Below are 72,089 nucleotides of genomic sequence, written 5' to 3'. Positions count from 1 at the left end.
TAATGTTTCTCTCAAAATCAGGTGTTGTAGCCTCAGAGGGGACCTATCTTTCATCCGGGTGCATGCATGCATGACAAATGTATGAACATGAAGTCTATATGATGAACTTGCCCTTCGAGGGGTGACAACATGGTCGTAACTCTTGTATGATGGAACAAAAATCATGATTTTTGCCCAAACTCTACAATGAAAATTTTCAGAGTGACGACCATTATGTCACCCAAAATTCTTGAGTTCAAGATGCTTCAAGAAGGGTTCGTCCCGATGCAAATAAATGATAGCACATACAACCTAAGGACATGTTCTATTTATTGTGTGAACATGGGTAGGTTTTCTATCTGGTCTCAAAAAGGTCTATGAACTGCCCAGTGACGACCTCACGTGAAGGTAGTATAGGGGTTTACAAGAAATGGTTGGGGCACCATGTGACCGCCATTACCGAGTAAACACTCAGCTCATAGTTGGATGTTTCACAAATCTGAACCCCGACTGAAAGTCATGAGGTAGACTGCTACTTCCCACCTAACTTAGAAGCTTGTGTGTGCTTTCAAAAATAAATACAAGTGATGCATGAAACAATTCTATAAAATGCATGCATAAAATAAAGCAAGACAAAAATGGCAAAATTTAAACACATCAAGTACACAAAGCTTAGTCCAATATTGTCAGAAACAATACCTCCCCAGTGGAGTCGCCATTCTGTCGCACGTCGGAAAATCCACGAGCGCGCGGCATCAGCTGGCGATTTATGTCTCGTTGTATTGCTTGAGTTGGTTCGTTTAGAAGTCGCCACCTAGTATTTAATTGAGGTTACTAGGAAACCCTGGTGGACTGGTCATGGTCAGAGATTCACGGGTAAAGGACTGATTGTGGTTAGGGAAGGTGTTAGCACCCTAACGCACCCTACCTGAGGTAAGCTGCTCCGTGGACTTGATGTGTTAAAGAAGTTTTAAAAATTTTGTCTTTTCATCGGAATTTAGAAATACAACTTCCGTACAAGTTTGTACTTCTACACCTTTGATCCGATCAAAATATTAAATCCTTCTTGTTCTTTGCTGTCTTATCATAAAAAATTCACAAACAAAACACATGAGCTTGATGTAATTTAAAAAAAATAAAATTTTAGCCCACTTCTAAGGCTTCAATACATCAGTTATTAATTTCCAGATTTTCATGGAAAATACAACATGATTTTATCTATCCTTAGAATTTGTGCATGTTCAAATTAAACAATTAATTCTTTTTTTATATATAATTCAATATAATAAATAATAATAATAAAAAACACACACACCCACATCTCCTTTTATTATGCTGACTCACCCACAATTACATGTTTACAACATAACAAAGAAAAAAAATAATCGAATAAATCAAAACACAACAGTGCCCAAATATACACAGCAACATTTGAAAATTCCAAAATAGCTTCGGGAACAGTGCTGGGGAATTCTGGGCATCTTCTGCGATCGTTGTACACTGGTGGCGCGTCCTCCCACGCGCCATCGTGACCCCACGCGCCGCTGAACATGCCAGCAACGGGTGGATCTGGATCATCTCCTTCTTCTCTTCCCGTCCATACCGGCGGTACATCTCTTAGTTACCTGCACAAGAAGCAAAAACACAAAAACACAACACATGGCAGTTGATTTTAATCTTTTTTCTTCCTCTGCAGATCTGTTCTCGGGTCTTTCTTTTTAATTATGGTTTGTTGCTCTTCCTTTCTTCTTCTGGGGTCCAACACCACCACTGCTTATGGCCGTTTGGATGGTTGAAGACGAGAGCAGAGGCTGCTGGCTGGAGGCGGACAGATCGGGAATCTGTCGGCGCCGCTGTGTCGGGCTGCTACTGGTCGGTTATAGTGGAAGGCCGGTCTGTTGGTGGAGACGAGAGCAGCTAACGAACAGTGGAGGCTGCCTCTGTATTCAGTCTAGAGGAGGAGATCGTGAAGGCCGGCGCGCAGGGGAGATGAAGGAAGGAATGGATTCGGTTTCAAGCAGGGAAGAAGAAGAAAGAAACGGCCAGAGGAGGAACCGGCTGGATTTTTTGGAAGGAGAAGGCTGCGGCTACAGTCTTGGAAAAATGGGGAAAAGGGAGTAGGTTCCCATGGCTGAGAGGGGTTCTCTTGGTTATGAGGAAGCAGTGAAAACCGGCTGTAGAGGAGGTTGGTTTGGCTGCAAGAGGCAGATGACGGGGAGATGGGGAACTCAATCGAAGGAGGGAGCTAGCTGGTTGGCTTTGGTTAAAGGTCGGGGGCCAGTTTTTTTCGGTTTGTTTTGGGGCTGAAGGGACGCGAAAACTTTGACTGGCGAGAGGGGAGAAATGGCTGGATGGAGACCGAAGGGGGAAGCCTCTTGTTTTGGTCCGGCGTGTGGCTGCTAGGGGAGCTGGAGTTCGGCCAGGTGAGGGAGGAGAAGAAAAATGAGAGGTTGGTTCGCAGGGGAGCGCCGCTTCTCCCTTTTGCTTCGCCGGGTTGAGAAGATGAGAGAAAAATTTCAGCAGGGGAGTCCTGCTGTTTAGCCGGTGGCTGGAGAGAAAGTCCAAACCAAAAGGGGGCTGTCTTGGAGAAAAATCAAAAAAACCAGTGGGGGCGACTGGTTTGAATGATTGGCCGGGGAAAGGGAAGATGGTGGAACCGGCTGTTGGGAGCAAAAATCAAAACCAGCAGGGGGGCCGGCGGCTGGTGTAAAGGATAGAGGTTTCTTAGGATTAGGTTTTCTGTGTTTTTTTCTTTTGCAAGTGCCGAAATTATCCCTCTTACAAAATGACCCCCCCTTACAAAATGAGTTAAAAACTGCTATTTATAGGCAAAACATTTTTTTCGGGTTTCCAAATTGGTCCCTCAATTTTTTTGTGTTCAATTGACTTGGTAAAAATTAAATTTGGTCTTAAATTTTCAATCTTTTCAATTCAGTCCAAATTAAGCTCCCAAACTTAATTTTTCACCAATTAAGCCCCCAAATTAATTTGACTCATTTAAAGTATAATTAAGTCCTTGCACTTAATTAAATCCTTCAATTGGACCTAAATTAATTCTTAAACATAATTAAAATTTAATTTGGCCCATGATTAAATCAAATTGGCCCATTAAAAATTTAATTATGTCATTGAACTTAATTTTTATGCAAATTCATCCAATAATCATTTAATTTGACCTTCGAATTTGCATTTAATTTGACCTTCGATTTTTGCCTATTTTTGCGGTTTTTTTTTATCAGCTTTCTCCACATTGCCGGCCTTTATTTTATTTTTTTATTTTTTATTTTCAAAAAAGTGAAATTTGGGGAATAACCCAAAATTGGGTTATGACAGGGAGTATAAATACAAGGAGAGGAGAGAGAATGATCCATCTTCTTCCCAAACCAGCAGTTGCATGTCATTCCTTCCTTCCCCTTTCACAACAGAAACGTGAATCAAACCAGTAGAGATGACTTTGTGAACTTGTGAGGGAGAGATGAGACCTTGAGAGAGGAGTGGGCAGCTGCATAGAGGAGAGGAAAAAGAGAGCTAGAAAACGTGAGAGGAGGAAGAAGGAGGAGAACCAGCAGCTGAAGAGAAAAGAATAGTGTCAAACCTTCCTCAAACTTAGTTAAATTCTGAAGGTATGGGTCATGAAACTCTCTTCCTCTCCCCCTTAAGATCAAAAACGAAAATGAAGAAGAAAAAACCCTAAGAAAAGAATTGATCTAAGACCTAAGCCAGCTGTGAAGGAAGCTGAAATTAAATAAGAGAACAAGCAAACAAAAGTGAAATAAAGCCAATTTCATAACATCTAACAAATAAATAAAATGGAAATAACAAATCATGATAGAGGGCTGGCTTTAACTATGGGGTGGGCCAGCATGCATGTATGTGTGTTCTCCTGGAAATTATTGAAAGATTTTATGCTGAAATTAATGTGTTCTGTTGTGATGTTGTTGTGCTGAAATTAATGTGTTATGTTGTGATGTTGTTGTGCTGGAATAAATGTGTTATGCTGTGATGTTTTGTGCTGGAATTAATGTGTTCTGCTGTGATGTTGTGTGTTGAAAGTAAGGAATTTTAAACCTGTTTTTATGAGTCTTTGCAAGTTGATTTTGAATTGATGACTGGATGTTAAATCATAGATTTTAGTTATTAGACTTAAATTGAGGAAAAAGTATGAGTTACTAAATTAAAGAACTTCTTGTGTTGAGTAAATGGAAAGGCTGATGAATCTGGACAGTTTCATCTCTTGATTTTCAAGAGATTTCGGGTAGGAGGATGAAAGAATTAGGATCATATTCCTTATAGAAATTGTAGTTTTGAATGTTGGCTAATTAATGAAATTGGTCTTGCTCAATTTGGAGTTATAGAACTCCCGTTATGGGTCACCAAATGAAACAATGACAATTCAAAAATGTCTAGATAGTATCATTTCAAAAATGAGACAGTAACAGTTCAAAAAAATAAGACAGTAACAGTTCAAGACAGTAACAGTTCAAAAAAATGAGACAGTAACAGTTCAAGACAGTAACAGTTCAAAAAAATAAGACAGTAACAGTTCAAGACAGTAACAGTTCAAAAATGAGACAGTAACAGTTCAAAAACGAGACAGTAACAGTTCGGATTTTACATAGAAATAGTTCAAATATATGTATATAGAAATGATGACTGAAAGAAAGACTTATTGGTTGTTGGTATGTTTATAATAAAACATATTCGTGAGTGAGAGGAACTTATGGGATAAACCTGTGAATTTCAGGAGGGACCACAGGCATGGGGCAACAACAACAGCAGCAGCAGGGGAGTAAAATAGAGCTTCTATTTCAGGTAGGTGACTTGCACTTTCCCTTTTCATACGTTGAATATTGAAATATTTAACTTGAGTATTACCATATTGTTAGAACCGATATTAGATTATCGAATGCTTAAATGTTGATTAAAGGTTGATTAGCTTCGGCTAATGGCATCCGAACGGATGGCCGGAACAAAGAATGATTAGCTTCGACTAATGGCGTCTGAGTGGATGGCCGGGAGAAAGGACTGATTACTTTCGGCTAATGGCATCCGAACGGATGGCCGGGACAAAGAATGATTAACTTTGGCTAATGGCATCCGAATGGATGGCCGGGATGATGGACTGATTAGCTTCGGCTAATGGCATCCGGATGGATGGCCGGGACAAAAGAATGATTAGCTTCTGCTAGTGACAATTCGAAAACTTGTGCATCTAATTGTATTACTAGTTGTTATATCAACTACATGAATAAATTATAAATGTTAATGCTTTATTTAATGGCCAAACCGTTAGTACCATTATTATTATTATTAAGTATTTACATCCTCTTAAATGTTTTATACTACTGCAGGGACGTCACACCAACGAGATGTTTAGGAAACCCGATACACGGGAACCTACTTTTGCAAGGAATCATGTAGATGCATTCTATATCACAATGTATTTTATATGGATCAATGTACTGAATGTATAACTTTTACTAGATCTTTTTTGTTTAAAAATGTGATGTCTATTAGTGGGATAGGAATGCAAGCTCATGACTATGTATATATTCTTTTAATATGATCTTCAAATCATGCAACTTTAATATTATGTGTTTGTGTAAGATTCACTTTTAAATGAAATGTTGATTGTATGGATTGTAGTTTGATGATGTGAAGCTTCAAGTTCCCTAATTACCGGCACCATGTGTTTTAAATATATAAAAAAAAAATTTACTGTTGATTTGGGCTTGGAAAGCCTAGTTGTTACAGCAGTGATTATTTTTCAACTCTCTGTGAAATGCCGACGGAATGTTTCCGTCAACAACATTGTCGGCGATTGTGGCATTTGCAGTGATTATTTTTCAACTCTTTGTGAAATGTTGACGGACGGTAGTCTAACTGCAAAGTCATTGGTAATTGTGGCATTTCAAGTAATTATTTTTCAACTCTCTATGAAATGCCGACAGACCTTAGTCCGTCGGTATGGATGTCGGTGATTGTGCATTGTACAAGAAAGATTATATTTGTATTGCATATTTACCTTACTGCAAATACTTAAATGGTAAATTGTCCATCGCACAAAACAATAACAACAGTGCTTAAACAATACATAAACTTATAAAATAAATATTTTGTCTTACAAAATATATCATCCATAATATATATTACATGAAAAAAATGTTTTACACAGGTCTTCATTATGATAGTTAGTCAAAATTTTCTTCTTCTTTGTTGACAATTAAATAGTCATCACCTTCATCACAATTTTCAATATGGATATCATCATCTTCATCGATATTTGCTTGTCCGCTAGAGCTCAAAATAATATTCAACTCCTCTATGTCAACATCAATAAGACTATCATCGAAAACACAAAAATTTGAATTTTCTTCCAACTCAATCGAAGGAGGAACTCAATATGGTTCAACCAATTCACTAACTTGAAAGACTTCATCTTGCACACTTGTCTCTTCGTTCTTATCCTGAACAAGCTTGACACGACCCCTGGTTTTTGTTTTTAAAACGGACAACCAATCCACTCTTGATTAATCCTTTCTAAATGAAAGGGTGTATGTATAATAAACTTGTTGACATTGCTTTGCGAAAACAAAGACATTGTTTACGTTGCGGAGTCTAGCTTTTGAGTTGATTTTGACCAGATCATAGTGCGGATCAACTCTGATTCCTCTATCAGTTGTGTCATACCAATAGCATTTGAATAAAAACACTCTATTATGTTCGCTATGATATTGCAGTTTGACGACCTCTTCTAATCTACCATAGGAGTCAACTTCTAACTCACTATTAATCGATCCATTAACACAGACATCGTTGTTGTATGTCTTTCTTTCATACTCGTATTCTTCAGTATGGAAAACATATCCATTGATAAAATACCCATTGTAGCACTTGACTTTTCTTTCAAGGCCCAGGCTTAGTGAAGACATTGACTTAGCAGCACTCCTTCCCATTTGATAAACCTTGTATGTAATGTACATCAATGAACAGTAAACGAGAATCTCGTAATGACATGCATACAATAATTTTGCATGTTAGAATGAGTTTTTGATAGTGCTTACATGTGTTCTGAACCACGTGGAAAATTGTTCATCTTGTAATTAAAAGATCCAGGATTCAGTTAGCTGTGAATTATTGGATAGCAAATATTGTCGATGTTGCCTGTAAGTGATAATGAGTGTATGATATTACAATATATAATTAACAGTGAAACGGCCCGGCCCAACTTGCCATATATTGTCCGCTTTGGGCCTTACCGCCCTCACGGTTTTGTTCCTAGTGACGCGAGCCCATTTCTGAGCCTGACGCCCTAAAACGTGTATAACAAGTTGGCAACCAGCACCACTTATAAGGCCAGCAACACACCCCTCACCCGCCGATGTGGGATCTTATAATCCACCCCCCTTAAGGAGCCCGATGACCCCGTCGGCACAACCGGACAGCCAGTGAGGTCGGCTCTGATACCAAATGTAATGGCCCGACCCAACTTGCCATATATTGTCCGCTTTGAGCCTTACCGCCCTCATGGTTTTGTTCCTGGTGACGCGAGCCCATTTCTGAGCCTGACGCCCCAAAACGCGTGTAACAAGTTGGCAACCAGCACCACTTATAAGGCCAGCAACACACCCCTCACCCGCCGATGTGGGATCTTACAAACAGTATATTATTGACAAAGTTTAATTAGTATTACACATATATAAACTTACTAAATAAAAGGTCTCAGCTTATCACAGTTAAATAAAACATAACTATATACTTGTTTGAACTTTGTTTCCGACAAATATCTTCCTCTTATGGTATTTTTAGGTGTGGGTCATCCAGGATTGAAGAATATTAACAAGTTCCCACTAGAAGGCACTTCACCGCTATCATCATGCCGTGGAACGTGATTGATTCTCGTTCTTAGATGAGGTTCAAAATAGTATGAGATAAATGTTGAGATCCCCTCAACAATGTAGGCCTCACATATTGAAGCCTCAACATGCGCCTTGTTCTTAACCATTTTCTTGAGATTGAACAGGTACCTACATTGAATTAATCAAATATTTTCAATTAAGAAAAACAAATAAAATACTTTTATATGTGAATTACATTGCAACTGTAATATCTAACCATTCGAATGTGTACATCCATATATACTGGATCGGTCCTCCAACTTTTACCTCGAATGGTAAATGTATGGGAAGATGCTCCATTGAGTCAAAAATTGATGGAGGGAATATCATCTCAAGTTTGTAAAGTTTCTTGACGATATTCGTTTCAAACCTCTCAATGTGATCAACATTCAACTTGCTAGAGCATATATCTCTAAAGAAATGACTCATCTCCGTGAGTGCATCCCATATCCCTTTTGGCAACAAATCACGAAAAGCTAATGGGATGAGTGTTTGCATAAACACGTGGCAGTCAAGACTCTTCATTCCATACAATCTGCATTCCTCTATATTAATCAGCCTTGATATGTTCGAGGCATGTCCATTCAGAAAACACAGACTCTTAAGCCATTTATAGACTAATAGTTGTGTGTTTTTCTCTAACACGAAGCTTGCTCTTGATTTTGCGACCCGTGACTCATCACAAACCAACTTCATATTTTTATGGTTATAGAACAAAGTTATATCCAATCTAGCCTTGATGTTGTCATTTTTCTTCCCCTTCACATCCAAGACAGTGTTGAAAATGTTCTCAAATACGTTCTTTTCAATGTGCATGACGTCAAGGTTATGGTGAAGCAGATCGGTCTTCCAATAAGAAAGCTCCCAAAAGATACTTTGCTTTACCCAATTATGTGTCAAACCAAAACCAGAAAACTTTTGCTTACCTGATTGAAGACTAAACACAATGTCACCATACTCTAATACAACATCATGCAATTCTTCACTAGAAAGACGCGGGGATGCAACATCCTTTTCAACTTTGCTAACAAAGAAATGCAATTCTTCACCAGAAAGACGCGGGAATGCAACATCCTTTTCAACTTTGCCAACAAAGAAATCTTTTATGTTCTTTCTGTACCTGTGATTATGTGGTAAGAAACGACAGTGACAGTAAAAAAAAGAAGTTTTACCTATGTTTGTTAGCGTGAATGCCTTGTTGTTTTCCATGCAGTATGGACATGTTAGTTTCTCATACGTTCTCCAACCAGAAAGCATTCCATAAGCTGGAAAATGATTAATAGTTCACATCAAAGCCGCCCTCATAAGGAATTTTTTTCCTCAATATATCATAAGTCAAAGCTCTGGAGGACCACTACTGCGCCAACTCATCAATCAACAATCGAAGACAAACATCTATATTTCGACCTGGGCTGCTTGGACCGGGTATGACAGTAGATAAAGACATGAACTCCGGTCTCATACACATTTCTGGTGGCAAGTTATAAACCATAAGTATGACCGTCCAACAAGAATAAGGAGTAACAAATGACCTGAATGGGTTGAATTCATCTGTACACAACCCAAGACACACATTCCTTGATTCAGCTAAAAAGTGAGGATGCATACTGTTAAAGTGTTTCCACGCTTCGCCGTCAAAAGGATGCACCATCACTCCATCAACCGCATCATGTGATTGATGCTATGTCATGTGCTTAACAATCCTTGGTGACATGAATAACATCTGTAATCTAGGTGTGATTGGGAAGTATCTAAGTTTTTTATATGCCACTAGAGTCTTTCTCCTTCCATTTCTGGGTTTGTAATGGGAATGCCCGCATGTCATGCACTTGGTCATCTCAACATTTTCAAGGTACTATAACATGTAAAAGTTATGGCACATGTCAATTTTCTGGTATCCTAAACCAAGGGGTTTCATCATGGATTTTGTAGCATAGAAGTTCTCTTTCAGCCTGTTCCCTTCAAGTAAAATGCTTCTCACCCATTCAATATTTTTTTCATACCCAGCCTCACTCAACCCATGATCTGACTTAATGGTGAACACATGTGCTACAACCGATAATTTATTCTAGTTTGTGCAGCCATCCCATAATGGTTCGTCAAAATCTTTCAACAAATAAAAAAACCTAGTTGCATGTGCATTAAGTTCTTCTTCTATAATTGGACATTGACTGACATTACCTTGATTCATTATCATTGCATCCATAACCATATTCATGTAAGGATTAGTGTTGTCATTTGCCGCTTAATGCACGTTGTTAGCACTAGAAGTTGACCCAACCACCATTTCTTCCATTCTCTTCTTACTAACAAATACTTCTCTATGTGCATACCAACACTTGTAATTCTTCATAAACCCTTTGTGTAGAAGATGCATCATTACAACATCTAGATGCAGCTACTTTTTATTTTGACACTTCCTACATTGACACCTAATACTGCCTCCAGTAAAATTTCTAAGAATAGATGTTGTGACATTAATAAAACCATGAATCCCATTACAATAATCCATCATCCGCAATCCTTGGGGTAAATCTCGATACATCCATGAACGATCATCCATGACTTTTATCGAACATCTATAAAATTATGATGACAACATGTATTAATTAACTATGTTAGGTAAATAAACTTGCAAAAATATTGGTTTACCTTAAGATTTTCCAACAAACCAATTACAACTTCTCATAAATATTAAATATTCATTATCAATTATCAACGTCCATACAAATTAATACATATAAATTTATGGAAATTACAACTTTGCAATACCATTGATAAAACTTAAAACGAACCCATTAAACAAGCTATTAATTATTTCAAAACAGCACATGTAATTCGATAATTCAATAAAGTTTCAACAATTTACAAATAAATATAATCTTACAAAATCTAAAACAAACCATTGATAAAACAGCACATGTAAAACTTAAAACGGACAAATAAATATTCATTATCAATTATCAACGTCCATATAAATTAATACATATAAATTTATGGAAATTACAACTCTGCAATACCATTGATAAAACTTAAAACGGACACATTAAATAAGCTATTAATTATTTCAAAACAGCACATGTAATTCAGTAATTCAATAAAGTTTCAACAATTTACAAATAAATATAATCTTACAAAATCTAAAACAAACCATAACAAGTATAAAATTATACATTCATATGCTACAAGTTTGTTTGAGAAATAACAATAAAACATGTACATCTACTAACAAAATACATATACTAAAAAACAATTAAATTGACAATTAAATGTTAAAATTTAAAAAGATAGAATTACTTACAAAAATTGATAAAATCCGTCGATAAATCATAACACAGATGCTGTGACCACAAAACTTCAAGAAATATAACTTCTTGTGCTGAGAAGAGGGAGATTTTTTATGGGGGGGGCTAGTTGTTTGCAGTTGGGGAGAGTTGGGATGGGAAAGAAGAAGGAGAAATAGGGGAGGAGAGGGTCGACAGAGTAGGCATATATTAACTTTTACCGATGGATTCATTGACAAAATTATTTCGTTTATGAGTCTGTTGGTTATTATGACGACAAACAGGACACATCACTGTACGGAGCTGTCATTTTGAATCCCTCGGTGATTCCGTTGGCATTTTAAACAGTGAACCGGTCACGTCACCATACGAAGCTGTTGTTTTGAATCCCTCGGTGATTCTGTTAGAAAAAATCACCCACAAAAACCTCAACATCAGCGAACCACTTTTTTTTTTTAATTCTGAACATTCCGTTCGTAATTCCATCTATAACTACCGACCGAATGTTTTTGTTGGTATATACCGACGGAATGACGGACGAAAAAAAATCCATTGGTAACAGGGACCTCAAATTACCAACTGAAGTATTCCGTCAGTAAATTCGTTGGTATTAAGCGAATTTTTGGTAGTGATTTTTACAAGTTCAAATCCAGATATGAAAATCAATGGGGTGATTTTGAATCATAAACCAAAGACATACCCAATATCAACCTAAACCACAACAACCTCAAGTTAATCAATCAAATAATGGAACGTTAATGGAGGATATGAAGGAGATGATGAAATTGCTTGGTTCTAATACCTTGTCAATACAACAAATATGAAGTGATTTAAGCATAAAATAAGGTTAAGTATCCAAAACTTAGAGAAACAAATAGGACAACAAGTTCAAGTTGTTAGTAAGTTGGAATCACAAGGTTTTGGAAAGTTGCCTTTACAAGCTATGCTTAGTAGAGAGAATAAATATGTTATCACATTGCGGGGTGAAAAATCATTGGGAGGACCTGAAAAGTATATTAACAAATTGAATGAAAAAATAAAAGTTTAGGTCAAAACATCCCCATTTATGATCGAACCTTCTAGAACTTCTCAAAACATGACCAAACCATTCTTCATGCCACCTGAGGTAAATTCTCAACCTTTCAATCCCTTTAAGCTAACTTCACCCTTTTAGGTTACGCGAGAAAGAGGAATAACATAATGAGATTTTAGAGATGTTTAGGAATGTTAAAATCAATATTCCACTCTTTAATGCAATTAAGCATATCCTTTACTATGCAAAATTTCTTAAGTTGCGCATAACAAAAAGGAATGAGAAACTCAAAGGTAATGAAATAGTAAGTATATTGAGAAAATGTATTTACTATTATTCAAAAGAAACTCCCACTCCAAGAAAAATATAAAGGTTCATTTTGTATTCCTAGTTAAATTAGTGATACAAGTTTTGAAGAGGCTATGTGTCACGTAAGAGCTTCGATTAGTGTAATGTTGGAAGCTATTTATGAAAATCTTAACCTTGGTCTTTTTAATTGAAACTGGTATTATTATCAATTTGTTGATCAATCATTTGTTTATTATATTGTCATGTTTGATGAAGTGTTAGTGCAAGTTAGAGGTCTAGTTTTTTCCGTTAAAGATGATAACTCAACCAAATCATCACTTATTCTTTTAGGAAGATCATTTCTTATAATAGCTAAAACTAAGATTGATGTGTATGTAAGAACATTAACTATGGAACTTGATGGTGAAATAGTTGAATTCAATATTTTTAGTGTCATACAATTTCCTAGTAATATATATTATGTTATTTGTATGTAGCAAAAGTGGCGATAAGCCAAAGTTTGGATTTGACTAGTACAAAAATAGGGTTAGTTGTCAATGATGATTTGGTTTATTCAGTCATGATATTGCAAGTTTTATAAGCTATGTCATACATATATAATTTCATTATTTTTGTTATCTCTCACAAGAGGCCTTTACCTTTTGTTTTGCAAGCACACGAGCTTGAATTAGAACTTTTACTCAATTACTTAAAGTATATTTTTTTAAAGTAAAAATGTGATGTTATATATGATCATTATAAAGAACTTGACAAACATGTAAGAAGAGAGACTTGTATGTATCTCCACGACCATAAACTGTAATTAGATGAAACTCGGATGACTTTAAAAGAATTAGCTCTTTTACTTGTATACATCAAATGCTTTAATAAGAGAACTCAAAGTCAACAAGAGAGATGTAAAGTTGTTTGTATTCGTCTATGATAGAAGTAGTGAAAGCTAAAATTTTAAAGCTTTTGGATGTTGGAGTAATCTATCCTATTTTGGATAGCAAGTGGGTAGGTCTAATTTATATAGTTCATAAAAAATTAAAGGTTTGGAAGTTGATAAAGCTAAAATAGATATTATCTTTTACTTGTATTATCTCTGAGTGAGAAGTTTGTTCTTTTTTTGGACATACAAGTTTCTATCAAAGATTTATCAAGAACTAACTTATGCCCGTTTATTTCTGCGTTTCAAAAGCATTTTTGAAAAAATTTAAAAATTTTTTTATTTTTTTGTGAACTTTAAATTAATATGTTTTTAGTGTTTTCAAATCATTTTGATGTGTTGATGTCAAAAATGATTTTTAAAAAATAAAAAAAAATCATTGGCATGTATTTTGGCACGAAAAATTATTTGAAAAGCAACCACAACCACACTACCAAACAACATAACATTGTTCCTATGCAAATTATTGGTGAAGGATACAAAGTTTATGCTTTACAATACTTGTAAGTATGTGTTTAATGAGCTTAAAAAGATACTAACTTCGACACGTTGTGCAACCACCAAATTAAGACCTTTATTTTAAGGTTATATGTTATGCAAGTGACTTTGTAGTTAGAGTTGTGTCAGGTCAAAGAGTTGGTTGGAATTTACATGTTATCTCTTATGCATCAAACACATTTGATTAGGCTTAATGCAACTATCATACAATGAAAAAATCTATTTGATATAGTTTTTGCACTTAAAAAGGTTAGATCATACTTGCTTGGAACTAAGGTGATCATGTTTTCTGATCATGCAACTCATAAACACCTTTTATATCAAAAGAGTTAAAGCCTAGATTAATAACATGAATCTTGCTTTTGCAAGAATTTGATCTTGAAATAAACAACAAGAAATTAGCTAAGAACCATGTTGTTGATCATTTAAGTAGGTTGTCATGCAAGAATGATGATAATCTTGTAAGAATTTGATCCTAAATTATTTTATATTTGGGGTATTGATTTCATGGGTCCTTAAACTAGGTGAGTTTGAAGAAGGTATAAACTAAATAAATGGGTTTACTCATACTATTTAAAGCTTAATTAATTTAGGGATTGACTTTGAAAATATGTTTTGTTAGCTTAGTAGATGATATTAACTTTTATAAGTTTTTAAGCCTCTAACATGAATATTTGATGTGAGATATTCATTCAAAGGTTATGTATTTCCAAAACTTGTTATTATCTTGTAGAGGCTACATTTATATTACATATATGCATGAACATGATAAGAGCAAGTAGAAATTTAACCATTTGAACTTAAAAGACCAATTTAGAGCATGTTATCCATTAATGAGCCGTTTTGAGCTTATTTATCTTTTATTTGCTTTACCTATGTTTTATGAGCCTTGACTTTTTCTTTTTTTTTTCTCTAGCTAAGGACTAGTAGAACATATATGTGATGTTTATATGGATTTATAGTTGGAAATTTTGAGAAACTATGATTATTTGGTTAAGTGTTTGAGATTGGTTGTTGATACAGTTTAGTATATGGTTCAGCCTGAGGTTTTTCATGATAAGGTTTTACCTAATGATGTGTTCGGTCAGATTGAGGTTTTTATGGATGATAGGTTTGGCTTAATTCTTTTTGTGGGTAATTCAGTCAGATCATGATAGGTTATGTATAAGATGTTTTTGGGTTTGATTTGGTCCCTATTAATGAACATGGATTTGGGCCACATGAGGTCCAAAATTGGCTTGGGTTAATTAAAATGTTGGAATCAAATTAGATTTGTTTGGGGTTGATTTCCTAATTCTATAAGGATTTAAATTAGCAAAATATTCCCCTAAAATTCAAGTAAATTTCGTTCATTACTTTTCCTATTATTTAGAAGAATATTTATCAATAAAGGAGGAAGTTTCATAGTCAACAAATGATGCTTGGGGGGCTTGTCAAATCTAATTTCCTAAGCTAGGAAGGATTAATTAATGATTATTCTAGTTTAGAAAAGAAACTAAATTAGCAAGTATAAAAGAGAGAGATTTTCTTCATTAATTATCTATGTAAAACAAGGAAACCAAGCATGATAAGGCAAGAAGACTTTAGAATTAATTCCACATTCATATCAAATTTTCTAGTATATTTGAGACTTTTTAAGGGTAGCAAATTTGATTCTAGCATATCTAGTATATTAATTTTGGATTATTATTATTTTTATTATTTTCTTCTAGGTATAATTAACCATGTGGTGTCAATTCACAAATCTCAATATCTTTTGTTCGTAGTTATAGGTTAACTATGGGTTAAATTTTTCAAACCTAATTTTTTATTTTTTTTTAGGAAAGTATCATCTTTGTTGGGGTTGCTTGACCATGTCATTAAAAGGTCCACATTACAAGTGTGGATTGGATTAGGTTAGTCAACAAAGTCAATTCCTTGATTGGTTTAATGTTAAACCTAATCCAACTTAGGTCTTGATCATTAAGCTTTCAAGTCAATTTTGTGATCTAAACTGGTTTTAACAATTATGATCCTTGTTGTTAATTAGAATTCTTGAAAATATTTAATAAATACCAAAATTAAGGTATTGCATTATTAAATATGTATCTTTATTAAAAAAAAATTAAAAATAATGTTTTTGAAAGTATATATTTTGTTTATTAAAATTGTTCAAAAACTTTTTAGCCAAGTTTTTTTTTAATTTTTTTATTTCTTGAATATTTTTTATTTAAAAAAAATAGTATTTTAGTATTTTTTTTAAAAAAAATGTTCTGGAATTTTAGTAGTTTGAGAATTTTTATTTTCTAAAATTATCTAAAATCTCAATTGTTTAGCATAAAATTGAAATTTGATGACATGTGGCCATTAATTTCATCACAAAAAGACTTCCCTATGCAATTTAGAGTTTGTTTACAATTGAGTTCAATTAAATAGAAGTAAAAAACTATGAATAATTTAGGATATTTTTCTATTAATGACATTTTTAAAATTTTATATCGGATTTGGGCTTTACATGGCTATGACTTAGCCTAAGATATATGGTTTTGAATGAGGACTTTATCATTGGGCTTGGTTTTCCCTCTAATAGAAGTCCTCTATCAAAATAAAGGACTTTTTAATGCATATATTAGTAAATTGTACGAGGAAAAAAATATACAGGAAAGAGAATAATAGCGAAGAACATGAGAGTGTATTTATGAATGAAGTGTGTTTTATATAAACTCGCATTCTTAAATGAATTTGTTTACTAGGTGGCTTAAGATATTTATACAAAATAATCACATGATATTACTTTATAGAGAATGAAGTAATGATTAAGAATAATTGTTTTTTTTTATATAAGTAACCTTAAAAGATGAATTATTGGTTTGTGCCATTTATGGAAAAGGTTGGCACTTGTAGGTGATTGGCTAAAAATGCTAGTGCTTATTGAAGAGATAAATTGGTGTAAGATAGCCATTGACAAAAAAGATAGGTGGCATACTAATAATTCAAATGTAAGTGTATGAGAATGTAACGTTGTATTGACTTTCTTGAATGTCGTAACTTTGCATTATTGTATGTGTCAGTCACTAGGCTTTAGGATTTTGCACATATGGATTTAGTCTCAGCATGGTTAAGACAAGGTCTAGTTTAGAGCAAGTAATTGGGCTGGAAAATAGTCCACTTGGACTGGAAAGTAGCTTTTTGAGATGAATAATGGTCCCTTGGACCGTTTATAGGATTTGTTTAAGGCCAAAAACATAACGAACATCTAGGTAAGCTAAGTCATAACTTGTTGTCCTAAAATGGATAGATTTTTAACAACTAAGAAACATTTTTTGGATAACAATCCCCTTAGTTTTTCAAATATTTATGTTTAAAGACTTAACCATCAAAAGTAAAAAGGGCAAAAACATTTACTTTAAGGTCATATTACTTTCACGTGGTTTTTTTAACATATCATGTAGAAGATTTGAAATTTGTTTGAGTTGTTTATTCCTTCTAGGACAAAGAACACTTTCCCTTGGAGAGTGAAAAACAATGGAGAATCAATAAAAAAAAATGACCATGATGATTGTTTAGAAAGCAAATTACTTAGAGACATAACTATTTTATTGGAGATATGAAGATTTTATTGGAGACTTGGAGAATTCATTTAAAGACATTGCTAGATGTGTGGATATTTTCGTTGGAGACATGATGATTTTGTTTAAAGACATGACAATTTCATTACAGATATAGAGATAAGCAACATCATGAAAAAAAAACTATAGGAAGACCACTTGGAGATAAAATATTAATTTGTTTATTGAAAAGTTTAAAAGATTTTCTTATATAAATAGAGATACAATCTTGAAACTTATTTGATCTAGAGCAACACATTACAAGATGTGTTAATCTTTTTCTATTTTTGTTCACGTTGCATTTCCTTCCTTAAAAACTATCAAAGACGACCTTGATGATCAATCTTTCACGGATATTACATGTATTTGTGGTTGAGCATATTAATTTTATTATTATTTGATGATTTTAAAAAAAATTGAGATGCAAAAGAGCACCACGACTAAAAAAATAATAATAATAAATAAGCACATGAAATTGAAATGATAGAATTAAAAGAAAAGAAGGGGGGAAAAGTAAGAGAGGGAAAAAAAAGTAAGAAAGAGAAGAAAAAATATTATTTATACCTAGGACTAAGATTAATTACATTAAATTATATGAGTGGGGTCAGGGTAAACAAAATTAAAAAATATTAACTTGCACTTGACTTATGATATCTATTTATTAAAATTTTTTGATTTATTATCATTTAAATATTAATATTATTAAATTTTAATGAGTTGAGTCAAGTTAAATAATATAAATATTATATATAAACCAGTTGTTTTTTTATAGCACATCGGCTATTAAAAGCCAAAACTTTATCACATGCGAATTCCAGACTCAGTATTAAGGTCTCAACATTTTGACCTTATTTTCCTTTTATGATAAAACATTTTTTCTCTGAACAAGTTTTTAAGTTTTCATAGGTGGGAGGGGGGTGGCTCTAAACATTTGATAAAATAAAATAGGAAATAATTATAATATTATCATTTTAATTTTTAACCCGAAACAAATGCAGAGACTGAAGAAGAGCAGCTCGTATCGTATCGCGAGGCGAGCCTTATTAAACGACAGCGCATAACCTTTATAGAGTAAATAATCACTCAAAGTATCAAAGAAGCACTCCAAATGGCCAAATATCAAGGCGCCAAAACCAGGGACCTAATCCAATCCCATTTTGTTAGCTAGGCAGGCAGGCAGGCAGGCAGAGATAAGAAAACTGAGTGAGGGAATGAGCCAAGACTGAGCTGAAAGAGAGTCACTCACTCAGCAGCTACATCATTTTAACCATGGCCATGGCAGTCGCCAACTGCTGCTTCTCTCTTCTCACCTACACCGTTAAATTCCGTTGCTGTGTTTCTTCCCAACGATATCTCGCCAAGTCGCATCATTCCATTGCTTCGGTCACTTGTAAAGCCGTCGTCAATCACAAGAGACGCCCTTCTTCTAATCGAGATGGAGAACTTGTAAAACCCTAATCCCCCCCCTTCTTTCTTTTAATTTTTTGCATTTATAAATAAATAAACGCACTTTCAGTACTGAATTAGAATCATAATCGACTGTCATTTTAGTCAAAACCCTAGGAATTCTAATTAGTTGAGCAAATTCAGCTCTCTAAGTCATAAACAGGAACTATCTCTGCTTTAACACAGCTAGAATTGATATTTTTTTTCTTTTAAAAAAGAAGAAAGGTCAAAATTATCCTGTTTAACCGATTATTTTGTGAAATCTTGGTTTGGTTGTGTTTAGAAGGAAGGTGTTTCACAGAAGAAATCTTCGAGGAAATCGAAGGACGAGAGGTCCTATATACTCGATGATGATGATGGAATCAGGGGTAAAAGGAAAGCAGGCAGATCCCAATCAGCGGCTTTTAAGTCATTCGGAGGGCAAAGAAAAGATAAGAAAGAGCCGAAGTTTGATATGAAGGAACAACAGGTGTGATTCCTTGCTCTCCTTTTTCCCATTTGTTGCTTTTAGTAATTTAGATAAGTTTTTTTTATTCATCTCTTGATTCAGGTTGAGCCACAGAATCTTAAAGATGCAGCTTTTTTAGATGCAGTTGTCAAGGTGATAATTTTTTCACATTTTACACCATTTCCTCGCAATTTTATGTTCTGTCATTTCCTGTCTTTTTGACATTCAATTGATGGTTTAGGTCCTGTGATTGCTAATTTAGTCTTTGAACATGCTACGTTCTATTAGATGTAGCTTGCAGATTCCATCTATTTATTAAGCTCCACGTTAATCATTATTAGCAATCTGTGCTTCATAATTAGTATAGTTTTCATCAGGATATTACTTTTGTTTTCGTTACTAAAATTGCAATGAGTGACTAACTAGATATGGGACAATCCAATTGACACAACTATCTTACAGTCCATGAATGTTTTTAGAATTCAACACGAGTCTTGTCCAAAGAGCTAGATGATGCATCAAGGATGTCTAAGATATTGCTCTCAGCTACTTTAACAACTATTTGGAGGAGAAATTCCTTCTATCTGGATAGATGTTGATACATTCATAACCGAGTAACTGGGCATATTATCACAAGGGTGCATGTGATTGTCTTTCTTCTTTTATATTCCTTGGAAGCTTGAGGTTTGGGAGCAGCAATTATTGCTATCCAAACTAATATGTGAATCTAAGTTTTACGCCACCATTTACTAATATTCTCAACTGTTGGTTCTCAATAATATGCCTACATATTTCAATTCCTTGATACAAATTTGTAGAATTGACTTATTTTTTCCTGCATGTGCTTGCACTTTGCTAGAAAATGGTTTTTTTTTTTTTTTGGCTAGGTCTACTGCACCCATACTGAGCCTGATTATTCCCTTCCCTGGCAAAAGCAAAGGCAATACACAAGCACAGGAAGGTGAGTTTTCTGAAATATTTACCTGTTAGGTCTTCCATAAATTTCTTTTAAGGTAATAAGAACTTCTTGGTCGCAGCAGGCTCTGTTAAGATGTATTTCTGTTCATATTTTGTTTCTGAAATACACAATCAACATTGTCTCGCAAATTGATTTCTTCATTTCTTTACTTATTTGTCATGCAGTGCTTTTATGATCGGCAATGGAAAGCTTTTGACAAATGCTCATTGTGTTGAACATTATACACAGGTTATTTCATGCCTAAACTTTCAATCTTAGTTTGGATTTTTTCAATTGCCTTTTACCATAAGTTATCAAACCACAAGAAAAGCCCTCAAAAGACCAGAACATCTAGGTAGCTATGTTTAGAGATAGAATAATAGCAAATCAAAAGGACTAAGTCACTAATCAACAGCCCTTGAGAACTCTGGCCATCCTTTTTCCATTTTATAGACATGCTAGAAAGTGCATGATGCATAGGGACTGGACATGGGGATATATATGGAATACCAGCTTGGAATTCCTATAAGAGCACCCTGCCACTGGTAGAGACTTGCTCAATACAACCAAAAGAATCATTTGTGTTTTCTTCGGTTTAAGACATGATATTTAGGTAAAGATTGTCAAATTAACTTTTAAAAATTTCTTTTCTGATTTCAGGTCAAAGTGAAGAGAAGGGGAGATGATACCAAATATGTGGCTAAGGTACTTCTTTATCCTATGGAAGTTGCAAGATATTTTAATGATCTTAATAGCTCAGTAGTATCTATACCCTTTCTTTTTTAATCTTTTTCCATATTATTTAAAGTCCCAAACCTTAAATGGAAGTGATAAGGGTCTGTTAGATGTACTTTGAGAGCAAGTGTACATAGATGTTGAGAAAATTGGATGAAAATCCCAATATTAATGAGTTTCAGTGGATATGTTTGAAGTTATTTTTTTTTGGAAAAACAAAAAGCATCTTTTACAAGAAGCATGGTGTAGACAAATTGATGTCTGCTATGACTCCCAGCACTTTCTTACTAGCAGTTGTGCCTGCCATCTTTGGAAACAAACGATATGATTGTTTCAACCTGTCACTAGTTTCTCAAAGTTCTCATGCTTCTGTTGACATAGTATTCGCTATAGAACAAAGGAAACGAACCAAGGCATGGATTGATCTCGCTTGTGAGACATACAAGGTATTGCAACTTACTTTCCTCTCAGTGATTTTGTACACAGGTACTGGCCAGAGGAGTTGATTGCGATATAGCTTTGCTTTCAGTAGAAAGTGAGGAATTCTGGGGAGCAGAACCACTCGAGTTTGGATGCTTACCACGTCTTCAGGTCAAATTACCCTTTCACTTAGGGTCTGCGCCCTCTCCCCTCATGTTTCTTAGGTCTATGGACTTTTTTGGCCTAGCATTAGCAACAGCCCTAAATTATCACACCCCGTTAAATGATTGCAGAAACTATAATTTTGGTGCTACTTGAACCTGCATCAAATGTTTTTGGGCTCATGAGAATAAACCTTTGGGGTTCATCATAGCCATTCTTGGGAGCGATAGTTTAATTTACTGTTTATGCTGAGGTCATGTACTTTTCCTATGAAAATGCAGACTGATGCCCTAATTCTAACTTATAAGTTTCAAATTGTTTTGTATGTACTTCTCTTTTTGAGAATCATTTTCTGCTGCATTTTAAATGGGCAGGATGCAGTAACAGTTGTAGGATATCCCCTTGGTGGAGACACCATTTCGGTGACAAAGGGGGTTGTGTCTCGTATAGAGGTTTGATTACCCATCATTGAAATCATATGATTGTTCATCTATTTCTGACATGTCTATGATTTTCTGTGTGATGTTTTCCCTTGACCAACATGTTTAAGCAAATTTTCTGTATCATGCTATCAAATTTATTATCAGGTTACATCTTATGCGCATGGATCATCTGATTTGTTGGGCATTCAAATTGATGCAGCAATAAATCCTGGTTAGTATGTATATATGCATGTTCTTATTTATTTGTCTATGCATTCCGTGTGTCAAAACTTCTCCAGGTTATATATGTTCTTATATAGTTGCATTTTGGAGATTGCATATATCTGGGTGCATCACTATTACAACTCTCTAAGGGTGTATGCATGTGTGTTTGTCTGCATCTTTTATTTATTTCAGGGCTTTAGTCCATTCTGTGATAGCTACTGCTTATTCTAGTTAGTTATAGGTAACAGTGGTGGTCCTGCATTCAGTGACCAGGGGGAGTGCATTGGAGTAGCATTTCAGGTAGGTTCTCTAGCTAGCTGATATGCACCAGTTTTCATTTGGTCTAGAATTTTTTTTCCATATGACTAGATTCTAAGAATGAGGGTTCCCCCAGGCAGTTTTTTCTTGATATTACATCATGTTTATAATTTTCTTGTTTTTAAACAATAGCAAGTTCTCCACATATTTTGCTGTTGATTTAGCTAACAACTCATATTCCATTTGCTGCATCTCTTTCCTTGTGACATTTTCATGAGACATATCTTTTAGGTATACAGATCTGAAGAGGTCGAGAATATTGGATATGTGATTCCAACAACAGTTGTATCTCATTTTCTAAATGACTATGAGAGAAATGGGAGATACACTGGTGAGATACTTTTTTGCATATGTTTATATGGTGTATTCCTTGTATTGTCTGTGCTGTGTTCTGGCATTGAAACTCAATGTGTAGAATTTGAATGTTGACAAGCAATGAAATGCATTCCAATTTTAAGGACCAAGCTTCCTCTAAAAATTTCATGCTCTTATTTTGACCAACAACCAACATCATACAGAACTACTAGTTATCAAGTTTGTGCAAAGGTAGTAATGGCTTCTTGCTCTTTTTGGCTCTTCAATAACCACTTTTAACTTGCTAGTTTCACGTGACTATTATATTACCCTTGTTCTTTAATAGGTCCCTGCAGGCTATTCTCTGCTGTAGATACTCTTAGTTCTCATTTGTTGTTGTGAAGGTTGTTGAGAGTATTTATAGACATATCAGTGCATTGGAATGTTCTGAATTCCTTTTGAATCTATTTAGTAACATTTATGATATCACTTGTTGCATTCTAGATTAACCATTGCTCTGGTTTTCTTTTCACGTACTGGTACCTGATTGGTTTTTGTAATGCAAACCTAGCATACCTTGGTCATGCAGTTGATTTGGGATTGTCCCAATAAAACTCCTTTTGCCTGACTTCTAGGCTTTCCATCCCTTGGTGTGTTGCTGCAAAAGTTGGAGAATCCAGCATTACGTGCATGCTTAAAAGTAAATTCTAATGAGGTATGCCTCTTTGTCAAGTACTTTTTTTTTTGGCTTTCAGATTGTCTGGCATTGTTCATGTAACTTGTAATTTTTCTAGTCTTTTTTTTCTTTTGAAACTGTGGATGTGCTTTTGTAAATTCAAGGTAACACAAGTTTAACTTTATGAGCGTGGGGTGGCATTACTATGGTGGCTTGCTAAAACGAATTCTGAGTGCTGGAGAGGTTTTTTTTTTTTTTTTTTTTTTTTTTTTTTTTTTTTTTGTGAATATGGGTGGTTTGCCAATGGGTGGATCAAGTTAGGTTTGGAAGGATAATTCAGCAGCTAATGCGAGGTTGCTGGAGCAGATCGAGGAGTAATGATGGAGGTGGAAAGTGGTACTGGAGGTGGTTAGCATGGGGAAAAGGTGAATTGTGAAATGCAGCTGTGATTTAAGGGACGGTTGGTTGTTGTTAGTTTATGTCAGTTCAGTGTAGTGAGAGCTAAAAAGTTTAGAGATGTTGTGGGGAAAAAGTGATTCATGTGTTTGTATACTTTCAGCAATATTTTTGGGTTTGTGAAAAGAGATGAGAAACTCTGTTTCAGGGGGGTAAGTATGGAGGATTTTTGGGTTAAAACTATACACACTGACAGTTTTTTTTCCTCGCCCCCTTATGAGTTCTCCACATACTGATTCTGCATATAGTTTATGTGATGTATAGTCAGCCTTCTTTGTTACATCATTCCTCTTGCTTTAGCGAATGGTTAGCACCTCCTTGGCACCTAAACTAATAGACATTTATAATTACCTTAAAAGTGAAGTACACTTTCATATTCTCTCTACAAATTTCAAGCTTTACTTATCATGTGATTAAACAGTGGTATCATTTTGTAGATTGTTTCATGTATGTTGCCAATGTATGGAACATTCTGCTGAATGTTGTGAGAAACTTGCACATTTTCAATTAGTAGAGAAGGGGGAGTTTTTCAGTGTTCCTGTAAAAATGGAAAATGGAGGAATCAATTCATTTGTAGCCTTTGTTTGCTTTCTTCAAGTAATTTGTGAAGCATTCAAACCCCCCCCTCCCCGTAACCCCCAATTGGTATATCCGGTGAAAGTTACGTTGTTGCAACTTCATAGCATGAGTCTGTCAAGCCATTCCCTTATAACATCTGGTTTGTGCAGGGTGTGTTGGTACGAAGAGTTGAACCAATCTCTGATGCTAATAGAGTCTTAAAGGAGGTACAGTGGTCATTAGTGGCTTCAAAGCTTGCTCTATTTGAATTGCAAATAGTCTATTCTTGTTAACATGTTATCAGGAAGAAAAACCTTGGATTATTGTTATCATGCTTCTCAATATTGTCAGCCAAACTAATCTATATATAATATCCATGCTGCATTTTTTTGGTGTTCGGACTGCAATAGGATTAAGGAATACTGAAGATAGAAGAAAATGTAATAGCAATACCTATGTTTCATAACAAAGCTTCCTAATAATGCCACACCAAAAACCAACTCTAGACAGGCAATTTTATTTTTACACAAGATTCAGTCCTTGTGTGAATTGGTAGTCCTCATTTTCTTGCATTGGTTAGTGGTGTGATTTGATTTATTAATAATACTAAAAGCTTGAATAAGTAATTTCTTCTTGAGATGGATTTTCCTTTCTACCTCTAATTTTATCTGTTGAGAATTTTGATTGTAGTTGTTCTGTTCAGGGGGACGTGATTGTGAGCTTTGATGATGTTAACGTAGGATGTGAAGGAACAGTGCCATTTCGATCAAATGAGCGCATTGCATTCCGTTATCTTATTAGTCAAAGGTAAAGGGCTTTAGTTCAACCATTATAATTTTTTCTCAGTCTCTTCATAACCTTGTTTGAGCCTGTTCTTTAATATCCAAATAGTCAATGTTCTTTGGGCTTCATGCTTTTTTGTATGTATATAATGGTGTTTCTAAACAGATTCACAGGTGATGTAGCAGAGCTTGGCATAATTAGAGCTGGGTCATTCATAAAAGTTAAAGTAGTTCTTAATCCAAGAGTGAATTTGGTAATGCCATTAGAATCTTGGCTCTGAATCATATATGAGTTGATTTATCAGATTCATATATCAAAAAAATTGGATTCTTATCTTCTTGCTTCAAGGTTCCATATCATGTTGATGGAGGTCAGCCTTCGTATTTAATAATTGCTGGTTTGGTGTTTACCCCACTTTCAGAACCACTAATGGAGTATGAATACTTCCAAGCACTCAGTAATGTCATTAATCTGTTAATTTATAATAGTATTCTTGCTGTAAGTGATAATGCTAATGCAAGAGATTTTGTTCACCTGTTGACAGGGAGGAATGCGAAGACTCTATAGGGGTAAGTCCATGACTGGTTGCTTTAACACCTTTTGCATTGGTCACCGATACACTTTTATAGTTTTTAATTTGATTGGTTTTATCTTCCTTCAGTTGAAACTGCTAGCAAAGTCACGTTATTCTCTGGCAAGGTTCAAAGGGGAGCAAATTGTTATCGTATCACAGGTAAGTTTGCAGATGCGATGCTACTATCTCGTGTGCTTTAATTACAGTGGCAAGTTTTCTGTACTTATTAAATCTTTGTTTTATTAAAGGAGGATCATATCTCATTGCCAAGATTCTTGTTTTATTGAAAAATTTAACGAACTGTTGGCATATCTCGTTACAGCACTGCCTTGATTATTTTCATTCTATTGACAGGTCTTGGCAAATGAAGTCAACTTTGGATACGAGGAAATGAGCAATCAACAGGCACGTTATCTATAACCAGCAAGAACTGTTATCTGCACCTGCTTGCCATTATTTGCACACGTACTAAGAAGAATAAAAACTTGCAGGTTTTGAAGTTCAATGGAACTCAAATAAAAAACATCCATCACCTAGCACACCTTGTTGATTGTAAGCAGACTGCCCCTTATCTGTTTTTTTGTTCCTTACTCCCTTTTCACTTTTATCCTCATGTTTTTGTGATTTTAATCAGCATGCAAGAACAAATATTTAGTTTTCGAGTTTGAAGACAATTACCTTGTTGTGCTGGAGAGAGAAGCAGCGAGTGCTTCTTCATTCCACATTCTCAAAGATTATGGAATCCCATCTGAACGATCTTCTGATCTATCGGAGCCATATGTGGATTCATTGGAAGACAACCAAGCTGCAGTTCAGGATTTTGGCAACAGCCCAATTTCAAATCTGGAAATTGGCTTTGATGGACTCCTCTGGGCATGATACCAAATTGGGAGGTCAATCTGAGTTGAGCTCTATCACGACACTCAATAGTTGGAAAGTTTGGTTATAACCTCAAAAGACACCAAATTGATAAATGCCATGCTTCTGCTCATTTTTCAAGGTCATTACACGAGCTCCTTTTCTGGTATGCAATCACATGATCATGGTCTTCCGTTCTTTCCATTCAATTTTCCTTTCATTCTGTTTGGTTGGCTGGGCATTCCCAGATAGATTTTAACCAATTTGCATGTTTAGACATCAATTAGGCAAAAGCCTAATTACTGAAGGGCCCATTTTTCTTTTCAGCTTTGAAATTATTTGATGTAACGATTAGAAAAAAATGAGTAACTAAATTATTTATTGTTTCATTTGACGCGGCATATAATACATCCAGTTTGCTACCGGGAAGATAAGGTTTGGTAGTCTGTCTGTTTTGGGCTTTGAATTACTAGCAGGGGATCGTGGATTGTAACCGGTCTGTCTCCGATCTTTATTGCTCTGAAATGGTAAGTTGATGGAGAATAGCTCACTTGGAAAATGAAACGCACAGGTAATATATTCACCACTACTCAAGCAACTAAAACCTTCCATGTACCTTCAAAAGAAAAAAAAAAACGTTCCATGTACCTTCAACCCATCTTTTTCAAACAATGTCGAGTATGCAACACCATGGACGTCTTGTAACCTCACGCATGCAATCACACGCGAGGGATTGATGTTTCATGATATTTATGACTATGAAAGCGTTTAGTTGTTTTTACTGGGTTAATTCTCTCCCATTTTTTAAAATTTGTTTTTAAAATTTAGACCTGATTTAATCTATTGGGGCTGATTCGTGTTTTTTAATCAAGTTATTATACTATTATTAAATTAAAAACTAAACTAAAAAATGATAATATTTATTACTATTTTTTAAAATAATAAATTTGAGAATAATACATTTTATATTTTAGTCTTATTTACTATCAATTAAATATAATATAATAAAAGGATAATCACACTCTTTTATACACTATTATCAAACACAATCATGTCTCTCTTCAACTTGGGTTTTTTTTTTTTAAATTATTGTTTCCATCTTTTTAATTCAGGGCATTAACCAAAAGCCATCTAAATGAGTGCCTTGATATCGTTGACTACATTCTGTGCATCGGCGCTAGCTCCATACAAACCTCTCCTCGATAATCCAATACAATACAAACCGTCCTTCCCCTTCCAATGGTTAGGGTAACTTGGCTTTGGAATCCCATCTTCATTCAAAAGGTAATCATCCCCCTGGTCAAAACAACTATAATTGGTCAAAGCGCGTAAACACATGCAGTATTTCCATCTCTTTATGCTGACTGATTCATAAATAGTGAGGTAACTTTCTGCTGGTTTAATAAAGTTACCCACCTTGAGCCACTTATTAGTTGATCTCTCGAAGCCAGTACAAAAAACAATGGTGTCGAAGGGGAGTGACTTGCCATTTTCAAATACCACCTCATTGCCTCTTATGCTTTCTAGTGCGGGCAAGACCTGGGCACACAAAAGCCAACATTCACGAGCTTAGCATCATCATAATCATCTGTCGGCATACACGCACGCAAGCAAGCAAGCACAAACACAGTCAATTATTAGCCGAATGGAACTTTCTGGCAATACAACATGGTTTTGCAGAGAACTTTACTAGACAAATGAAGTAATTTCCAAGTTAAATGTGTCCATACGTTTTATAAACTCTATGATTTAGGTGAACAACATGACAAATCTTTAAATAGTATGGTGATGATGATAGTTGCTGTCGTCCATTCATGGAACCATCTGTTTTCAACAGCTGTATAAATTTGAGATCTCATTACTTTTGTGTGCAAAAAGAGGAGTTGAGCACGACAGCACGTCATTGACACCAAATTAGTAGCAAATTGATTGCTGATAACTAAGTTAGAAGCTACCAAAATGATTACTGAACCCATCATGTGTGTGGGACTCATGGTAAACCGGATTAATGTAAGAATTTCTCCGTTGTGAGCCATATTTTTTTTTTGGGTATATTTAAGGACTTGCTAGCTAATTGAGCCGAAAATAAATCCATTACCTGCTCTCTCTAATTCATACATGTATAACATACCTGGATCTCTCCGGACTTGATTTTGTTGCAGGTACCGACATCGAAAACTGGATACTTCCCGTAAGCAACTTTCATGAAAAACGGCCCCTCTTTTGGTCTTTTTATCCCATGCTTGCTTAAGTCTCCATAAACAAGTTTGCTAAGCATCACCATAACTTTGTCCACCATGCCACATGAAAAATACTTCAACATATTCAATCCCAAGTATACCATCTCCCTCGATAGAATGTGAATCTGCAAGCATGAACATGGGTCCAATCATATACAATTCATTAATTTACACATAATAGTTAGTTAACATAATTTGAGATCGAACCATTTTCTGAAAGAAGAAAAAAAAACAGAGTTTTAGAAACAGTTAATAATTTATACTCGAAATAAACAAATTAAAGTTGATCGAGCCAAATGATAAGTTACCGCACTACGGATGGCGATTGATGTTCTTGCACCATGGTTTGCGAGGTCTAATGCAATTTCCATGCCAGAATTACCAGACCCAACAACCAAAACATTCTTATCACAGTAAGTCTTTCCATTTTTGAATCCAGTAGAGTGAATAACCTCTCCAGTGAAAGTGTTCAATCCTTCGAACTTTGGTATAAAAGGATTGCTCGTTTCTCCACTAGCCACCACCAAAAACCTCGCAGAGTATTCCTCAATCTCCCCAGAGCTCACATTTCTAGCCTTAACATTCCATTTCTTGGCTTCTTCATCGAAACTCGCAAACTCAACACTTCTCTGGTACATGGGACTGATCTTGAAGTGGGAAACATAGTCATCTAAGTATTGTAAGAACTGATCTTTTGGGACATACGTGGGGTATGAGTCAGGAAATGACATGTGAGGTAGCTCGCAGAACTGTTTTCTCAAGTGAAGGCGTAGACGATCATATGAGTATTTTTTCCAAAGAGAAGCATAGCAATCTTCTCTTTCAAGGAGTATGTGAGGGATTGAATGCTGGTTTAGGCAGGCAGAGGTGGCTAAGCCAGAGGGACCAGCTCCTACTATGATTGCAACTGGGTTTTGCATCTTTTCGGGGAATGAGTGCCCTCTGTCGATCTCGTTTCCTTTGATTTTCGTTGTCGAGAAACAATAGAACAAGACAAGGTTGTTGTATAAGGAGTATGGAAGAAAGCACAGAGATCGAGTGGCTTTATATGAACACAGATTAAATTATCTTTGAATAGCACTCTCAAAAATGGAAAAGTAACACAAAATAAGGGAACAACACAGCCAAATAAATTAATGCAATTTAATACGTTACTGAGAATTATATACAAGTTTTTTAGTTTAACTTAAGATTTTAAATAGAACTTATCCTCTACCAGCCAAAACAACTGATTTGTTAATGTCATTTTATTCTCTATAATAATCCATTTAAATTTCAATAAATTTCTTAACTTGTTATATTAATTAATAATTATAATAATCATTGACTAATTAAAATTCAATGGGATTAGTTGTAGTTCATATTAAAATTCAATGGCATTCCTTCTTAATAGGTTAATTCCATTTAAATTTCAAAAGAATTTACTTATTAGGTTAATTAATAATTATGATAATTATCAATGAAAATAATTAATTATAGTAAAATTAAAATTTAATTAGATAGCTATAGTCAAATATTTAAAATTCAATAGGATTCCTTAAGACTTTTTAATAGGTTAGTTGTAATCAATTTAAATTTAATATGATTCCTTAACTTAAGAGGTTAATTAATAATCATGAATAAATTTTTAAAAATAAAATGAAATTAGTAAATAAGTTGTTTTGATAACTAAAAATCTTGAGAAAAAAACTTAATAAAAAAATATATAAAATATTAAGAATAAAAAATACATAAAACAAAATTTTTATCTAGAACATTTCATTAACTTGTGAGGAAATAATTTTGTTTAGGAAAGGTAGAGACGAGATTTGGATTAATATTTATATGGTACATTTAAAAATAATAATTTTGATGATTTAATTAAAGATAAAAAAAATTGTATATTTAAAAAAAAAAAAAGGTTGCGTTGTTATCAATAATAGAATCCAATGTTATTCTATAGTCTTAAAAAAAAAAAAATTGAACTATGCTAGCTTCCATTTTATTTTATTTTTTGAAAAATGCTATTTTTTCAGAAAACACTCCAACAATTACTGCAACTATCAGATTATTATTTTTTAAGTTTTTGAGAGAACTAAAAATCAGTCCCCAACTATGCATGATATTGTTCTTCTAGTAATGATTTAGATAGTCCAAAACACATCGCTGGATAAATTCGTTTTTTTTTTACCCTCGTATACTAAAAACATTTGGAAAATTTCATGTATCTTCACTATATATGTATATAAATAGTGATTATTTTTTTCAATTCAGTCCCTTTTTTAATTTATTTTTTTCTTCAATTTTATCATTAGTTTTAACAATTATTCGGGTTGTTTTTGGAATAATCAAGTCAACTGGATCACCCAAAGCAATTCTCACACAATATAATTTTAAAATAGGGCTAAACAAGAAGTTTGGTTGAGATAAATTTTTTTCTATTAATTTCATTATTTTTTCCATAATTTTATCTTTGTAATTTTTTTACCGCTTAGGTGGGGGCTATATTTAGACCAACCAAATTGATTATGTTATATATTAGACAACTTATACACAATTTAATTATAAACCTGGGCTAGACAAAAGTTGGATTGGAAAGGTTTTTCAATTAATTTTATCATTGAATATTTTTAACGATCAACTAAGTTATTTTTAAATCAATCAAGTTGATTGAGTCATGTCGTAACAATTATCATATAAAATTTAATTTTAAATTTATATTAGATAAAGAATCTAATTATAAGATTTTAAAATTGATTTGATGAGTTTGAGTTAATAATAATACTGAAACATGAATATTTATTTTTGTTATGTTAAATTTTTTTAATCCGTACTACAGTTTATCCAAAGATTTGAACTTAAAAAATAATAAAAAGAGCTGACCTCCTTAGTCAGTATACAGATTTCTTGATAAATATCTTTGATCGAGTTGATATTGCACAGATTTAAAATTATCCTGCATTCCCTTCATAATAACCAAACATGATAAAATATAGTTGTTTCGCAAGGGCGGGCCGGCGGCTTTCTAATCAGTTGATTCTTGAAACAATTCTGGAATAGTTCCAAGAGAGTACCAAAATCTTCAGCAATTAGCGCAAGAAAAAAAGACTAGGAAATAACTCATCAAGCATTAGGTCTTCTCTTGACCTAGAAAATCAACCCATCAAATGTACTCCAAAAAAAAAAAAAAAAACAAACTATATCATAAGAAAGCCACTCACGTTGAAAAGGCAAGCTTCGTCTAGGTTTGGATTTCTAAAACCCATACATGGAATGAAGAAAAATCTCAATCGCCCACCATATCAAGCAAAACATTCTTCATCAATTAAAACTAGGAGAAGTTCATATAACAAGCATCAAAACATGGTTTAGGTCTACAAAATTAAATTTCCAAATGCATATTTGTCAACTTAAGTAGCGCCACTTACTCGAGTTAGGCCACCTTTAATACAACCAAGATTTCTAAACACCAGTACAAGAAAATGAAAAGTCACTGTCACTTTGTCAACACCTTGTTTTATACTAAACTAAGATATAAATTCGTTATTATTTTGATATTTTATTACACCATATGAATTTATTATTATTTTCATAGATTATGATTCATTAAAATCGATTTGATCAAATAGAATTTTTGATAGTTACACTACCAAACAATTATCAAATACAAACGGAAATACAGACAGAAATAATATGTTGGTAAATTATAATGATATTTACCGATGGAATATAATGTCATTATTTCTCTTGGTATATCAATGGAAATATTTTCTTGGTGAATATTGAGGAAATTACAATTGGAAATTAATGAATGAAAAACAAAAAAAGAATACATAGAAAAGTGACATGTTATTATTATAGATGAAATTACCAATGAAATATGTCAATTGCTAATTCCATCGGTAATATTTAAGCTATAATCTAGCAAACAACCCTTCTCCTCCCTCTTTTATTTCATCTTTTCCCTTTTTATTTTGCAAAAATCAACACACAAGACCTTTGCCCCCTTCATTTTGTCACAAATCAAGCTCTCATCATCACAAATCTAGTTATCCCAATACTTAGTCTGTTAATGACTCAATGCCTATATATATATATATAAAGGCTAAGAATACTAGGCCTTCTAGGTTATTACAACTACTACCTATTCTTAAAAGGTTCTAGTCTTCTATCTTAATAGAATTGCTTGCCTATCTCAAATAAGTATTTTGTTATTTTAATGGTGGTTGACAGATTGTCCAAATATATAAATTTCATAGTCATGGTTCATCCTTACATAGTTCAATTAACAATTAATGGACTACCAAGAAGTATTATTACATATATGGATCCTCCTCTTACAATCATATTTTGGCAAGAGTTTTCAAAATCTAAAAGGTTAAGATGACCTTATCTATTGCATACCACCCATAGATAGAAGACTAAACCAAAATCACTAATAAAACTTTACAAGGGTACCTACATTGGTTTCAAATGGAGAATCCTAAAAGTTAATTTTAGTGGCTACTTATGATTGAATGGTGGTACAACACCAATTTTCATACTTCCCTAAAAACTACTCCTTTTAAAATCTTATATATGGTTATTCCCAACCATCCCTAATCTGTTATGTATCGAGAATCACATAGAATGAGGTAGTGGAAAATCATATCAAGGGTCGCATGAAGATATTACAAACAATTGAAAGAAATTTAACCAAAACACAAGAACAATAAAAGAAACAAGTAGATTTAAAATGCAAGAGCACAAAACTAGAAAAAGGTGAATGAGATTACCTTATAAGTACTATGACCCATTCAAATTAATTAAAAGAGTTGGACAAGTAGCTTACCAACTCAAGCTTCTAGAGGATGTAAGGGTCCATTCCATGCTCTATGTTTCCTTATTGAAGACAAAATTTGGAAAGGATATGAAATGAAGCCTAAACTCCCACTATTTAGGCTAAAAGAAACCCCATAGCCAGAACTAGTGGAAATCTTGAAGAATCAAGAGAAAACGGTCAAAAGGAGAGCCATGAGAGAGCTTTTAGTTTGATGGGAAGGGAAAAGTCCAAAAAATGCTATATAGGTAGAAGAATAGTGGTTAAAGAACACTTGCCCTCACCTTTGTAGGCAAGGTCCTTTGAGGGGGGTAAAGTTGTAACTAGTTTGAGGGATTGAAGGTGTTGGTTAATCTAATGGTATCATTTCTTCTTGCAAGAACAAAGAAGTAAGATTATTGTAATCTTTGAAAGATATTTGATTGGGTAAGACATATAGATGAAGAGAAGATAGAAAGTGAACAGTTAAGATGTCACCTTAAGATAGAAAATGGAAGGTTGATGTTACAAGCAACGGTGTAAATGATGACATGTGGACAATTAATATTCAAGTATCTTACATGGTAAACACATGAAACAAGATATTTGTGTAAAGGAAAACGAAAACATTTGAACCAATAAAAAAATAGTTTTCAGCAAATCAAAGACCCCAAATTTAATTTAATAAACAGATTAGCCTTTTAAATTCAAATAAAATGTTAGCGATTTCCATTATACATAGTGTTAATAGATTTAAGAACAGCAAGCAATGAATTATTTCTAAACTTTTATTTTAGACCTTAAAGGCTTGGGCTACCTTTAATCTACCTAGCAAAGTTTTTTTCTTTTCATCTTAGTTTTTGCAATTAAATCCCTAGTTCTTTAATTTCCATTTAATCCATTTTTATCTCTCAAATTCTTATTTCAATAAATCAACCTGAATCTTTTTAGAAAATTCAACCCCAAATTCCATAATTTTACTATATTGAAAACAGGCTCATTACAGATGCTTTCTTTTTTCTTTCTATCTTTTCTCTCTCATCCTTTCAAAATTCACACTGACCATTTAAAACTTTAGAGTTTTCTTCTTATTTATTGATATTTCAACTTTGATCCTTATTCTTTTGATTTATAATTTTTATTCTTGGAGCTTTTGTAAAATTTCAATTTCTTTTCAATTTTATTGTTTAATCCCAAGTTGTGATATGTTATTCATTCAAATTTGGTCTTCATTCTTTTGATTCATTTTGTTTCCTTTTTTAAAATTGATTTTTCTTTTCAATTTCACCCTTCAATTAAAAAAAATTATAGTTTTCTTCTAATTTATTTATTTTATTAAAATTTTGATCCTCATTCTTATAATTGATATTTTTTTGTTTTAGATCTTTTGCATAATTAATTTTTTCTTCTAATTTTATCATTCAATATTTGATTGGTTGAGAGTTGGGCTTTATGGTTATTTCACATAGGATGCTTCCGCTCTAATGACTCAAACCATGGGTTTAAAAAAGTTAATGTGGATTGAAATCTTTTTTTTTTGTTTTTACTTATTTTCTTTTTCGATTTCATCATTTGATATTTGTTTTATATATATATATATATAAAAAAAATAGTCTTTGTGATTTTGTTTATTTTATTTTCTATCAAGTTATTCTGATCTCATGGCCTAAGCCATGAGTTTGGTGGGTTGACTCAGGTTTGTTTGACCCTTATTACACGGCTTATAAGTTTGTCATATTAACTTAGGTTGATATTTCACTTCGGTCCTTGTTCTTTTGATTTCAAAAGTTTGTTCTTTTGACCTTTTGTAAAATTTCAATTTCTTTTCAATTTCATTATTAAATCACAATTTGTGATATGTTATTTTTTTTTCTAATTTGGTCCTCATTCTTTTGATTATTTTTATCTTTAAATTGACTTTTCTTTTTATTTTTACCCTTCAATAAAAATATTGTATTTTTCCTCAAATTTATTTATTTTATTTCAATTTCCATTCTCATTCTCATTCTTTTAATTGTTATTTTTGTTTGTTTTAGATCCTTTTGTATAATTGAATTTTTGTTTTTTCATCCTTCAATATTCGATTAATTGGGGGCTGGGGTCCATGATTATTTCAAATAGGATGCTTATGCTCTAATGACTGAGATCATAGATTTAAAAAGTTAATGTGGGTTGAAACAATTTTTTTACTTATTTTCTTTTTCGATTTCATCATTTGACATTAGTTTTTTTTTTTTTTAATGGGCTTTATGAATTTTTTTTTGTTCTATTTTCTATCAAGTTATCTTGATCTTAGGATCTAAGCCACGGGTTTGGTTGGATGACTTAGGTTGGTTTGATCATTATTACTCGGGTTACATGTTTGTCATGTTAACCTAGGTTGATATTTCAACTTTGGTCCTTATTCTTTTGATTTCTAATTTTTATTCTTATATCTTTTGTAAAATTTCAATTTCTTTTCAATTGCATTGTTCAATCTCAATTTGTGATATGTTATTTTTTTTAATTTTTTTTTTATTGTTTTTTTTAGATTGATTTCACTTTTCAATTTCACCCTTCAAAAAATATTTGTAGTTTTTCCTCTAATTTATTTATTTTATTTTAATTTTTATCATCATTCTTTTAAATGTTTTTTTTTGTTTTAGATCTTTTTGTATAATTGATTTTTTTTTTTCTAATTTCTTCCTTCAACATTTGATTGATTGATAATTGGGCTTCGTGATTATTCCAAATAGGATACTTCTAGTCTAATGACTCAGGTTATGAGTTCGAAAAGTTAATGTGGATTGACATCATTTTTTTTTTGTAATTATTTGTCTTTTTAATTTCATCATTTGACATTAATTTTTTTATATATATAAAAAAATGGGTTTTGTGGTTTTTCTTATTTTATTTTCTATCAAGTTATCTTGATTTAATGACCCGAGTCACGAGTTTGACTGGTTAATATAGATTGGTTTGACTCTTATTACTCAAATTACAGGTTTTTTATGTTCACTTAGGATGATTAGAGTTATTTTTTTGTTTTTTTATTACTCAATTTCATCATTTTGTATTTAATTGATTGAAAATTAAGCTCTGTTATTTTTTTATTTTTGAATTTTTTTTCAGGTTATCGTGATTTTTTTTATTTAGTCAATTTGCTATAGTTGGTTTTTTTTTTTTTTAATCAGTTGTGAATTTTTCTTTCTGGTACATAAACATTATTTTTTTTATTAAAAAGTAATAAATTCCAGTACTGTAGCACAGCGGGTCCACGTTTAGTGTTTTCTATAAATGGAGAATTCTTTACTTGAATTCAGTGGCCATTACTATATACGTTTCAATATAATTATCTCTATTATTCAACTTTTTTTTACAATTTATTCTCTCTTTTTTTTAGGTTTATATGCTAAAAATCTCTTCTTAGATTATTAGATTCTTCCATCTAAAAACCTTGGCTATCTCTATTATTTGAATCAAATTATTAATAGATCTTCAATTAATATTTTTTATTTTTACTATATTTTTATAGAACCTGTGTAAGTTTGATATTGAGATAATCATTGCCTCCTAATATATTCTAAGTATTATTTATTACTGCTTAATTTACAAAAGAAAATTAAATTGGCATATCCTTAAATTATTATTTGTATTCATTGTATAAATATTCATGTAACCGTCACTGAACATACTATACATGGAATAAATAGAATAATACAAAACAACATAAAATTAAGGTTTAGAAGAGACCATTCATGGACATAATTTTATTTTTAAATAATACTCTAGGTTAACGATTAAATTCATCATAATAAAAAAGGTGATTAAGAAAATGGATCCAATCAATTTTACAACCTCAAGAGATAGAGAATGAACCACTTAACTCTAAGAGGTGTAAGTCAACTAATGAGGTTTTAAATTTTTTTTCTAGATCATTAATTTGAGTCCCACAAACCTCAGGGTCATTTGAAGCTTACATGGTCGTTAACTTCAGGGTCCGTAAGATTAGTCGAGCTACGCACAAGTTAGTCTAGATATCCACGTTAATAAAAAAAAGAGAGAGAAAATAAACCACTCATCATAAACTCAAGTTTTTATGTATGATTTTAGAAACATATTCTTTATATTTATTTAATAAATTCAAAAAAATAAATTACCTTAAGTACTCTCAGGACTATAACTCAATAAGTTGGAAGAGTAAGCTGACTTTCCTGACCACTCCACCCATTTGGCTTTACAACATGTATAATCTTGCATCGTCAAGACTAATTATTCTGTTTATTATCCAAACCTTTCTCGATCTTAGGCGTGTCATGGCATGATTTCGGGCACATGACGTGGGTTCCATGGCAAGAAAGGCCGTTTTATCTTTCTTAAATGACAAGGAAGACGTGCTCCTCTATTTTCTCTGATATTATAATAAAGCATTCTGGACTTTGTCATTGCCGCCCCTTTCTCAGGTCAATATAAGTATGAAAAAAATTCGCAAGACTTAAATTATGTGTATGTATACACGCAACACACGCACAAAGAATAAAAACCACGGCATCTTCATTAAATGCCTACAGTATATATAGAATTAATATTTGAAAGTAATATCCTAAAGATTTTCTGAAAAACAAATCTTGATTATTATATAAACTAACATATATTAATGCTGGCATCCATATATAGAGCTTGCCGGTGTTGAACATCAAGGAATCTGTAGTTTGCTTGTTCAATGTTGTCTGGACCCCATGCATGCTTACTAGTCAGCTTGATTCGAATTCGGTTGGCCAATCGTGGGACAGTGACTACTTAAGACATCAGTTATGTGAAGAAAAAAAGCAAGGAGCAACCACCAAATAAATAAAGATTTAAATTATTAAGAGTGAAGCATGTGTTTTGTTTTATTGACGGGCACAACACAACTCCAAATTGATCAGATTCTTTGAAAATGACTCCACAGAGATGATAATAACTCACCATTCCCTTGACTTTTCTTGTAATAAGATTAGAAAGTAAACTTAATTTGGACGCAAAAGTTGGTTGGGGAATATGAAAAGGAAGAGCAGAGTGTCTCTAGGTGTTGGGCCGGATGAATCAACTTGTGGTGGAGCCTTGGAGGACGATGCAACTGGCATGAAACGCTAAGTTAACCTCTTCTTTTTGTGAAAAAAAATAAAATAAAAATAGTTTATTATATTGGTTTTCAACAAAATCTTACCCTCAAAACTTCTTGAGAACCCCTCAAAAAAAGGTAATCTGACGGCTTCCAGGCAAGAAATGGTAACTTGACTTGATATTTGAAGTGCTTTTTTTTTTTAGTGGGTGTCCGGGCCAGCTTGCGCGCACTACGACTAATTCCACGGCTAAGTGACTGTGCATGTATTTGACGGTGAGTGCAGGAACAAGTCCCTTCAACCGCTGGCCAAAACTACTCTACTTATTATTAATATATTATTAATATATTAAAAGTCCGACTACTAGGTGTCTTTTGTGCCCAGTGGAGATCCCCTTTAGTCATGTATTACGTTACATTAATCTCGGAGTCCATGAAACACGCACCATATAGCATATGCTACCTCTCTCTCTCTCTCATATATATATATATATATTAAGAAAAAACTAAAACGGAACATGGTTTTAAACAGTATAAAGTACTATAATTATGGACTCATTTGCACCATGAATTACGACACTCAAATAACAATTTTGTACAATTTTGTCTTTACCAACAAAAACAATTGTCCTAACTATTAAGGACAATATAATCTTTAAAATTTCTTTACACAATAAAATAACTATCTTATTCTTCAAAACAAAAAATATTAAATTTGCATCTAAGGCTGTTTCAACTTTTCATTGTTTAAAGCACAATACAATAACTTAATTACCTTTAAATTTAAAGTTTCTTTAACTGCAATTCAATGCTTTTTTATTTATTTTTATCCTATTTTTTCTTGTTTTAATCATTTAGATTAAAGGGACAAATTGATATTTTAATAAATATAAATATTATTTAAAGATAGAAAATAGCTAGTGTGGGGGTGTTTTCTGCATCATTTGGATGATGTTTGTGGAGTTGTTCTGGTTGCCAAACAGTGGCTTTCAAGGCAATGTTAGAATCGTTTTAGCAACCTCTACCTTCCCCGAACAATACATGTGCATAAATTTTTTTTGGTATAACGCTGATAACTTTTTCTTTTCTTTTCTCTTTGCTTTCAATTTCCACTCCTAACCCTTTGATTTTTAATTGTAGCTCTTTAATTTGTTTTTTCTTCATATTTGATTATTGTTGTTTTATTATTATTAGTTTTATTTGAAGTTATTTATAAAATTGAATTTCTCTCAATTTCAACTTTTTTTTTCATGTCATATTTGATTCTTATTTTTTTGTTTTATTTGAGATAATTTTTTAATTTTTTTATGATTTCATTATCTTTTATTTTTCTTTCTATCACATTTGATTCTCATTTTTTTTTATTGTTATTTTTTACTTTGAAAAAAAAATTAAAAATTGATATTTTTTTTTCATTTCATCATTTAAAATTAAATTGATTGAGAATTGAGCTTTTTGATTGAGTTCGAGTCTAGAATTTCATGCGTTGCAAGTTTGGAAGATTAATTTAGATTTAGAAGATTCGCCCAAGTTTATTTGTATTTTTTTTTTTTCAGTTTCAATTTTCAACATTTATTCTATTTTTTTTAATTTTTTTCTATAGTATTTTTACTACTTTTGAAAATAATCCAGATTCTTTTAGGTCTTTTTTATTGTTATTCTTTGTTGAATTTATTTTTTTTAAAAAATAATTTTTTAATTAATTTAAATTAATTGATTAAATATAAATATGAGATGATCAACTTCATGATATTTTGATTGGTTTGTTTTTCGAGTTATTACTTCAACATCATATAGTTTCACAGTGGTATTAGAACCATTTCAATGAGCTTTTTCTAATATTGGAAAGTGTCAACAATGGAGTGACGGGTCATAGCTTTTATATATATATATATATATATATATATATATATATATATATATATTATTGCTAATTTGTTTTTCACTTTATTTACTATCAATATATTTTTTAATTATATTATTAAATTAATCAAACTTATTTAACCAATAAATTACTTATGTTTTAGATCTTTAACAATAGTATCATTTGATTTTTTTGTATGTCAAAAAAAAATTAATCTGATCAATAACGTTGTGAGAGCATCAATCTAGTTCCGCTATTATTATAGCTCTAACTAGCTGGTGGAAGTTTCGGAATCTAATTTACTTTATTATCAATTAAATTTTAAGCCATTTCATTTTATCAAATTTTCTATACAATTTCATCTCATCTATTATTGATGACATTTAAAAGATTTCATTCAATTTGCTTTTACTAATTAAGAGCTTCTGTCTAAAATATCAAACTAAGCCTTAATAAATTTACCATAAAAGACAATCTCAACAACAAATTAGAATGTTTTTTTCTCTTCTCCATTATACATAATATAAGACTCTCCAAGGTTATATCAAGAGTCGCTTTACATTTAATCATTTAATAAGTAATCTAATAATAAAAGTATGGGATTAAGAGATTTATTTTTCTTATGGTTTCAAGTTCGAGTCATATGACTGCTAATATAATAATCATCAAAAGTTTAAATGGTCATTAATTTCAAAGTCCATAAAATTAGTTGAGGTGCATGTAAACTGATCCAAACACTTACATTAATAATAATAATAAAAAAAATCATCTTGCACGTGTTTTATCTTCTTTAAATGTTTAACCATATATAAGGTAAATATTTTTTTTTTGGTAACCCGGGGAGTCCGGACCAACTTGCGCGCACCATAACTAATCCCCGGGTTCACTGAATATCCTGCAAGCCCAGTGAGAATGTAAGGCACCGCGGGGTGACAGGCTGTATACAAGTGAAACTTGAACCCTGGTGTGGAGGAAGAGAACACTCCCTTCAACCACTAGGCCACAACCTCATGTGTAGATTTTTTTTTTTTAGGTGGATGTCCGGGCCAGCTTACGCGCACCACGACTAATCCCACGGCTCACTGAACATCTTGCAAACCCAATGAACATGTAAGGCACCGCGGAGATGACAGGCGTACATGCTGAGGCTTAAACCCAGAATGCAAGAAAGCACTCTTGAGGATCGAACCCAGGACCTTCGCAAAGACAAGCTTTGCTGTTGACCAATGGGCTAAACCCTCAAGTGTAATGTGTAGATATTTTGCTTGCACTGGTTGAGACTGTTAATTATTTAAATGCGAGGTTTGTACTGTATGTTTGGTGTCCCAAAAAAAGATATTATAAATGAGGCGCGGATCATGTTGAATACGGTACGACACTATATATACCATAAGAACTCTGAGAAAACATGTGCATGCATGTGGTGATGTCTTTTGGAGCATTTAAATCTCATATACATACTACTCCACGTCATTTTATCTCATGAAAAACAAAAAACATCGCAGCCCAATGCAGCGATGGTACTGTGTTTTGCAAAAATATATTATTTTTATTTAAAATTATTATAAAAATTATAATAATTTGTATAGAAGGAGAAGTAGAGGATATTTTATTAATGTATCGCCCTACAATTTTCCCTTAAGACATGTTGGGATCTCTCTCTAATCTAATTAGGTGGAATCATTTAATAATCATGTGCAAATTAATCACGTGGATAGTGATGTGACATTGTTTAATGTTCATTATTTAAGGGTAACATTGTTTAAATTAAAATTCTTGCTATTAAAGGAATTGGGTTGTGAGTTTTTTTTTATATTATTTTTATATTTTTTTAATTTTAATTTTAGATTTATTTTATAAACAGGTTAAGCTTTTTTTAGTTCAATTAAATAATGTCAAGATAATTCATGTATGATTTAATTTTAAACTTAAATCAGATAATAAGTCAGATAAAATAATTTTAAAATTTACATACTAAATTTAATTTAATAATAATAACAAATAATTTTCTGTCATATATATATATATATATATATATATATATATATATATATATATATATATAAATCTAATTCAACTGCAACATACCTCAAGCTTATATACGAGTATATGCTATTTGTGGAGCCTAATACGAGGTAGAAAGAAACAACTCAACTCTCTGCCTCTTAAAATTGAGATCCTTTGTTTACATGCACCAGGCATTACATGTTAAGAGGTAGAAAAAATAGGGTAGTGTATTTGAGATTAGAAGGATATTACCTAAAAATTAAAAAAAAAAAATGCCAAGAAAAATGTTTATGCTTTTGGTTATTTTTCTATAACAGCTACTTTGAATTTTTATAAAAATATTTAACATATTCTCTTATAAGTTATAAATGCAAAGTGGGGATTTAACTTAAAATACTTTTCTAATCAAAGATGTTAGCAAGTTCTTGAAAACAAATAAGTATAAATGTTTGATAAAGATGGATGATCCTTATAGATAAACTTTGTAGTAGATATTTAGTACCAAGTATAACTTTTAAAGTGATCAAAAACACCATATTCATTATATGAAGGTGGCTTCTCAATTTCGCCTTCTCAACTGGAAAAAAATAATAATAAAAAAAAAATAATAACGTATCATCCTTTCTTTTCAATAAAACCTCAAACATCATGTCACTTGTTTTGAATTCCTAAAAATTAGAGTTTTAATTATGATTTTCATTCTAGGCCCTGGACTTTAAATTTAAGTCTATGCACCTTCAATTAACCTAAAAAGCTTTTTGAATCATGCAATTAGATCCTTAAAAATGTCAAATGGAATCCTTTAATTCACACGCCTTTTATACCTTAATCATTGGTTTTCAGATTATGCAATTTGATCCTCATTTTACCATTAAACTTTCAATTTGTCTCAATTTAACCCCTAAAATATAATTAATCTTGGTCTCTGAATGCACACTTGGACTTAAGTTCTTAGTTTTGAATCTCTTCAATTAAACTCTTAATTGACCCTCAAACCTTTTTTTTTTTTTGAAGTTAAGCCCTTAAAATGACCAATTAACATATTAAAATTAAAAATTGGTCGTCAAAATTTATAGTTCATGTAATTAAACCTGAATTAGGCTTTCAAAATTAATTTTTTTTCAATAAAGTTGTAAGTTAAGTCAATTAAATCTATTAATAGTTGAATCAATCACTAATAAAAAGATTGAATTTTAGGTGCACCTCGAGAACCATGTGGTTGTGTATGTACCTTGATATGGAAACATCCTAAGCCAATACAAACCATGCCACTGAGCTTGATTAAATCCGGATTTATAAGACAACGAATCCCTAACATAAGCTCTAACCCCGAATTAGCTTTAGATGTTGATGCGTTGCGGTATTTGACTTATGTGAATCAATGTATATGGAGAAACAACCACGTATGGAGGCTTAGGGTAGAAGTATGAACATATTGTTTATCAACTAGTGAATTGACCCGAGTCTTCTTCTTTGGTGACGACATCTCCGCTCCACCAGACATGCCAAAAACAATTTACCAGAAAACACTATTTTATATATATATAGAAAAAATGCATCAGATATGGTTCCAGAGAAGACATGTAACGAGGTCTAACATGTTATCAAAAGAGTAAGCTCATTTTTAAAATCACTAGGAGTCAAGAACCGACTAGAAATGATGAACAGAACTAAAAGTAAAAGCAAATGAAATAAAGCACATAACTAGAAGCAAATTAAATAAAAGCAAAGAGAATGGAGAAGAAAATTAATAATCTTGAAATCCATGAGGTTTTCAACACATATATAATGAAGAAACGACTTTAATTTTAGAGCACATAAAATTAATAAAAAAATATATAAACTAACACGTAAATCAACGTAATTAATTTTTATATATAAATCTCCATTATATAAATTTCAAAATTAGAATTGAACTTGGATTTCTCATAATTACGATCCAACTCGAAAATGTTCCAACCAAAAGACCATGAATAAAAAAAAAAAAAAAAAAAAAAAGAAATCAAAGAATCCAATTTGAATTTGAATTAATAACTTTGAGTCCTCCAACTCCACGTTATTTTAAAAACATATCACTTAAATCCCAAAAATTCGGCCTTATTCGAAACCCACAGATTCCAGTCCAACCTGATACTAACCGTGACCTGATCTGCAATCCAATACCGACCGAGGCCTGATCTATAAATTCAATTCAATATTAACTTGTCGCAAACCCAAAATCAGATTTGGGTGCGAACAGTTGCCACCTAAGTTCCTCTCGTCATGTCATCTGATGTTTCTCTCTATTTTTATTTTATTTACTGAAACATAATAATTTTTTCATCTTTTCACCTTTACTTTCTCCTAAAGGTGTCTGTCCAAGCAAAGAATCTTTTTGCTTAGCTGCACTCGAGCTCTCCAATTTAGAGAAAATGGACTTTAAAAAAACCTTCAGTTCGAGGCTTGCTGGAGAGTTTTTCCTTGTGCCATTTTGGTATAGGGCTGGGAGAACCTGAGGCCTTGAATCTGCTTTGAGAGCAAAGCCTCAATAACTCTATAGCTTTGTTTCCTCAACTTGTCGCAAAACCCTCGTACTGTTCATAGAACAATATTTAAATACTGGTTAAAATCTTCAAGCATTTTAACAGTTTTTTTTTTTCTTCCAATGAAGTAGGTTGGGGTTGTTAACAGCTCCGTTTGTTTCATGATAAATGATTTTCTAAAATATATTTTTTAAATTTTTTATGTTTGTTTAATGTTTATTATTGTGAGAATTAATAATAATAATTTCAGTTAAATTTAATTTGGCTTTCAAAAATAGTGTTTTTTATTTATTTTAAACGGAATATAAAAAGTTGGAAAGAAATTCTAAAATATTATATTATTTATTGATTATATCAAATTTGATCCTTAATCTTTTTATAGTTGTATATATTTTGTTTTGATTTTTTTTTAATTCTATCCCTTAGAATTTGATTTAATTTAGTTTTTTTAACAAATTTTAGTCATCTTATTTTTATTTATTTTTCTCTTATCCTTTTTTTAATTTAGATTATTTTTATTTATCACATTTCGTCTTTTTTTAATGCTATTTATTTTATTTAAAATAATTAATAAAATTGAATTTTTATTTTCAAGCTCATCCTCTTTAAACCTTTTCATATATCATATTTAGTCCCCGTTATTATGATTATTATTTATTTTATTTGAAATAATTTATAAAATAAAAAAATATATGCTTTTCAATTTTCATCCTCCTTTTACTTTTTTTTATATGATAGTTTTGACCCCTATTCTTTTAATGAACTTGAAAAAAAAATTAAAATATTAATAAGTTATTTTTCAGTTTATTTTTCATGATACATAAAATGTTTTTTAACTTATTTTTCATGACACTGTCAAGCATAAAAAATAATTCACTTTTCATGAAATGAAAAATATTTTCCATAAAAAAACTACTTTTCAGCAAATAACAGGGTCATGTTGTTTTTATCATTGTTGTTAAACTCGGATCAGCTCAGCAGGTTTACCTGGGGCTAGTAAAATCAACTTGACTGACTAAGGAAAAAATAAAAAATAAAAAATAAAAAATAAAAAACTTAAAACTGACTAAGAAAAAATTTCAGGCTGACCTATTACCAGTCAAAACTCAACCCTCAACCCTCAACCCATCAATTTTATTTTTAAAAAAAACTAATTAAAATAACATCCTTTTAATTTATTTTGATTTTTTTTTTTTAGAGTTAATTCAATATAGATTCTCCTAACATGTGGATTGGGACTAAAATTACCTTGTCAAGTTAAAAGATCTATTAGGCCTTCCTTGAATACAAGAAAATAAATTCAGCTAACATCTAAAAACAAAAATATCATAAAGCACCAGTATATTAAGTGTCTTGTTTTTTTGGTAGAAAATAATTTTTTAAATTTTTTGTGTTTATTTTCTATTAGAAAAATTGATTTATGAAAAATACTTTCTAATCAAATAAAAATTTAGCCTGATTTTCAAGAAAGTGTTTTTATTTTATTTTGGGCAGAAAACATTTTTCAAAAGTTATGAAAAATTTAGAATTATCATATTATTTGCTGATTATAACGAATTTGATTCTCAAACTTTTGATTGCTGTATATTTTATTTTTTTTTTTTTCAATTTCACCCCTTAAAATTTGATTTAATTTTATATTAATTTTGGTCTTCATTCGAATGATTGTTATTTTCTTTTCTCTTATTATTTTTTAATTGAAATTTTTTTTATCTATATCAAATTTGATCTTTATTCTTTTGATTGTCACTTATTTTATTTGAAATAATTTATGAAATTTTAATTATTATTATTTTAATTTCATCATCTTTTAATTTTTTTTATCATTTATATTTGATCTCCATTATTTTGATTGTTATTTATTTTATTTGAGATAATTTATGAAATTATATTTATTTTTTAATTTTATTTTCATTTAACTTTTTAATTTATAAGATTTGTTTCTCATTATTTTAATAAACTTGAAAAAAATTTTAATAAATTATTTTTTAGCTTATTTTACATAATATAACCAAATACTGGAAAATATTTTTTAAATTTATTTTTATAAAACCACCGAACATAAAAAAATAATTCATTTTTTATAAATTTATTTTTCAAAAAAATCCACTTTAAACAAAAAAAAAAAAACCATTTTTTGTAAATAAATAGAGCATAAAGAAAAAACAAACACACGGATCAAGAAACTTGGGAGAAGGAAATCCACTCCACTCAACCTATATTTTAGAGTAAGAAGTTTCAATTATTTGAATAAAACTATTAAAAAGAAAAGACAGGAAAATATATAATGATAAAATATTTACACAAAAAAATATAAAGTTGACGACACGATGATTGAATAACTGAGCGACACAAAATATTTTTATCTTCCATGTGTGAATATATATACTTATTTTTAAATGTTCAATTGAAAAGAATGATATATATATATATATATATATATATAAGAACTAAAATTTAATTTTCATTCCCATTTCTATTGTTTATTTCTTATTATCAAATGAAAGTTCTCTACAGCCTAGTTCAATTCTTAGATTGAGATTTGTTTTTCCAGAATGAAATTTTATAAGATTGCTTTGTGTACTTGACGTTGTAATAATCTTTATAATTATAATTTGTTTAAAATATAGTTCTTATCATAATTTAAAATGAACTCTACAAATACTTTTTATAATCAAATAATTTTTAAAATTATATTCAGAATAAAAACTTCTTCACAACAAACGAGCCTAAACATAAATACAGGTATAATGATCCGTATTTGAGGTCTTGGCCCAGCGGTTGAAGGAACTTGTTCCTTTTTTCTACATTCTAGGTTCAAACTCATTGTGCACACCTATCATCCCCGCGGTGCTTTACATGCTTACTGGGTTTGCAGAATGTTCAGTGAACTGTGGGATTGATCGTGGTGTGTATAAGTTGGCCCGGACATCCACGTAAATTAAAAAAAAAAAAAAAAAGCAATAATCCAATTAACGACACTGCATTTACCAAGTGTTATAGTTCTATTAAAAGGTTGAAGTTTGCTGCAAGGAACATAAACTCTAGATGGTACAAAAGTCATTATGGTGTAGTGAGCTGTCAACCTCATATGCCACTTTCTTTGGCCACCATCGTCTTACCTTACCTGGCTATGGTGGCCCTAAAACGGCATCAAAAACAGGAATCAATCTCAGGTTTATTTTGGTATTTTAAAAATTAAATATTTTTTATATTTTAATTGTTTTAATGGGTTGATATTAAAAATAATTTTTTAAAAATAAAAAAATTATTATTTTAATATATTTTTAAATATAAAATACTTTTTAAAAAAACCACAAACACAGTTAATTTTTTTTTTTAAAAAAACCAAATTCAAAGGTAAAGTGTATGGCCAAACCACCTTGTTCCGAAGATTATTAATCTTGTGAATAAACAGGAACTGGATGCTTTATTTGTTTAATCATTTCACAAAATATTCCGTTGATGATTGATTACCTAATTAGCGAAACTGGATACGAATCTTTTACCCTATCGAGCAGCTGCTGCTCTAACTCCTTGCCTTTCTCCTGCTTCCTTTATTTTTTACTTCTGAAAGTTTTGGCCCCCCTCTTCTTAGACCCCAAGTAGGAGGAAGTCATTCTAATCAATAATACAGACGTATATATAGTATTGGTTTTAATGGCATCTCTTGAAGAAAGAAAAAGAAAATCACTGCAACAAGAAACAACTTAACTTAATACTAGAATCATCATTTTATTAAACCTCAAAAACAGGATTTCACGGAGTAAAAGAGGATAAATGACACCCAACTTTCATGTGATTTATCAGTTGATTTTTGCCCATCAATCTTTTGTCCCTTAGCCAGGATGCAGAGCTGTACTGTCCCTTTTGGCTCCTAGCACTCAGTTCCCACCCAGCACTTCTCAGTTTGTCACCTGCTGATAGCTTTTAAGCCTTAGCCAAGTCCATGATCCTACTCACATTCTCCCATAAAAACACCTTTGCTCCCCTTGCCCTCCATCATCTTCTTTAGACACATTTATTGAAGTTACTTAATAGGTGTATTGATTTCATAATAAATTAATGGCTTCCTTTTGCTCAATATTCTTGGCAATGCTCACGGTCTTTATGGCCTATTTTTCCTCACCAGCTTTGGCATCTCAAATACACGTACAGTTCTCTACTATATCAGCAGCCCCTGCATTCTTGCATGATGCCCCCTCATTCTCTCCTCCAACTTTATCACCAGATATTGAACCGTTGTTTCCTACTCCTGGAGTTGGAGCACCTTCTCCTACTGAGTCATCAATGCCAACCATTCCTTCAAATCCAAGCCCTCCAAATCCAGATGACGTGCTAGCTCCTGGCCCTGCAGGATCGTCAATTTCACCATCTGGTTCTTTGCCAGCCTATTCTTCTGTGTCTCTAACTTCATCAGGACCTTTAAACTTAGCTGTTTTTCTTGGTTTTCTGGTGTTTTGCTTAGTGCAGCCTTCTGGTATCATGTGAGGTCCTCCCGGTGACAGCTCAATTATTGTTAATAGTGGTTCCAATTTTATATTGTATATGTTTTGTTGAGTTGTTAGGTGAATGAAAGTGTATGGCATTGCTGTGAGTTTGTGATAGGAATTCCCTTCAGAAGACAAACCATAATTTAATAAAGTTGTAGTCACATTTCTTTGCATCTCAGTGTTCTTGGGGAGACATAATAAGGGTTTATTTGAAGATTACAGGAGGTTAATTTATCTAGATGGTGAAGTAGTAAATTTTGATTCTGTCACTGTGCTTGTTTGATTGCATGCTTTGCTAGCCATGAGGATTCTCTAATCACTGATGTATAGCTCTCTCTTTTCCTTTCTACTGTGCCATGCTTTACTGACAACTCGTCTATGAGGTTGCATATTCTATATTTCCAACCAAAAAAAATTTACTCTATCATTTACCTTATAAAACTAAAGATCACCTAATTATAAGATTTGATTGAACAACGTTAAGTGATTAGTACTTAAAAATATATTTTTATCAAGGTTTTATATCATTATTTTGCACTTGAAGTATCAATAACTTCTTAACTAAAGCATGTTTTATAATAACATATCTAATAATATAAGATACCTTTAATTTATGGTAAATGTTCATCTTAAATGCAGGCTTATCATATAAATGAAAGGATTGATCATTGATTAGTTTAAGTATTGAAATTGAAAGGACAAAGAGAGGGTCAAACTTAGAAAAAAGATGTTGGTGCAATTCAAACTGAAACACTGTTAGGTAATTGGGTCATATCTCGAGTATTAGATGTCCAAAAGACCTCAATATTTTGGTCAGATTCGGTAAGACATAGGCCTACAACTTTCATGTGGAGTTCAAGATTTAAAAAGGCCGTTTTCAAGTCCAAATTATAGCAACAACGGAGAAGTCCGAATTTATCCCGCAACCCAGATACTATTCAGTGTTCAACCCATATCTCGAGTTTTAGAAGTCCAAATGACCTTAATTTTTTTTCCTGGAAAGATAAGACAATTTCCTATAACTTTCATGTGTACATGTGGTTCCAGTTCTGATGCTAGAAATGACGTTTTATTCAGACAAGAAGATAAGGATTTTCACTAAGTTAAGAGTTGGCCACCCACTTAACAATTAGTCATCAAATCAATAGTTTCAAATTTTGGCCTATAAAAGGAGGCATTTGCCATGTATTTAGGGGCTTGGTTGTTCAGATCAAGAACTTGCTCTTGCTCTCTCTCTTTATATATATATATTTTGTAATTCTTAAGTTTTGCTTTCATTAATATCTTGTTTATGCTTTTCATTTCATTTCCTTTACTTAGTTAACTTGTATCTTATTTATGTTCTTATTTTGTTTATTTATGTTTCTCTTCTTCATTATGTTTAGCTAAGTTTATTATATCAAGGTGAAAAGGTTACACTAATGGTGTAAGAATAAGTATAGTGTAAACTTAACATGGACCTTAATGTTTAATATTAACATGTCTTATCTTTTTATCTTACTAATTCTTAATACCTTGCTTGTTAAATGGTTAATCTAGATTTGTGTTGTATATCACTTGGTACAACAAATGCTTGGCACTCTCATAGCCCAACCGTATGGTATTACCTACACCTGTGCTATGAAAGAAACTTGATTTATTGTTAACATAAGTTAGCATCATGAATTCTTGACAATATTTAAAAGTTTGGTGTTACTTAAATAAATAATTAATATGTTCATGTTAATAATTTATAATGAGCTATTAATGACAAATTATCCGATCGGAACCTCCTTGGTGTATGGTTTCCAGTTAAATAATAAGAGTTTATACTATACTAATTTGAAATACCATTAGTGGATTTTCTAACCTTGACATTTGTTTTTATTATTGTTTAATCATTACATTAGTCTTCCATCTCAAAGTTCTTACCAACTTCTTTATTATTATTATTATTATTGTTACTGCTACTACTACTACACTGCTACTACTACTATTGTTATTATTATTGCTGTTATTGTTGTTGTTGTATTATTGTTGTTTATAATTTATATAATCAATCTCCTTGTGGTTCGATCTTGGTCTTGCCAGGTTATTTATTACTTTGACACTCCTGCACTTGGAAGTAAACATCAATCTTTTGGTTGTGTCATTAAGCTGATTTCACAAGAGTGTAAAACAGTATCCCAATAAAATAAGATTAGAATTGTTTCATGAGCATATCAAGGCGAGCTATGTGGGAGACAAACAAGAATATAAGAAAAAAAAAATTGTTATCTAATTTATAATATTTAGAACTTGAACTAGTTTTTTTAAAGGTTTTTGATAAGGGATTGATTATGTAATAGAAAAGATAAATATCACCATATATATCCCATCTAAAATAAGTTGTATGGTTGTTAGTTTTTAATGATAAAATATGTTTAATATGCTTTCATTGCTGAGATTTTTCTAAACTAATATATGTTTATTTTTTATTATGAAATATAAAATTACATATTAATTGCCTTCTATTATCCTTTAAGAAATTTTCTAGGATAATCCCTAATTATGGTTCATAAATTTTATATTGCGTTTGCAAATAAATACAATTAACATGTCACAAAAATATTTTTTTATACAGATATTTATAATAAAATTTCATATTAAGAAATTTTACTATCCTTTTAGAAAACTTTTTAGGATAATGCTAAATGCTAGTTTACTTATTCTTAGTAGATCACGATTAATAAAATCCTTAACCAAAACTTTAATAATTATTTATTTGAAAGATGAGTATAAAATATTATTTCCAAGTACATTTATTATTTTTTTGGTCAACTTCTAAGGATAAAACCATCAATAGTTTATTTATTCTATGTGATCCACAAATAATAAAACCTTTAAAAAAATACTTACAAGTTAAAAATATATTATTATTATTGTTGTTGTTTTAAAAAATATATTTTTTATTTTGTTGATTTGAGGTTTTTTCATCCAATATCAATCTATGATAATAAAACCATAAATGAATATTTATGAATTGAAATATATATATATATATATATAAAGTCCTTTGAAGTATCATATATATATATAAAATTTTATTATCATTTCTATATCGACTTCTAAGGATAAAGTCCTTTAGAGATTTTTTTTTTTTATCTTGTGTCATTATATGATAATAAAATCATACACAAAATATTTACAAGTTGAAAATATATATATTTTCTTAAAGCGATCTTATTATCATTTCTAATCAACTTCTAAGGATAAAACCCGTTGATAGTTTTTTTTTTTATATCCTATATCAATATATGATACTAAAACCATAAACCCATGTTTACGAGTCAAAAATAATTTTTTTTTTTCAAAATGATCTTATTACTGTTTTTAGATTGATTTCTAAGGATAAAAATCATTGATTTTTTTTTAAATTTATATCGGATCTATTATAATAAACTCATGAATGTGCAATAAAATTATTTATCTACACATATCCACCACCTCAGCACATTAAATCAACATTGGGCACACAAACCACACAATATTACAGCATCATAAAAAAAAAAAAACAGTCCAATCATTAAAAAACACATTCAATAATCCTAATAATTCACATCAAATTAAAGATCATTATCCATAAACAAATCAATATCCCAAAAATCCCACATGCAATTCATCATGCATGTTCAAAAAAACATTTAGGTGCAAAATCAATCTTTCTAGTAGGTTAAAGTAGAATGAAATCAACTTGAAGTCACTAAAACAACTTTGATGCGTGCAGCTCTTGCGCGTCCATGGATGGTGGTGTGTGCAATCACGCTCTAATGACCTAAACAGAGTAAGACCCACTAGATTGTGTAGATCATCAACTCCTCTGTCTTCTTTGGTTGACAGTAAGGCAAACAAACTAAGGAAAGGGATCTAACCACTTTAAGCTTCAGCTCTATTCTCTCTGTTTTGTTTCTCCTTTAACGGTAGTTGATGCCATTGCTAGTGGACAATATTGAGTGTGTTTGGTATTGTGGTAGCTTTTGTGGTTGTGATTTGAAAAAAAAAAACTATTTTATAAAATTCACTTTTATTTGAAGTTGGCTTTATAAAATATGTATTTGGCTAAAACTGTTGTTAAAATTGAGGTTGAATAAAAAACAATTTAATGTGTATAGTTAAAAATGCTTTTCATATTAAGGTTTGGTAATAAAATGACTAAAAAGAACATTTATTAATATTGTTTTTTTTTTTAACTAAAATTGTGTAGATTTAATTATTATTACATCATGAAATGAATAATCCTTTAGGAAAAGGTTATTCTTTTATCTCATTAAACTATTTGCAATTCTATCATGTATAAAATCCATTTGAGAAGGCCTTTATGATCCATGGCTTTTTGAGCATACAACAACATTAAATAAAAAATCATCAGGAACAAAATTGGAATTGCGATCAAATTTTACAAGTGTCACATCATCTTGCGATCTCCTTCTAATATAATTATATAATGCCATTAATGCAACTACAATTTGAACTTGTGTTTTGTATGGATAAGTAGTCATGTTTTGTAAAATTCTCCACCTCTATTTCCATACTCCAAAAGAACGTTCATCACATTACATAGTGATGAGTGTGCACAATTAAATACTTCTTCTCGACCTTTTAGTTGTCCACAACACCTAAAATCTTATAAGTGATACCTCTCACCTTTATATGGACCTAAATACTTATTGGGATATCTAACATCAATCAAATAGTATTTACTTACATTAGTTGTAGTTCCATTTCTATCATATTACTACCTTCCGGTGGTTTTGAGAATTTTATTTGCTATTGTTAATAGCCTTAAGAAAAATATGTGTATTGTGTGCATTATCTTCCCATTCTTCCCACACAAACATGAATTGCATGTAAAAAATACAAGTAACCATAATGTTTAATGTAAGTGAACCTTTTCTTCTAATAAATGAAATTTAATTTGTATATGATATGCAAGCACGAATATTTGTGCCATCAATTATACCAATACAGTTCTATATGAATAAACAAATGACAATTAGATTGTAATTATTTAATAATATTCATAAAAAAATTTAGCTTGAATTTAACAATAAAGAAAAAACATACATCTTACCTTGAAATGAGACATGTATCCTGGATTCATTGCAATTTCTCTTTGAGTATTTGTAAATTTAGATTTTTCAGGTTTATGACATTTACCACAAACAAACATACTACTTTAAGGGCTTCTTTTATGCATCTACTAATAATTTCATCAGAATGTTGAAATCTTCCATGCACTTTCCTATTTGAAGCCCTTAATGCTATTGTATATAGAAATATTGTCATTTTCTCAAGAACACTCTTCTTTTTTAAAGGTTTTAACCCACACTATGTTTCTAAATCGTTACATAGGCTTAAGAAAGTTGTAGTGTCTATCTTAAACATGTTAACATATTATTTTCAATGTCCTCTTAATACTTCGTTCAACCAACACATGCTTGTGTTGTATAAAACCATTCAATGTTCCTTATGCATTTAATGTTCACCGTATCTGTAGCCTCCTTTAAGAGGCAATATCTCACCCAAAGCAAAACAGTTGTCATTCCTTGAATAGGGTCGCAAAGGAAATCCAAGGCCCCCGCTGTTGAATTCCAGTTGCTATATAACTCAGATGACTCTGCCCCCTCATCCACTTTTTGATGATATGATTGTGTTTGTTGGGCAGGGTTCCCTTGGTTCCTGCTTGTTTCATTCAGTCGACTTGCGGGTCTTGTGTTTTTTTCTTTTATGTAGATGGCATGTTTCATCTTAATTAGTTTTTTTTTGGTTATGTGCAATCTTGTTTGCTTCCTGTTGCTGTTGTGTTGTTAGTTTGTCTTATGTAGTGTTAGTTCTTTGTATCTGGATGCAAAGCTTGTTCTGGTTGGCTTTGTGCTTGTGTTTTGTTGCTGAGCTTCTCCTGTTCTTGCTTGGCTGTTGTAGCTGAGTTCCTATGTTTTATTGGTTAATGCCTGCTGTTGATGGTGCTCTAGTCTAAGCCTTTGTTATGGAGTTGTTTGCTGCAATTGAGTTTGCTGCCTTTGTTATATGCTTGGTTATTTCTGTTGGAGTTGTCCTGCTATTGGTTTGGCTTTCAATAGCTTTCTATGGTTGTTGGTGGGGTCTATTGCTGGTTTGCTGGTTTGCTCTTGGCATATTGTTGTTTGTGTTCTGTATTGGCTTGTGGGAGTCTGTTCCCCTAGCCTTTTCTTTGTATTTGGGAGCTTGTTCCCTTCTATTTTAACATTAGTATGCTCTGCTGGTGGACTCTATGTTTGGCCGTGCTGGCGTTTTGGGTTTTCTGTCTATGTCTCTGGTTACAGGTTGTGTTCTACTTTGCTTGTCTCTACTTGACGGCTGGATTGAGTTGCTTGTTTAGGGGTTTATTTCCTCTGTCTCCGGGGAGCCTGTTCCAGCAATATATGTGTGTGTGTAGCCCAAGCTATGCATTAACTTAATTTCTGCATATCAAACTGTCACCTAAAAAATAATTCACCATCCTTATCATCGTCATCGTCATCGTCGTCATCATTACTATCATCATCATCATCTTTGTTATCATTGTCGTTGTCGTTTTTTTCGTCATCTCCATCATTAACATCCTTTCCAAAGGCACCACTACTTCACAATCATTATAATTAATGTAGTCTACACCAAGATTAATTATATTTTCATAATAATTATCAAAATCTTTGATAAATATAACATTAAATTGAGGATCATCCATATCTACAATGACGAGTAAATAAAAAAATGAATAATGTTTTTTAAAAACACCTTAAAATATATATATATACACACATACCGAATAAAGGAAATGATGTTTGGCATGAAACAATTGCAATTGTTTGCCGATATTGTATTTCAGGTGAGCTTCCAATTATTTATGCTATTAGGAAAATTTCAATATGCTCAATAATTATCTATGTATCTTTTGTATAGATTATGCATCGGGATTAATTGTCTACTCCACTACAACCTTATGTCTATGAGTTGGAATATATGGATTCCAGTGTCTTGTCTTTTTTTGCCTTATTTGCTGCATGTGATAGCTGCCAAGATTCTGTTTTATCTCAATTGTTCATGATTTCAAGGCCTTAAAGTTTCGGACTTTCTTTCCATTTACTGTCGATTTGCTTGTATATAAAAAAAAAATTGATTCAAGTTACAATATCACATGCTTGAATAATTGACATGAAAGTCTTCGAAAGATACGGCACATCACCCTTGTTGTTTGCTTTTGACACAACATTGTCTGCTTGCAGGTTTGTGTCAAACAACTTTGCTTACATTATGGTGGAGATACCGATAGTTTTTTTCATTCTAATTGGACATTACTTTTTGGTTTTGATGGCAACAGAGTTGTTTAACTATAATGATGTGAATCAATCCATGAACACCAAGGATCCATTACACGTTTCAAGTGGGCCCATCTTTAGATCCAAAGTGAAGGCCTTGAAAAAAGTATTGAATGGACTGGTTGCGCAAGTTTTGGTCAGGACAAAACTTGGGGATCCTTTGGAGCTTTAAGAGGACACCTTAGTACATTTAATCCATGTACAAGAGGGGCCTAATCTTTTCTTATTTTGGCCATGAAGTTTTGACAAAAAGGCTGCCAATTTTGTATCAGTTTCGGCTAGCCTTATTATATAATGTTTCCATATGTTTTGTGAAGTCTTAACTAATATTGAATTTTCTTTTATGTGTGGGAACATTGACTATTTTATTTAAATATTAGGATTTATTATTTTATTTTATTTCCTTATCATGTGAGCAGGAAACACATCAAAAGAAATAAAGGAACTCAAGATGACTTAGAAAACACATGGTTGTCACTGTCTCTTTGTTGTGCAAGGAAAATAATTTAACGACTTAATTGTGTTTTCTAATATTGGAAGGATACCAAGAGGTGGCAAAGAGGAGCATTAAAGGCATCATTCTTTTCCTTCCAAAAGAAGGATAAATACAAGGCTGAGATTAGAATCCTATTTTAACTTTGAAACCAAATGGGCAATAATTTCTCTTTTAGTTCTTAGGATTATTGAGCAACTTTATAAGCTATAAATAACTCTTGTATAAGACTTACAATGTTTTCTTTTCTTCTTCTCATCTCACAATATATAAAGACATAGGACTTATAGGCTTTATTTTTATTTTGTTAGCTATAGCCCAAAGCTTCTTTGAGTTTAATTAATATTTTATTTTTAGATGGGATCCAATGCTTGTTTTGATTAGGGTTTGAGTTTACTAGTAAAGGTTTTGAGTTAGTTTTTGTATGTGGGTCAATTCAGCCAATAAGGATAGATTCATTAAAGTTAATTTTTTCAGAACTATTTAAACACATGTAAGACTAAATTTAAAGAAAGCCATTGATGAGTAATACTTATGAATTTTTTTAGTTTAAATGTGAGAGTGATTTTGCATTCTTTAGTTCTTGAACAAATTTAACTTGACTTACGAAGATTAACTGGTTTTGTGGCATTATTTGACTTCATTCCAATAGTGCTAGTGCTTTGAGATAAATTTTCATTGTGTTACACTTCTATTAGGTCTATTTTGGCTTTCCATGATCATATATCTATCTTGATTGTGGGTTGCGTGACCATATGATCATGAGGTTTGCATCACATAAGCAACACCATTAATTAAATTTTTAAACACTTATGTAAATCATGACATCATATCTTTATTGCATCATGCACTGTCATCTTACAAAGAATTGTAATGGTGACATACAAACTAATATAATACATGTTTAAGGTTATTAAACAAAGTTTAGTTCCCAACGGATTTATAAAACATCTATAATAAAAACATTTCTCTAAAACCGTTAACAACTAGTCTCTTAAATCACAAGCTAAAAACTGACAAATACATCAAAATCAATAATCAACCAACAAACTTAAAAGTTTCTAACTTCCATTACATTGAAATAAAGAAATAATACAATGAAAAGCTATCGACATGTAGATGCCAAAAACTGACAGCTTCAAATGTTGAATTACAACACAACATTAGACCAACTTCAAGAAAACATAAAATGGAAACTCATCTTATGAAAATTGCCAGATCACTAATCTACAAGTGTAAAAATATTTAAATAAATTATCAAACATGTTAAATAACATACCACATTCATGTATTAGGGAAAAAAAGTACATACCCTATCAGCTAAGGATGTTTACTTTGCATATACATCTCCATAACCATTTTAATTTTTTTTTTCAAGATTTCCCATACTAGCCCACATTTCTCTCTTCCTTCGTAAACTTAGATACTCACTAGCAAAGTCATGAAAATTATCTTCAATTGTAACTCCTGGAATGTAGTGAAGCTCAATCATAACCTTTAAGATACTATACCCTTTCCAATCCATATGCAAAGATGTTGAATCACTTTTGGTCGACATGCTCACAACTAATTGATCCCACCATGACAGTAGCTGTAAGCCAATTCCAAAAGTTTTTTTTCTTTATAGCTCAAACCTCAAAATGATCTTTTTTTTTCATGCCACTGCTCTTTGTGTTACTATTGTTGGACATATTAACCCCACCAACCATTTTAGAAATGTCATTCATAAAATTTGGAATGTCATCCTCATCTGAATCACCGTTTTCTTCTTCCAAATCATTCTCATCAATATTGGCATTGCTAGTGCCATCATCACCAACATCATTGCCACCAAAGACTCTTGATGATGATGCCCACACATACTTTCTAATAGCAATAATATTGGAGAACATTCGATCAAATTTGAACATTAACGATGGTTCAATACTAGCATGTCTAAACTTTTTTACTCCTTTTATTTCCTTTATATAAGAAGTTCAAGTAATTAATGCAAATTAAATATTTTAGGAATTAATGAAACAAGATAAAAACAAATAAAATAGTAGAGATCATGAATTGATTTTCTCTTTCCACCACTCATCACTAGCTAAGATTGTTTCTAATTCACTATTCCAACCCATACTAGTTTTAGAAATGAGCTTTGTCCATATCCTTCAATCCTTTTTGAAATCCACAATTGTGTTTTGGTGAATGCATGACTGGTTTGTTTTTTAAAGGATGTCATAAGCAATTTCCAACCAGCTTCATCAAAATAAGTATTAGGTTTCTTTCTCATGTTAATGGCCTTGATGCATAAGTCATAAAAGGTATACAACATTTTCGTAGTCCAAGAAGCCTTATCCATACTTACAAGACCTTCCATTCTAACTTTGAAAACATTTTTTTAAAAGGAAACAACCAATGATATCTTGTTTAGATAGAAAATTCAGCATTAATACTAATACTAAATAGTTGTTAAAAATAATAAGATAAACTAACTAATATACAAGTCATGTTGTGAAGCACTTAGGTTACTGAATAATCAACAAGGCAAACAAATGATATAAAAACAAAACATGTTAAAAAAGGAAACATTATTTCATCCATCATACAACCTAAGTGGTAATTTCATTTTTCTCTTTCAGATATAAACTATTGCGTACACTTTCATTTGAATTGAAGAAAAGAAAGTAAAGGGCAGCTAATAAAAACACAACAACCTCTAATGATTATTGAAAACAACTTATATTCATATAGCTTTACAATACTAGCAAGTAATAGAAACAACCGCACAATGCTAGTTCCTTAGTTATGCAGTGATTTAGCACAAGGTTATAAAATAATAAGGAATCTTGATTTTAGTTAGGACAAGGATTTATTAGTAGTATAATCAAGAATAAAAATATCTTACTAAGAAGTAACCAGCTTTTCCAAACCAAATAATACACCATAAGCAACACCAACTAAACACTCACACAAGTTACTTTTTGAAAACATTACAAAAAAAAAAAAAAGAACACTAAATTAACATTGCCACCTCTACTCTTAGTAAAATGGACATATCATATCGAAACACATTTCATTATATACAAGAAAAAAAAACATAAAATTCTTGAACATAAATAAAATTTCATTTGTTATCATAACTTTTCAAGTACGAAAATAAGGTTATGTGAAAACTTATGGCAGATAACTTATGATCAATATATATATATATATATAATGCTCATCTCTAGTTTAGCTAAAATGGATACTAGAAAGAAACCGAAAGCAACATTGCCATCCATTATTTAGATAATTTAAATTGGCTACCTAATGTAAAACATAAGTGTTGAACTTTGATGTATCAAATTATTTAGCATAATTTTTTCAATAATCTACACTAGACTATTGAATCAACACATTTAAAAAAGATAGATTAATAATGGAAAGAAAATGAAGCTTATGTTACACCTCATAGTTCACACACCCATTAATAACACCTACAAACCCTCATTCTTAATCTAGCATTAAAAAGGACTTGATAAAATCGACAATATCAAAGATTCATGTAAGGTTTGGTAGCAAGAATCAAAAGCAAAATATGAATTAGTATTTATTTTATCCATTAAAAATTGAAAATAAGAACAATTTACTCAATTATGCTGAGAGCTATAGCTATGTTTTAAGTTTCGACACAATTTGTGGGCATGCAAGTGTAGTAGTGTATGAACATTCAGAATTCAACAACAATACTAGTTAACAGCACCAAGAATGCATCCTAATTTAAATAACTAAACTAAACATCACCTTTTAATTTCTATGTAGATAAACTAGATAGTTAATCGAAAATTTGAAAAGAAAAGCATACATTACCAAAGCAAGTCACATGCTTGCCCCCGTACAAGTCTCCTAACACCTTTTGTTGTTGTTGATTTAGTTTTCAACACAAATCTGTCATTTATTTCTACAAGAAAAAAGAAGCCATTATTAGAAACATCCTAAGAAACTTTAAGTTAATTATAAGAAGAATAAATAAGAGGGTGATGGGATCTCAATTTTGATTTTGAACACAAAGAACGAAAAACTAGAACACTAGTTATTCTTTGGTGAATGAGATTAAAAAATCACAAACTATTATAAAATGAATCTGAAAGGTAATCGCAAGGAAATAAAAGGAGGCAACAAGGAAAGAAGATCGACAAGAGAGAATAGAATGACGTGGAAGAATAAAGATGAAAAAAATTAGGAAAGAGATGATAGATCTATGACACGACCAAAAGATTGATGTCTTCTTTCAAGTGCAGGAGTGTCGAAGTAATAAATAACCCGGTAAGACCGGGGTCGAAGCACAGGGAGGTTAATTGTATAAATTATAAATAACAATACAACAACAACAACAACAATAATAACAATAATAGTAGTAGTAGTAGTAGTAGTAGTAGTAGTAGTAGTAGTAGTAGTAAAGAATAGAAAGAAGTTGATGAAATTTTTTGAGATGGAAGATTATTGTAAGAATTAAACAATGATAAAAACACATGTCAAGGTTAGAGGATCCACTAATGGTATTTCAAACAAGTATAGTATAAACTCTTATTACTCAATTTGGAAACCACACACGAAGGAGGTTCCAATCGGATGATTTGTCATTAATAGCTCGTTATAAATTGTTAATATAATCATATTAATTATCTTATTTACGTAACACCAAACTTTTAAATATTTTTAGGAATTCATAATGCTTACTTATGTTAACAACAAATCAAGTTCCTTTCATAGCACAGGTGTAGGTAATACCATACGGTTGGGCTATGAGAGTGCCAAGCATTTGTTGTACCAAGTGTTATACAACACAAATCTAGATTAACCATTAAACAAGCAAGGTATTAAGAATTAGTAAGATAAAAATATAAGACATGTTAATATTAAATATTAAGGTCCATGTTGAGTTTACAATATACTTATTCTTACACCATTAGTGTAACCTTTTCACCTTAACATAATGAACTTAACTAAACATAATGAAGAGTTCTTGATCTGAACAACCAAGCCCTGAAATGCATGGCAAATGCCTCTTTTTATAGGCTAAAATTTGAAACTATTGATTTGATGACTAATTGTTGAGTGGGTGGCCAACTCTTGACTTGGTGAAAATTCTTATCTTTTTGTCTGAATAAAACATCATTGCTAGCATTAGAACTGGATCCACCTGTACTTATAAAAGTTGTAGGAAATTGTCTTAGCTTTCCAGGAAAAAAAATCAAGGTCATTTGGACTTCTAGAACTCGAGATATGGGCTGAACACTAAACAGTATCTAGGCTGCAGGACAGGTTTAGACTTCTCCGTTGTTGCTATCATTTGGACTTGAAAACGACCTTCTTAGATCTTGACCTCCACATAAAAGTTGTAGGCCTATGTCTTACTGCATCTGTGTAAAAAGTTGAGATCATTTGGACATCTATAACTCGAGATATGACCCAATTACTGAACAGTGTTCCAGTTTGGACTGCACCAACATCTCTTTTCTAAGTTTGGCCCTCTCTTTGTCCTTTCAATTTCAATACTTGAACTCATCAATCAATCCTTTCATTTATGTGATAGGCCTACATTTAAGATGAACATTTACCATAAATTAAAGGTATCTTATATTATTAGGTATGTTATTATAAAACATGATCTAGTTAAGGAGTTATTGATACTTCAAGTGCAAAATGATAATATAAAACCTTGATAAAAATGCACTTTTAAGTACTAATCAATCTGCATGCTAATAAACAACCTTACAAGATCTATAGTGTTATGGCTGGATGATAGAGCTGCTGAGGGTTGTTTTGGAATTTTATTCCAACGGTTATTTCTCTCAAATTGTTAAGGCTATTTGTTGTTGACAGAGAGATGAGAGATTGGTTTTCAAAGATGGTTTAAGTTGCATTCTAGAAACTGATGTTCAACCTCAATTTCTGATGGGTCCCATCAGAATAAAAACTATGGTTCATGCCTAACCAAACACCATTTTTTTTATGGTTTACCCTAACATCACTCGCAGCCGCACTACCAAACACCTTTAAAGGTGTGGAGATTCTAGTTGCTATGTCAGTTTGCTGACAGAAAGGTCAAAGGTTATAAGTTGGAGCTGCTTGATGATGTGTGGTTGGGCTATTATGGATGATGTTTTGGCCAAGAGGAAGAGAGAGTTGTTGTCATGAGGGAGAACTTGTTATTGTTGTTGGTGTTGAGGGTTTGAGAGAGATATCTTAATTAGAAGATGGGTGATAGTTTGTTTGTCTTGATGATGGTGTGGAGCTAAGAACTAGGGGAAGCTAGTCTGTGGATGTGTGGTTGTCGGTGACTTGGAGAAAAGAGCTAGTTTTTTTTTTATTATTATTTTGACTGGCAACTGATTGGTAGAATAGCCTAGGTTTTCTTGGTTTTTAGGAGAGAAAAGTTGAAGATGAAAGATGAAGATTTTTACACTTTTTTTTTCCTTTTTTATGTTTCCAGCTTGCTTGTTTTTTTTTTTTTTTTTTTAAAAAAAAGAGAGAGCAGAGAAAGTCACAAGCTTCTTGTGATGTCTAACTAAATCATTATATAGAGCCTTTTTTGTTGGAATGTTATTGTTTGTCGTGGATGTAAATGTGTATGTCTATTTATACCATGAATATTCTTCACCTTTCTATCATTTTTCTGATATTTTTATAAAGTTCCACCTTCCTAATTTTTTTAGAAAGTTCTTTCTGTTGGATTCTTAAATATCATATATGCATTAGAAACTACAAAACAAAATTTTTTGGGAGTTCCTAAGATTCCATTAAACAAATCTATAGTTGTTTAGGAATTTATTATCTAAAGATCTGATCTTCTTCGGCTTTGAATAATTCTTTAAAGGCTGAGTTGTTGTAAACTACAAGCCATTCAATTGTTCAGCTTCCAATGATAATTTACACAAACCACCCATGAAAAATCTCCTAAATCCCTATTTAGAAGAGTGGGATTGTAATGCCTAGAGTGCTAGCTCTAATTTTGTATTTATGTAGTTTTTATGTCCAGTCTGTCTTTATAGACTCATGTTCATTTCTCCAATCCTGGTGCATTTTCAAATCACTTTATGGCTTTAATACAGATAAGTCTTTGTTAGTTTCATAATGTAAGAAGTTTCAAACTCTTTAACATGTGGGTTGATCATCCTGGGTTTTTAGAGCTTCTTTACAATAATTGGACAACATATATCTAGATCACATATGCATATCTTTTGTCAAAGGCTAAAGCTTTTGAAGAGGCCTCTAAAAGAACTTAATAAGCTTCATTTCAGTCATATTTCTAAGAGAGTTGTTAGAGCTGAAGATGAACTGGATTGTCACTAAACCATTTTGAAGAATGATAGAAATAATTCTCAACTCCTGATGTAGAATAAACAGCTTAAACTCAAGCTCATTAATCTCAAATCAGCTGAAAAGATGTTTTTTGGTCAGATGCTCAAAACTACTTTCTTTAAGAAATATGATAGGGGCACTAGGTTCTTCCATTCATTGATGAGTAAAAAACACAAAAGAAATCACATCCCAGTTATTCAATTTCTGGATGGTATGCTTACTAATTCTTTAGATGAAGTGGGTGCAATTTTTATGAGATGCTACTAAGAGCTGCTTGAGACTTCCAGGCATACTATCCCGATTGAAGCTATGATGGCTCACAATGGTCTTTGCCTTAATGATAGTACCTATGATCTCCTCCTTACCCTAGTGTCAAATGATGTTGTTAAAGAAGCACTATTCAATATTGGTAATGAAAAGGCCCATGACCCTGATGGCTACTCTTCTCTATTCTTCAAGAAGTCTTGAAATGTTATTGGGAATGACTTTTGTGCTGTTATTAAATATTTCTTTGTCTCAGGGGAACTTTTTAAGCAAATTAATCACTCAATCATAGGTTTAGTGCCTAAATCTTCTAATGTTACTTCAGTTGCAGATTTCAGGCCTATCTCCTGCTGTAATGTCATATATAAAGTCATTTCCAAGCTCTTGGCAGGTTGTCTAGCTAATATGCTCTAGTATATCATTAACCCTGCTCATAATGCCTTCCTAGGAGGAAAAAATATGGCTGACAACATAAATCTTCTACAGGAGCTCCTCCAGCATTATGGTAAAAAATGAGCCTCTCCTAGATGCCTCATTAAGATAGACTTCAAGAAAGCTTTTGATTATGTTTAGTGGCCTTTCATTAGGCATCTGCTTCTGCTGCTAGGTTTCTCAGCTCGGTTTGTTCACTTAATCATGAAGTGTGTTAAGACTTCATCCTATTTAATGATTGTTAATGATAACTTTTTTTGTTTTCCTTAAAGGCAAATGTGGTGTAAGGCAAGGTGATCCTTTATGACCTTTACATATTCATTGTGTGCATGGAATATTTCTCTCGGATGCTTCACGTGGCCTCTCAAAAGGTTGATTTTCACTTTCATCCAAAGTGTAGCTCCCTTGGTATAAGCCATTTAGCTTTTTCAGATGATATCCTTCTGCTTTACTGAGCAGCTTTTGGTTTTTGAAAGGATATTAGGGTTGGCTATCAATGCTAATAAATCTTTCATTTTTTTTTATGGAGTTGGAGAGGCTGCCAAGCATTAGGGGTGTTCAAAATAACCGATTAACCGAGAAAACCGATAAAACCGAAAAGAAATTAATCGAAAAAACCGAACCAAAATGAAAAACCGATTAAACCGATTTTTAAAACCATAAATTTTAACGGGTCCGGTTCGGTTTCGGTTTTGAACCAGAAACCGAACCAAACCGACCAGACCCACTAAACTGTTAACAAAAATTTATGGTATAAATAGTTAACTTAACTTAACCAGCTAACCCTAACAATACATAACCTTCCTGTGCCTCTTACAAAAAGCCGCCTCCTTCCCAGAGAAATTCACAATCTTCCTCTTAATTAATTCTCAATCATCCTGTCCCAGTTTCCTTTTAATTTTCAACTGCACATTAAAATAGTTGCTTTGCTTGACCATCTACGTTTCAGCGTTTGTCTCCATCTTTTCTCTCTCTTTACTTTTACACAAACCATCGCGATCCATCTCTATTCTAGCAAGTTGCAACAGAAGGAGAGGGCTTCTTCATTAGATTAACAACACATAACTATTTTGTTACCCTTTTATCCACCCTAACTAGTAAGCATCCAAATCTGGATGTGCCTTGCTAGAGTACCCATAGATGATGACTGGGTCTGGGAAGGCACCATCAGTCTGTGATGTTCGAAAACCATCAAGCATCATCTCTTTGGAAGGATGGGGTGCATTGTGGAGAGGGATCAGATCAAGACTTGTTTGAGATTCTGCTTTTGGTGGGGCATTCTTCAGTGGCTGGAAATTTATGCACGATGTAATGCTTAACTGGAAGGTAGTTGGGATGAATTGGGTTTCCCGGTTTTTTCCAAAAAAAAACCAGATTTAACCGAACTGGACCGGTTCGGTTTGAACCGGTTTTCGGTCCGGTTCGGTTAATATTTTACAAAATTACTGTAATTGGGTTTGGTTGATTTTTTTAGTCGAAACCGAACCGAACCGAACCATGAACACTCCTACCAAGCATGATATCCTGCAGCATACAAGTTTTTCTAAAGGTAGTTTTCCTTTCAAGTATCGTGGGGGTGCCATTAAGTCCTCACAGGCTGCTTGCTAGCCAGTATTATCCTCTTCTACATAAGCTGGAGGCGTGTATACATAGTTGGATGGGGAAGCACATGTCTTATGCTGTCAGGCTTGAGCTAATTTATTATGTTTTGAGTGGGATGATTCAGTTTTAGATTAGTATCTTCCCCATGCCTTCACTAGTGCTCAGTCATATCTCCTCCTTGTGTAGAAATTTTCTGTCGAGTGGAAACCTTACAATTCATAAATCAGCGCTTGTTGCTTGAAAAAATGTATGCTTGCCTAAGTGCTTGAAAAAATGTATGCTTGCCTAAGTGCGAAGGGGGTTTGGGTCTTCTTGATCTTAAAGCCATAAACAAAAGCGTCTTGTCAAAGCACCTATGGAATATCCATCTTAAAAGTGACTCTCTTTGGATTTGATGTGTTCACCATTACTACTTACCTTGTCATACATTATGGACTTCTGAGCTCCAAAAAACTTCTTCTCCTCTCTAGAAGTCTATCTTGCCTTTAAAAAATCAGCTAGTTTCGTGATTGTGGTGGCACTGCTGAAGCAGTTAGCATGCTTCAATGCTGGCAAAATAATTTGGGATCCTTCTCTGCTAATGCTCATTAACATTTCAAATTTACGAGTGTCTCTTTTCCATGGTGCAATGTAATTTGAGAGCAATGGGCAATGCCCCATCACAACTTCATCCTATGGTTGGCTATGCTTGGAAGGCTGAAAACAAATAGCAGACAAAGGCCTGCTTCATTTAACAACATCTGTTCTCTCTGTAAGCAACATGATGAAACTCACAATCACCTTTTCTTTGCTTGTGATTGGACTTCCCTTTTCTAGAGGAAGGTTAAGTCTTGGTTGCGGATCAATAGGAGCATAGCTATTCTGAATAGTGCACTTTGAGGTCTTAATGCTAACAAGAAGGGGCTGCAGTCAAGAATGCATAGAGTTTCTTTAGCCTTGGTTGTGTGATCTGGGGAGAACGAAACAGAAGAGTGTTTGACAATGCTGATAAATCTGTTGATTATTTGCTCTGCAAGTTTTAGATTCTCTTCTACTCAGTTTTGTACTGAGCTCTGGAATGTCTTCACCTAGGATTTGGCTATCTATATTCAGGTCTCTTTGAAAGCTTACTGTCTTCCTTTCGTGTCTCTTGTTATTGTGGTTATTTCTTGCTGCTTCTAGCTATGTTGTTTCTATGCTTGTCTAGGATATATGCATCTTCATTTATTTCTGCTTGCTCCTATTTTGTTGGGGTTCTGAGACTAGCTGGGTGAGTCTCTTCTACTGGTCTATTATTTTTCTTCTGGATTGTTTGTCGCATGGCTTGCTGTTGTTCTTGATTTCTTCCAGCGCCCGCTCCTGTGTTTGCGGGATGCTCTGGTTTCTGCTGGAAGGTGGCTTGCCATTTGTTGTGCTCCCTCTGTTTTTGTTGAGCTGCTTGCTCGGCTTTGCTTTTGGCTCCTTTGGAGTCCGGGTCTTGATATGGATTTTAGTTGTCTTATGTTGCTGGTTGGGTTAGCTTAGACAACTCCACTACGTGGTTCCTTTGTTAACCTTTCTTGCTTATTTTGGTTTTGGCCTTGTATAGCCTATTTTTTTATAGGGAGCTTGTTTCCATATATGTTCTTTATGTATAAAATATATGTTTCTCTTTGCTACCTGGTAAGTTGGTCTATGTATGCATGTCCTGGCTACTCCTGGTATTCTTTTGCTTGGGAGACTGTTTTCAATTTGTTTATGTAACTGAACTTGCTGGTTTTCCAGCATAATAACCCATGATCATAATTTATACTTACATTATGATAAAAAAAAAGGAGCCATATCTTACTATTTATAGAAAATATGAAAGACTCTATAAATCAATAAAATATAAACTTCCCCCCCGAATAATATCCATATATTAATTCAAAACAATTTTAGAAATAAACTCAATTAAGTTGTTACTTGATTATTTTAGGTTTATAAATATAATTTATGTATTAATTATATTGTAGCTCTTAATTTCTAAAATATATTTTAATCAAGTCATACTAAATTAAATCATCCTAGTTAAATTTCTAACTAATGGTTTTTAATGTGTATGATCCATTAGGTTTCTAATATATTGGCCCAAATATAAATTCTAATTTTAATTAAATAGAATTAAATAATTAAATAATTAAATTTATTATCAATTAATTAATTTATATTTAAAGATCAGGTATATCGTCTATCAACATATTATGATCCACCAAATATTAGAAAAAATCATTAGTGGTTTGACTTAATATTTTCAGTATCCGGTTTCTCATTGTAATTAATATTCCTTCATCAATAATGTTCCTATTTAACATTAAAGCATGTAGTATGTTTGATATGTTTAAATTATGTTTGTTTTTGACATATAATTTTCATAACCCAAATTTTGACCTTTTTATTTTAATTGTTTTATTTATTGAAAAAAATGATGAAACAAAATGATGAAAAATAAGTAAAAATAAATTAAATGAAGAATGAATTAAAATTTGGGTTAAGGGTAACATGATTGGAAGTTTAAAGATTTAATTAAACTCTTGACTAGTTTAATTAATTAAATCAAGGGCTTAATTGGAGAATTGATAAGTTTTGAGAATTAATTAAAATTTGGAATTAATCTAATTAATCCAATCAAGGATTTAATTGGAGAATTGATAAGTTTTGAGAATTAATTAAAATTTGGAATTAATTTAATTAATCTAATCAAGGGTTTAATTGGAGAATTGACAAGTTTTAGACTTAATTGAGCTTGGAATTAACTTATTAAGGGCTTCATAGAAGAAATATTAAAGTTTGGGGTCAAAATTGCAAAATTAAAATCCAAGGATTAACTTGTAAAAAGTGCCGAAATAAAGGAGTCTAATTACAATTTACCCAGGGACTTGATTGCACAATTTCAAAACTTCAGTGACCAGATTAAAAATGGTCATTCCCATCACTCAAATGACACCATTTTTAGAAAATGTTCATCTCCTTCTTCGCCTTTTTCCTTAGGAGCCGTTTCTGGCAATAATGGCTTTGAAGCTGTTTCAATTGTAGAGATGCTTGACATTCTCTGCTATAAAGCCAGAGAAGATGAGAGAGCATAAAGAGAAAAAGACAACAAAAAAAGAAGCCAGGGGAACCTGCAGGAGAAACAAAAAAAAAGAAAAAGAACAGGGACGGAAAGAGCAGACCGAGGAGAGAAGAGAAAAAAAAGCAGACTTTCGTTCCCCTGTTTCTTCTTAAAGAAATAGAGGAGGCCACGAAGAAAGGGAGAGCAGAGAGAACATGAAAAACAGGAGAAGAAAACGTAACAAAAATGAAAAGAAGCATTGGCTAGCTAACACACGAGCACCAGCCTCGTCTCCGGTTGCACCACCCCCCTTGAGCAGAAGGACAAAACACAATCAGGGAGGAAAAACATAGAAATCACAAAAGGGAGATTAAAGAGAAAATAAAGGTAAATAATGAACAAACACTGAGGGGTTGACTTGTAAGACCCAAACCTAAGCCCAAGTCAGCCCAAACCCAACCTAAGTTAACCTAGGTATTTAAGGAAGAGTTGCAAGAGAATTTCTTTCCTCTCTTCTAATTCTTGTAGCCGTCGTGACCCTCCCCTCCTCAAACCAAAGAGTATAGTTTTGATCTTGAGTTTTTGATTCAAGAAAGGTGAAAGTAGCAAGTAAGTGATTCCCTTTCATATTACTTTTGATTATAGTTTGCTTATGGAATGATTAAAGAAGAGATTAGGGTTTATAAGGATTGAAAGTTTATATTGTTAAGATTGATTTATGATTATAAAGGGTTTAATGTTAGGTGATTGATTATTATGTTGTTAGAAATAAGGATTTGTGAGTTGATTTGTTTAAATTGATTTTTATGGGTTAAGAAATTCATTTTAACCTTACTGGAAAATTTGGACAGAATAGCATTGAGGTTGAAGATGACCAAATTTTATTTTGGTCCTTGATTTATGAAAAATTCAATTTAGTCCCTAAACTTTAGAACAATTATGATTTGACCCCTAAATGTATTTTTAGATTCTGTAAAGTGTTATTATGAGGTTAAGGATGATGAATCTCAGTTTGATAATTTATTTGGAATATTTTTAGTTTGGTCCCTCAACTTTAGGAATTTACATTTTAGTCCTTGAACTTTATGAAAAATACAATTCGGTCCCTAGTTCGTTCTATACAGAATTTAGGATGGTTTATGGGTGAAAATTTAGTATGGTTATGTATTTACAATTTGGTCCTCCAATTTTGGTAAAATTACGTTTTGGTCCCTGTTTTGGAAAATTGTCGTTTTAGTCCATAAACTTAGGATACTAAACCTGGTTTTATTTTATGCATTGGGATCTTTTGTTTGATTTTTTTTTGAGTATATTTCATATATTGTTATAGGTTCTCCTAACGATCCTCAATAGAATTTTCGGGTATTTCATCTGACATTTCTTTTAGTTCTATATTTTTCCGGGTGAGTGGGATAATATTTAATATGCATATAATATAAATAAATATGAATGTTGATTATACAATGATTACAACTAGTTAATTTCTTGAATATTTGTATATGTTGCTTTATTTTCCGAGTACTCATTTATTCTTGAATTTGCACTTGCAATCTGTCGAACTAAATTCTATTTGATATGATATACGTTTCTTTGATGATTTTATAAATATCTATTATGCTTTGATATAGGACTTGTTAGTAACTCCATGCTAACGGAGAGTAGTTAGCCTATATGCATATAGTATTCTATATACCTAGCTGGTGAGAGAGGCATCAGCCTGTGGCGACTGA

The 72,089-nt window shown here is 32.1% G+C and overlaps 3 protein-coding genes and 1 pseudogene across 5 annotated transcripts; 2 read left to right on the top strand and 2 right to left on the bottom strand.

Moving 5' to 3' along the window:
• LOC140955315 (uncharacterized) overlaps positions 1 to 11,714 on the bottom strand; it is a 31,855-nt pseudogene extending 20,141 nt beyond the window's left edge.
• A 6,897-nt stretch (positions 11,715 to 18,611) lies between these two features.
• On the top strand, positions 18,612 to 27,238 carry LOC118052554 (protease Do-like 2, chloroplastic). 3 transcript variants are annotated; one of them, XM_035063552.2, is made up of 21 exons: positions 18,612 to 18,962; positions 19,249 to 19,431; positions 19,513 to 19,563; positions 20,298 to 20,371; positions 20,554 to 20,617; positions 21,029 to 21,073; positions 21,590 to 21,694; positions 22,060 to 22,137; positions 22,273 to 22,339; positions 22,574 to 22,632; positions 22,882 to 22,981; positions 23,580 to 23,659; positions 24,805 to 24,861; positions 25,338 to 25,441; positions 25,583 to 25,670; positions 25,766 to 25,851; positions 25,962 to 25,986; positions 26,079 to 26,150; positions 26,346 to 26,396; positions 26,483 to 26,543; positions 26,626 to 27,238. In XM_035063552.2, exons 1-21 carry the CDS (start codon positions 18,786 to 18,788, stop codon positions 26,868 to 26,870), a joined length of 1,872 nt encoding a protein of 623 aa, XP_034919443.1. In that variant the 5' UTR covers positions 18,612 to 18,785; the 3' UTR covers positions 26,871 to 27,238. The 3 variants fall into 3 exon arrangements, with proteins under 3 accessions (XP_034919443.1, XP_034919442.1, XP_034919444.1); XM_035063551.2 differs by having other exon boundaries at positions 18,613 to 18,962; positions 19,246 to 19,431; XM_035063553.2 differs by lacking the exons at positions 25,583 to 25,670; positions 25,766 to 25,851 and having other exon boundaries at positions 18,614 to 18,962; positions 19,246 to 19,431.
• A 613-nt stretch (positions 27,239 to 27,851) lies between these two features.
• LOC118052556 (probable indole-3-pyruvate monooxygenase YUCCA10) lies at positions 27,852 to 30,211 on the bottom strand. The gene is made up of 4 exons (XM_035063554.2): positions 29,398 to 30,211; positions 28,981 to 29,214; positions 28,266 to 28,388; positions 27,852 to 28,145 (listed from the first exon to the last, which is right to left on the bottom strand). Exons 1-4 carry the CDS (start codon positions 30,007 to 30,009, stop codon positions 27,981 to 27,983), a joined length of 1,134 nt encoding a protein of 377 aa, XP_034919445.1. The 5' UTR covers positions 30,010 to 30,211; the 3' UTR covers positions 27,852 to 27,980.
• A 19,079-nt stretch (positions 30,212 to 49,290) lies between these two features.
• On the top strand, positions 49,291 to 50,008 carry LOC118052557 (classical arabinogalactan protein 26-like). Its single transcript, XM_035063556.2, has one exon. The coding sequence runs from the start codon at positions 49,408 to 49,410 to the stop codon at positions 49,831 to 49,833; it is 426 nt and encodes a 141-aa protein (XP_034919447.1). The 5' UTR covers positions 49,291 to 49,407; the 3' UTR covers positions 49,834 to 50,008.
• The last annotated feature ends 22,081 nt before the right edge of the window (positions 50,009 to 72,089 follow it).

The sequence above is a fragment of the Populus alba genome, chromosome 2 (genome assembly GCF_005239225.2).
Source record: "Populus alba chromosome 2, ASM523922v2, whole genome shotgun sequence".
NCBI classification, from domain to species: Eukaryota; Viridiplantae; Streptophyta; class Magnoliopsida; order Malpighiales; family Salicaceae; genus Populus; species Populus alba.
This window is presented reverse-complemented; position numbering and strand designations above follow the sequence as displayed.

What these genes read in the sequence shown, in the direction of transcription:
- LOC118052554 (XM_035063551.2), top strand. Translation starts at nt 18,786, where the DNA reads ATGGCCATGGCAGTCGCCAACTGCTGCTTCTCTCTTCTCACCTACACC. An exon ending in TTTTAGATGCAGTTGTCAAG is followed by an intron (nt 19,564 to 20,297) that starts GTGATAATTTTT and finishes TTTTTTGGCTAG; the next exon opens with GTCTACTGCACCCATACTGA. An exon ending in CGTTATCTTATTAGTCAAAG is followed by an intron (nt 25,442 to 25,582) that starts GTAAAGGGCTTT and finishes GTTTCTAAACAG; the next exon opens with ATTCACAGGTGATGTAGCAG.
- LOC118052556 (XM_035063554.2), bottom strand. Translation starts at nt 30,009, where the DNA reads ATGCAAAACCCAGTTGCAATCATAGTAGGAGCTGGTCCCTCTGGCTTA. An exon ending in CAATCGCCATCCGTAGTGCG is followed by an intron (nt 29,215 to 29,397) that starts GTAACTTATCAT and finishes TCATGCTTGCAG; the next exon opens with ATTCACATTCTATCGAGGGA. An exon ending in CAACTAATAAGTGGCTCAAG is followed by an intron (nt 28,146 to 28,265) that starts GTGGGTAACTTT and finishes TGTTTTGACCAG; the next exon opens with GGGGATGATTACCTTTTGAA.
- LOC118052557 (XM_035063556.2), top strand. Translation starts at nt 49,408, where the DNA reads ATGGCTTCCTTTTGCTCAATATTCTTGGCAATGCTCACGGTCTTTATG.